Source organism: Apium graveolens, chromosome 3 (assembly GCF_009905375.1).
Source record: "Apium graveolens cultivar Ventura chromosome 3, ASM990537v1, whole genome shotgun sequence".
Taxonomy (NCBI): Eukaryota; Viridiplantae; Streptophyta; class Magnoliopsida; order Apiales; family Apiaceae; genus Apium; species Apium graveolens.
This window is the reverse complement of record NC_133649.1, coordinates 93,757,682-93,829,770: the sequence shown is the minus strand read 5'-3', so window position 1 is coordinate 93,829,770 and position 72,089 is coordinate 93,757,682. Positions and strand designations below refer to the sequence as shown.

At 37.2% G+C, this 72,089-nt stretch overlaps 6 protein-coding genes across 6 annotated transcripts; 1 reads left to right on the top strand and 5 right to left on the bottom strand.

Annotated features, from left to right (window-relative positions):
* Positions 1-31,110: 31,110 nt before the first annotated feature.
* Positions 31,111-33,440, bottom strand: LOC141714440 (uncharacterized). The gene is made up of 4 exons (XM_074517959.1): positions 32,987-33,440; positions 32,133-32,755; positions 31,728-32,063; positions 31,111-31,647 (listed from the first exon to the last, which is right to left on the bottom strand). The coding sequence occupies exons 1-4, from the start codon at positions 33,438-33,440 to the stop codon at positions 31,111-31,113; spliced, it is 1,950 nt and encodes a 649-aa protein (XP_074374060.1).
* A 1,814-nt stretch (positions 33,441-35,254) lies between these two features.
* LOC141712609 (uncharacterized) lies at positions 35,255-40,237 on the top strand. Its single transcript, XM_074515609.1, has 5 exons — positions 35,255-35,543; positions 36,205-36,323; positions 38,150-38,207; positions 38,348-38,425; positions 39,869-40,237. The coding sequence occupies exons 1-5, from the start codon at positions 35,351-35,353 to the stop codon at positions 40,060-40,062; spliced, it is 642 nt and encodes a 213-aa protein (XP_074371710.1). The 5' UTR covers positions 35,255-35,350; the 3' UTR covers positions 40,063-40,237.
* A 3,709-nt stretch (positions 40,238-43,946) lies between these two features.
* On the bottom strand, positions 43,947-45,406 carry LOC141714439 (uncharacterized). Its single transcript, XM_074517958.1, has 3 exons — positions 45,354-45,406; positions 44,946-45,108; positions 43,947-44,747 (listed from the first exon to the last, which is right to left on the bottom strand). Exons 1-3 carry the CDS (start codon positions 45,404-45,406, stop codon positions 43,947-43,949), a joined length of 1,017 nt encoding a protein of 338 aa, XP_074374059.1.
* A 10,497-nt stretch (positions 45,407-55,903) lies between these two features.
* On the bottom strand, positions 55,904-56,308 carry LOC141714438 (uncharacterized). The gene has a single exon (XM_074517957.1). The coding sequence runs from the start codon at positions 56,306-56,308 to the stop codon at positions 55,904-55,906; it is 405 nt and encodes a 134-aa protein (XP_074374058.1).
* Positions 56,309-56,794: 486 nt separating this feature from the next.
* Positions 56,795-57,973, bottom strand: LOC141714437 (uncharacterized). The gene is made up of 2 exons (XM_074517956.1): positions 57,375-57,973; positions 56,795-57,278 (listed from the first exon to the last, which is right to left on the bottom strand). The coding sequence occupies exons 1-2, from the start codon at positions 57,971-57,973 to the stop codon at positions 56,795-56,797; spliced, it is 1,083 nt and encodes a 360-aa protein (XP_074374057.1).
* A 111-nt stretch (positions 57,974-58,084) lies between these two features.
* LOC141714436 (uncharacterized) lies at positions 58,085-60,099 on the bottom strand. The gene is made up of 2 exons (XM_074517955.1): positions 59,041-60,099; positions 58,085-58,939 (listed from the first exon to the last, which is right to left on the bottom strand). The coding sequence occupies exons 1-2, from the start codon at positions 60,097-60,099 to the stop codon at positions 58,085-58,087; spliced, it is 1,914 nt and encodes a 637-aa protein (XP_074374056.1).
* Positions 60,100-72,089: the final 11,990 nt, after the last annotated feature.

Here is a 72,089-nt window from a genome sequence, read left to right as displayed (position 1 = left end):
TATTTGTAAGCACTTTTCAGTATTATCTACTTTTCTTTTAAAGTTGTATGTTTAGGGTGTTTTGTTAACATCAAGTATCTCTTAATTTATGGCTACAATTCCAGTAGACATAAATTGGGGGAGATTGTTGTGTATATGTTGTGTACTTGATGATTACTTGAACAAAACACCTTAGTAGATTTTACTTAGTGAAATAATGTAGCACTCGACAGATAAGATTTATAGTCCCGACGGATGACTCATTATAGTCCCGACGGATGATAACTTATTATCCATCGAGAGAGTAGCTTATGTAATAATAAGTCTATACCACATTTCTGCATTCACCATTGTGTAGATTCTGTAAGTAGTATTCAAGTCATGTTGACTTTAACTAGATATGCAGAATAGGTTGATTAATTGTACATAAATGATGTCTTGTAATTCTGCATGAGTGAAATGAAGTCAAGTGCCAGTTTGCTACCCGATGGATAACCTACAATGAAGTCGACGGATGATCAAATAGCCAACCCGACGGATGATCAATATCTCGACGGATGATCATGAACCCGACGGATAAAGAATTCAAATATCAGTTGACATGCGTCGAGTGGATACAAATGGAATGTGGTAGCCTATTCAACTGGGTTTTCGAGAACAAAGAAGCATTGCCATTTCCATGCTATTATGAAGATATTCAAAGATGCTGGAATAGAGTAATGAAGTAGCATTGTAATAGATTAGATAGTTTTTGTTTTTATTATCTTGTCTTATTACTTTGTAATCTTGGTGATATATAAACCAAGAAGTAGCAAATAGAAACAAGGATATGAGAGATAACAAGAGAAACATTTGTAAGCAGAATTCTTAGCATTTCTCTGTATTCTGAGCAGTCCAATATTTGTAAGCAGCTGTGAGCATTCTTGCACATAGGGTTCTCTCGATATATAATATATATCTCTGGTGGAATCATTCAAATCCACCAGAAAGTTTTTAAAGACTCTTGTTTTTAATTACTTGTGTTTTGATTCACTTAAGTTTTATTCCACATTGTGCTAATCAATACACTTATATTTATATTTGAGTTAGAACATTTTATTTCAAGAAAAAGTTTCAAGAATTCCATTCAACCCCCCTTCTGTAATTCTTGTCATATTGTTTAGGGACTAACATAATATATTGGTCCTTTGACCTGAAATCATTATATTTTGTTAGATAAATTTGTGATGTCATGTCTAATATGGTTTGTGTTTAGTTTTCAGATCTTACTTAACAGGACGAATCAGTACTTAACTGGAAATCAGTACTTATACTGAAGTCAGGACTTAAGATATCAGAACTTAAGTTATCAGAAGATACTTATCAGGAGATAATATCAGGACTTAAGGAGACTTTCAGATAAGGAAGGCGGCTGATTGAATGGAAAGAAGATCGAGACTGAAACAAGAAGAGATATGAATGAAGAAGAATTCTATAAGGAATAGAATACTTGGAAGAAAAGATAACTGATTGATATATATTAGGAAGCAAAATTATATTCGATATCAATTAAAAGATTATCTTGTAACTGTGTAGTTTATAAATACAGACATAGGGTTTACACTATATGTGTTATCATAATCGAGTTTATTATTCATTGTAACCCTAGCAGCTCTCGTGATAATTTGTTCATCACTGAGAGAGAACAGTTCTTTGTAACAGAGTTTATTGTGTTGAATAAAATATTTTTTCCTGTTACTTGAGTTCTAATATGATTTGATTGTAGTAAACACTGTATTCAACCCCCCTTCTACAGTGTGTGTGTGACCTAACAAGTGGTATCAGAGCAATCTGTTAACATAAATACAGTAAAGATCCAAAAACAATCATGTCGGAAGAAGCACAAACTCCAACCAAGCCCACCAAAACTGAAGAAACTCCAAAGACTCAAATCCATAATCGATATGAGACTATTAGGGTTCCCATACTGAAACCTTCTGAGTATCCCATATGGAAGGTGAGGATGTCTATGTTTCTGGAAGCTACATATCCAGAATACCTTGACAGAATTAATGAAGGACTACATAAGCCAACCAAGATCTCTGTTGTAGTTGCAGATCAGCCAACACAGACTGTACCAAAGGAGAAAAGTGAATATAAAGCTAAAGATATCTCATCTATTACAAAGGATGCAAAGGTAAGACATTTGCTGCATAGTGCCATTGATAATGTCATGTCAAATAGGGTAATTAACTGCAAGACTGCAAAGGAGATATGGGATGCCTTGGAGATAAGATGCCAGGGAACTGATTCAATTAAAAAAAACAAGAAGACTATACTCACTCAAGAGTATGAGCACTTTGACTCAAAACCTAATGAGTCATTAACTGGTTTATATGACAGATTTGTCAAACTCTTGAATGATCTGTCACTGGTGGATAAGGAATATGATCTTGAAGATACTAATCTTAAATTCCTTTTAGCTCTTTCTGAAAGTTGGGATTTGAAGGCAACTACTATAAGAGACAACTATGCTCTTGATGAAACTACTCTTGATGAAATTTATGGTATGCTCAAGACTCGTGAACTTGAGATGGATCAAAGAAGCAAGAGGCATGAGAGAAAGTCAAGGACAGTTGCTCTTAAGGCTGAGGAGGAATCCCCTAAAGTGGTTGTCTCAAAGAAAGGAAAAGGAAAGGCTCTCATCACAAAGCCTGATACTGAGTCATCAAGTTTTGATAGTGATGATGATTCAAAAACTGAAAGTCTATCTGAGATGGACCCTGACGAAGAGATGATGAAGCTGTGTGCTCTTATGGTGAAAGGAATCACAAAGATTGCATACAGGAATTTCAGAAGGGGAAAGAAATTTTCCAGGAAAGGTACAAGTTCTGATAAGAAAGGTTTTAAAAAATCTGAAGGAAAAGGAGGAAAGTCTGACATAGGAGATTACTCAAATGTCACATGCTACAACTGTGGTGAGAAATGCCACATATCTCCTGATTGCAAGAAAGTGAAGAGTGACAAAGGCAAGGCTCTTGTCACAAAGAAGAAAAGCTGGACAGACACTTCAGATTCTGAAAGTAAGGTGAACTATGCCTTGATGGCAAATGTTGATAGCAGTTCTGAAGCTGCTGAGTTAAAGGTACCTCAAACTACTTAAGCCTTTCAAACTGATGATATTACTGAGTTGAGAAGATATCTTAAAACCATGTTCATTAGTTATAGAGATCAAACTTTAACATGTGAAAGATTAACTTCTGAAAATCTTGCTTATAAAAATAGGAATGATTATTTAGAAAAAGAGTTAGTTATGTTCCATCAAACTCAGAAAGATAGAGATGATGCTTTCTATGTTAGAGATGAAGTGCTTAAAATGAATGAATCTCTAAAAACTGAGTTAGAAAAGGAAAGAGAGATTATCAGGACTTGGACTAACTCTGGCCGAACAAGTCAGAATTTATTAAGTAGTTGAAACTGGAAAGAGGGCTTAGGTTATGGAGATGATAAGAATAATAAAGTAACCGTAGAAATTGAGCCTATAGTTGTTAAACAAAAGCCAAAGGTAAATCCTGTTAAGTTTGTAGCTGTAAAGAAGCAGCTTAAGCATAAGCTGAAAGATGTTAAGAATGTAAATAAGGTAAAGCCACGTAGGAAAAATAGGAATGGAAAGGTAGGTGTGAATAAAAGCAATGATTATAAGCCTGTTCCTAATGCTCCTAGAAAGAAATGTTATAACTATGGAAATTCTAACCATCTGGCTTCTTTTTGCAGGAAGAATAAGAACATAAACTCCTTACCTTCAAAATCAAGAGTTAAGAGTTAGTCTATTAGATATAGGCCACAAAATCCTTATTTTCATTGTGGTAGTTTATGGCATTCCATTTATACTTGTAAGGAATATCATAGTTTGTACTATGATTATTATCAAATAAAACCTTCTTTAAAGAAAGTTAGCATTATTCCTTCTAGTGTAAGTTCTGATGCAAAGTCTGATATTGTAAATTTTGATAAGAGAACTGTTAACATAAACTCTGACGCTAAATCTGCTGCAAATGTTAACAAACTTAATAAGGCCAAAGGATCCAAGCAAGTTTGGGTCCTTAAAACTAATCATTAGTGGTCTTTGTGATTGCAGGGCAACAGGAAAAACATCCTAGTTCTGGACAATGGATGTTCAGGACATATGACTGGAAATAAAGCCCTGCTATCAGACTTTATGGAGAAAGCTGGCCCAGGTGTTTCTTATGGAGATGGCAACATGGGAAAAACTCTGGGATATGGCAATATCAATCTTGGGAATGTCATCATTGAAAAAGTAGCTCTAGTCTCAGGACTTAAACACAATTTGCTGAGTGTTAGTCAAATCTGTGACAGAGGTTATTATGTGGATTTCTTTGAAGAACACTGTGAAGTTGCAAGCAAATCTACAGGAAAAGTTGTTCTGAAAGGATACAGGCATGGTAACATTTATGAAGCCAAGCTTTCAACAAGTTCTGATGGTTCTGCAATCTATCTGTTAAGTAGAGCATCAATTGAAGAAAGCTGGGATTGGCACAAGAAACTCTCTCATTTAAATTTTAATAATATAAATGAACTAGTAAAGAAAGATCTTGTGAGAGGACTGCCAAAATCAGTATTTGCTCTTGATGGCCTTTGTGATTCCTGTCAAAAGGCAAAACAAAGAAAATCTCCATTCAAGAGCAAGACCGAATCTTCAATTCTTGAGCCTTATCACCTACTACATGTTGATCTATTTGGTCCAGTAAATGTCATGTCTATTGCAAAGAAGAAATATGCTATGGTCATAGTGGATGAGTTCACCAGATACACATGGGTGTATTTCTTGCACACAAAAAGTAAAACTGCATCTATCTTGATTGATCATGTCAAACAACTGGATAAATTGGTTAAATTTTGATAATGGAACTGAGTTCAAGAATTTGATCATGGAAGAATTCTGCAAAGACCATGGAATAAAGCAGGAATTCTCTGCTCCTGGAACTCCACAGCAAAATGGAGTTGTTGAAAGAAAGAATAGAACTCTTATTGAAGCTGCACGAACTATGCATGATGAAGCAAAGTTACCAACCTATTTTTGGGCTGAAGCTGTGTAGACTGCTTGTTTTACTCAAAATGCAACACTTATCAACAAGCACGGAAAGACACCATATGAGATGGTGAAGAAAAAGAAGCCAAATCTGAAGTATTTTCATATATTTGGATGCAAGTGTTTTGTTCTTAAGACTCATCCTGAACAGCTATCCAAATTTGATCTAAAAGCTGATGAAGGAATTTTTGTTGGATATCCGCTTTCCACAAAAGCCTTCAGAGTCTATTATTTAAGAATAAGGGTTGTCATGGAATCTATCAATGTCTCTTTTGATGATAAGAAGATTATTGGACTTGAAGATTTCAATGTTCATGATCAGCTGAGATTTGAGAATGAAGTTTTAAATTCTGATTCTGTAAATCCTGACATTCTAAATCCTGATACTGCAAACTCTGATGGATTAAACTCTGATGTTATTGAAACTGTGGTAACTATGCCAAAGGAAAATGAACTTGTGCAGGGGGAGCATATTGAAGATACAACCACATCTCAAGAAGCATCAGAATCTAGAACAGGCTCTTCAAGTTCTGATTCATCAAGTTCTGATGGGCCAAGTTCTGATAATTATGGAAACTCAAATTCTGAAGGATCCAACTCAGAGAGCATAATTTCAGGGGGAGCATCAGAAAATGTTGATAGAGACAGCATGGATCATGTGGGAGCATCCAGTTCTAGAGATAACCTTCCATCTGCAAGGAAGTGGACTAAAGCACATACACCTGACTTGATTATTGGAGATCCTGAAGCAGGTATAAGAACTAGAACAGCAACATCAAATGAATGTCTCTATCACTCTTTTCTTTCTCAGACTGAACCAAAGAAAGTGGAAGAAGCTCTTCAAGATGCTGATTGGGTGCCAGCAATGCAGGAAGAGTTAAATGAATTTGAAAGAAATAAATTATGGACCCTAGTGCCAAGACCAAAGAACAGATCTGTTGTTGGTACAAAATGGGTGTTCAGAAACAAAAATGATAGTGATGAAATAATTACAAGGAATAAAGCATGGCTGGTTGCAAAAGGATATTCTCAACAGGAGGGAATTGATTATGATGAAAAATTTGCACCAGTTGCTAGATTGGAAGCCATAAGGATATTTTTGGCTTATGCTGCTCACAAAAAGTTTACAGTCTTTTAAATCGATGTAAGAAGTGCTTTTCTTAATGGAGAATTGGAAGAAGAAGTATATGTTGAACAACCTCCAGGTCTTGTAGATTCAAAATTTCCTCATCATGTGTACAGACTTGATAAAGCACTTTATGTCCTTAAGTAAGCTCCAAGAGCATGGTATAAGACATTAGCTCAGTTTCTTCTGGAAAGTGGATTTAACAGAGGGACTATTGAAAAAACATTGTTTTATCTCAACCATGGAAAGGACTTACTTTTGGTGCAGATATATGTTGATGATATTATTTTTGGTTCTACAAATGACATACTTTGTAAAAGGTTTGTCATGCTAATGCAGTCAAGATCTTAAATGAGTATGATGGGAGAACTTAGCTATTTTCTGGGCCTTCAAGTCAAGCAGAATGAAGAAGGAACTTTTATTTGTCAATCTAAGTACACCAGAAATTTGTTGAAGAAGTTTGGAATGCAAGATTGTTCAAGTCATCCACTCCTATGGCCACTGCAACAAAATTGGATAAGGATACCGGTACATTAATAGATATTACTGATTACAGAGGTATGATTGGCTCACTACTCTATCTAACTGCAAATAGACCTGATATCATGTATGCTACCTGTCTTTGTGCAAGATTTCAAGTAGATCCAAGAGAACCTCACTTAACAGCTGTTAAAAGAATTTTCAAGTACCTTAAGGATACAGCTGATCTAGGATTGTGGTAGTATCCTAGGGAATCAGACTTTAAGCTAATAGGTTACTCAGATGCAGATTTTGCAGGATGCAAAATTGACAGGAAAAGCACAAGTGGAAGCTGCCAATTTCTTGGAGGCAGATTGGTGTCTTGGTTTAGCAAGAAATAGAAGTCAATTTCCACATCAACTGCAGAAGTAGAATACATTGTTGCAGTAAGCTGTTGTGCACAGATTCTTTAGATGAAGAATCAGTTACTGGATTATGGGTTAATGTATTCTTAAAATCCCTATTTACTGTGATAATCAAAGTGCTATTGCTATGACAAGTAATCCAGTTTAACACTCAATGACAAAGCACATCAGCATAAGGTACCACTTCATAAGGGAATATGTGGATGAAGGTACAGTGGAATTGCCTTTTATTCCAACAGATCAACAATTAGCTGATATCTTCACAAAACCACTATGTGAAGCTACTTTTACAAGATTGGTAAATGAACTTGGAATGGTTTCAGGTTCTTTCTCTAAATCTGCTTAGTTTATGTTCTAATACATCAGAATTTATGAACAGTATTTACAGATATTACTATCTTTGTGTATTCTGTGCTTAAATTGAAATTTTCTAAGTACTGATTGTTGTCTGATGTGAATTTCTAAACTCTGATAGTGATATGAATGTTTCTGTGACTATTCAATCCAATGAGGATAACTGTGCTAGATGCCGACCTAGTAGTCTCTAACATTCTGATGATCCCATGTAAGAAGTAATTGTTTATATGGAAATCTTTTAACACAGGAAAATTCTGATACTGAGCTTGGTTAGGTTTACTTTATGTATCTTATTACTAAGTCAAAAACTAGAATAGTGTTTCTTATCTGTTAAGTTCTGATGTTGGTAAATCTTGTGGATGTACTAAGTGCTGATAAACCTCACTCATCAAAAGAAAAAGAAAAAGAAAAGAAACAAATATCAGGTACTCCTTTGAGATCTAGAGAAAAGTATATGTGGAAGGGAAGATCCAAGTGCATTGCTGGTATTAAGTAATATGCATTAGAAAAGCAAAATAAAATTTTCTTGGTGACTTTTCACATTCTCTAATTACTGGAGAAATACTCTGATAACAGCATAAATTCTGATAAGCAGTCGTGACTCACTTACACTGAGAAGCCACTGTAAAAAGGAATTTCAAAAGATGCATAAAATGAGCACAAAACAATTGAGGTGAACTCATGCATGAACTCATTCTATAGTAGACTTCAGAATAATGACAGATTTTGAGCAAAGTTCTTAGTTATGCCTTATTTCTAAGATGTACTGAAGTGAATCAGACTTTACTCTTTGTCTGGTATTTAGCTTATTGCACACACTTACACTCCATATGAATGATGAAAATTACTGTGGTGATAAATGTTGTTTCAGATGAACAGTTTAAGTGTCAGTTGCATAAATTCTGAGGACAAGTCTTGATGGAAGTTCTGATGATTAAGTTCTGATGAAACCAAATCAGTATTTGTGTGAAGACTTGTAGAAATAAACATTCACTTTTCGAGTTAAGGAGCCATATTCTGATGACTTTTAAATTCTGATAATAATCAAGTTCTGATGCTGACGTGGCAGTATTTATTTACTTGGTTTATTTTTTTTCATTACTTGTACGGTTATATTTTCTCAGAATATTGGTTTATGTGAGATAAAGCAGTAATAATCATTTGTTTAGTGGGAACAGTTTTTTTTAAACTGAATGTGCAATGCAATCATTATTTATTTACCGTGGCCATTAACTTTTGCCTTAACTGCTGCATGGCTGACAGGTGTAAAGGTCTGTTCCACTTCTCATTAACTACTGTCACGTGGGGTGTCTAAGTAAAAGAGATACTAGATTTTCAAATCTTTTATTTTCATTTTTATTCTACTCACTCTCTCTCTTTTCTTATTCTCTCTCACATTTTCTGACGGTTTTCTATACAGACATTTCATCAAACACTTTTCAGGTAAGCAAATTTCTCACTTATTTCTAATGGCACCCAAGGATTTAATTGTTGATGGAGCCAAGTGTGTACCAAATAACTATGCTGCAATCTTGAATAAGGCTGAAGCTCCATCAGATATGCACTTTGTGCAAGATTTATTAGCCAATAGTGAGATTGGGTATGCTTTGACCCAACCTTAAACTATTTCAAGCCAACAAGTGCTGACATTTTGGCATACTGGGCTTTTTGATGATGGTGGTGCTACTGGTACTCCAAGCATTATTTTCATATCAGGAGATGTCGAGCATGTGGTTACTCCTGGAGCAGTTCGTAAAGCTCTCCACTTACCTGAAAGTTGCATATTCTCAACAGTGGAGGATCCTCTCTTACAGCAGCTTATGGCCAGTTTGGGCTATGAGAAAAGTTTGGGAAAGCTGGGTCAACTGAAAAGAGAAAATATCATAAAGGAATGGAGCTTTTTCTTTGATTGTATCACTAAGGCATTCGCCAATAAGTGCTCCAACTTTGATGTTATTCCCATCATGAGTCAGCAAATCGGGTATTCCCTTATTCATCAAACTCATTTTGATTTTGCAAGTGATGTGCTAGGTTTCATAGGGGATAGGATGACAGAGGATAGGATTGTAGTATACTTTGCTAGATTCTGTCAGCTTATATATACTTTCTGTTGTGCTTATGAACCCCAACCTGCCATTGATTTAATTCCACCCTTTAAGCTTGCAAAAAGGGCTTTTAATGACTTGTTAAATGCTGACAATAAGAAACAAGTGCAGAGACCCTTACAGATTCCTCATTCAGTAAAACAGATCTTGGTAAATGTCGATCCACAAACATACACATCTTTTTACCCTGTTGTTCAACCCACCAACACATCACAGCCAACTCAACAACCATCAGAACATACCATCTCTCACCAACCTCAAACTTCTCAACCTCAACCAACTCAACCCTCCATCGGGACATATTACAAACCAACACAGTCATCTCAACCTCAACCTTCAGCACATCCTGTGAAGCCTTCATCTTTAAAACCCAAGAGGACTAAGATAGTACCTTAGTCTCAACAGAAGAGAAGGAGAATTGTTCTGAGAGATGAGCCAGATACTGAGGAACAGGTTCCAATATCAGAACCTGTTATTGTAGAAGCTGACAAGATCTCTTCTCAAAAAGATACTGAAACTGGGAGTTCTAGGCCCCTCAAAAGGCTTATAAAGCTAAATTCTGATGATAAAGCTCCCAAAGTCTCTAATTCTGCAAAGAGACTTAGAAGCAAAGAGCCAGGAAGGTTGTAAGTGAATCATCACACTCTGAAGAAGTTCTGCAAGAAGCAGCTAAAGAAGGGGGTCAGGAATCTCCGATCCCAACAGAACCTATAGTCATTGAATTACTTCCCACAGCTGAATCAGACTTTACTCAAGCTCCAAAGTCTCCTATTCAAGAGCAAGAGGATATTCCAGAGCAAGTGTCTACACCTCATGTGTTTCCTATCATTAATCCAGTACATGTTGAAGACCCAGGTACAAGTGCTGAAATTGATATTCATAACTTGATTGTGCCAGAAGTTCTGTACTTGGAAGCTCCACCAACTCAACTCACTCCACCATCAACACCAATTCTAGATGTTGATTTCAGTGAAGATATTCTAACAACACCAATTCTGAATCTGGATGATGAAAATCAGATTTTAGGTGGGCATCAAAATTTGGCTGTTGATCAGAACTTAGTTGCAGATCAAAATTTAGAGGATGATATTGAAGCCTCTATAGCCTCACATACTGTTATTTTATCAAAGGATGCTGATACTGTAGGCTCTGTAAGTTCTGATGCTGACAATGCTGAATCTACTGGTGAAGCTGCTACTAATCTAGATGTTGATGTAGCTAGTCCATCAGGACATGCACCTCAACAAACAGTTAATAAAGCTGATTTGATCAAGAAGTTTGTTAGAGAGGATGCACCAGTACCTTGGAGTGAAACTCCTAGAGGAAAGGAGTGGACTAAGGAATGGAACACAGTTAGTTTTGTTCCTACTGAAAAAATTCTTACTGAGCACCTAGCCAAAGCTGATGAAATGCTGATAAATGATGATTCAAGGCACAGCTGAGAGTTACTGCAATGAGTACTAGGCACCTTCAAGGTCAACACTCAATAACTCATGACAAGGTGAAAAAAATTCATGAAAGAGTAACTTATGTAATAATAAGTTTAGTAGCACATTCTTACATATTACAATGCTTTAGTGAACTAGATGTTGAAGAATATTTAAGTCATGTTGACTACTAGTTTGATATGCAAGATAGGTTGGTTAATTGTAAATATTAGATGCCTTGTAATCTTGTATAAATGAAATGGAGTTAACTACCAAGAAAACAGTCTCAACGGATATTTTACTAAGCTTCAACGGATGATCAACTCAAGCTTCAACGGATGATTCACATAGTTTCAACGGATGATCAACCACAATTTTAACGGATGATTCAATGAAGCTTAAACGGATGTTCAAATTCAAAAGAGCGGTTGATAGTGACTTGTTAGTCACATGCATTGATTGTATGCAAATGGAATGTGGCTACCTATTTGAAGGGTTTAGAGAACAAAGAAGTATTTTCATTTCCATGCTAAACTGGATATATTCAAAGATGCTGGATAGAGAAATGAAGCAGCGTGAAATTAGACTACAAACATTTTTGTCTTTTATCATGTAACTTGGTGATATATAAACCAAGTGTAGCAAGTAGAAATTTAAAGATTTTTCAAGTATTCAAGTCAGCAAAAACCAGAGAAATAGATAAGGCTAAATCTGTAAGGAATTTCTTTGTTCTTGAAGTTCAACTTGTAAGTAGTTGTGTTCATCATTGTAACACAGAGTTCTCTACTTGATATATATCTCTGGTGGAAAAGCTCAATCCACCAAAAAGTTTTAAAATACTTGTATTTAATTGCTTTGTGATTTGATTTCTATACTACTTTCATTCCGCACCTTTGCTAAATCAAACATAGTTATATATTTATAGCAGAACTGTTCTTAAAATAAAAAAGAAGCTAGAATTACATTCAACCCCCTTCTATAATTCGTGTATAGATTGTTTGGGAATAATAATGAATGTGAATTTCCTGAGAGTTTTACTAGTCACAAAAAGAATGATGAAAGAAAAGATCATTGTGGTTAATATCAAAGATGTTGGGGTGCATAGGTGTATGCATGTCTCTTTGTCAGTTCTTAAATCAAGGAGAGGCTCAAAACCAGATATATTCATCAAAAAAATAAAGGTGATGATTCCATAGGACACCCTTTTGCTAAGAAAACTCAGATCAGGGCAAGAAGGAGCATTTCCTGAAGCCTTTCTTCAGCCTAACAAAAGGGTAACTTACATATGCCTAACCAATAAAAATACTGTAGATACCTAAAAATTATGTGATGGGAAAGAGAAAATTGATGATGATATTGGAATCAGGGTTGAAGGTTAAGAATAACAAATATGTGGAGGATATTGAGATGATCAAAATTCTGGGGAGATACATTAATAATGTTGAAAGTATGCTACCAAAAACTGTTATTAACACTGAGGATGAGGACAAGGATGATGATGAGTAAAAGAAGGATGAACATAAATCTCCTGGCTCAAATCCTAGTCACTCTACCAAAAGCAGTGGGAGTAATAAGGATGGGACGAGTAGTAAGGATGACAAAAATATGAGTGATAAGGGTGAAGAGAAGAAAAGGAGTAATAAGGATGGAGAAAAGAAAGGGAGTGACAAGGATGCCAAGAAAACACCAATCAATCAAAAACCTTTAACTCTGAAAATCCAAAAGCAAATGCCTAACCAACCTAAAACTCCATTTGTTCAAACCTCTAAGCCAAAATACCTTTACAATGTCACATCCAACTCTTTATCGAAGAAGCCTATCATAAACTACCAAGTCACATTGAAGAAACTAGTTAAACCTCCATCATTCAAGTCACCAATCAAGATAAACTTCAAGTATATTGGAAGAAAGTCAAGAAAAAACAAGGTTGAAATGGGAGCACCATGGGCATGCTATAATCAAAATGATTTTCTACCCATCTCGGAATAATTATCAGAAGTTGATTATATTAATTTGTTAGTATTTGTGCCCTAGAGACAACACTATTATGTTTATATTATGAAACATTTGGATTATTAATTATGATTAAATGGATTATTATTTAGTAATTTATTATATCTTTATTTTCTGCGATAAGATGTTAGATTAATAAATGTCCTTGGAATATGATATGTAAATCTATATCTCTAAGTATGTGACTTAGAAATGAGATTATGAGAATAGTATTGATATTCCTAAAGGTCCCTAGTCAAGTATTATTGTTAATGGACGATAATAAATACATTGAGACTAGTGTGTTTGTTGGATGATGATAACATCTTATTGATCATAGGTATGGTGATACTAAAGTCAAAACACAGGTACATGTATTAAATACATGGTGCTGGATTGACCTGTTATGAGATCCTACATGTTTATAGTGTCATAAGTTAATCTTACAGTGATAATAATGTATTGGTCCTTTGACCTGAAATCATTATATTTTGTTAGATATATTTGTGATGTCATGTCTAATATGATTTGTGTTTAGTTTTCAGATCTTACTTAACAGGACAAATCAGTACTTAACTGGAAATCAGTACTTATACTAAAGTCAGGACTTAAGATATCAGAACTTAAGTTGTCAGAACTTAAGTTATCAGAAGATATTTATCAGGAGATAATATCAGGACTTAAGGAGACTTTCAGATAAGGAAGGCGGCTGATTGAAAGGAAAGAAGATCGAGACTGAAACAAGAGGAGATATGCATGAAGAAGAATTCTATAAGGAATAGAATACTTGGAAGAAAAGATAACTGATTGATATATATTAGGAAGCGGAATTATATTCGATATCAATTAGAAGATTATCGTTTAACTGTGTAGTATATATTAGGCAGCTCTCGTGATAATTTGTTCATCACTGAGAGAGAACAGTTCTTTGTAACAGAGTTTATTGTGTTGAATAAAATATGTTTTCTGTTACTTGAGTTCTAATATGATTTTATTGTAGTAAACACTATATTCAACCCCCTTCTACAGTATGTGTGACCTAACATATTTCTATACGAGAATTAATATACTTTGATACTATTGAAAGTTATCCTTGACCGGGTAATAATAAAAGTAGACATTGGGTACAGTATGAATCGTATGAGAAATATGAATGATCTATATGGGATTTTTCCCTCATTTATTAAAGGAGTGATATTATTGGCCTCTTGATTGAGTAAGACTATAAAATGCATGGTCGTGCTCAAATATTGATTTGTTAAATAATTTACTCATTTATCAAGGAAAGAAGGATTAAACGTTAACAGAGGATGACACAATGCATGCCTCGAGTTTGATCAATAATATAAGGTTAAAGGGATTATATTTTATTGTACATTATTCACGAAAGGTTTAATTGATCACCGATTTAATTATTATTACTTGGGTAACAATGATGTATTACTAGATGCAGCTCATTGTTTATGATTTTAAATTAGATTTAAAATTATTGATGTGACGCCCTCAATCTCGGGGTTAGGAAATGAGGACCCACACACCTTTAATCTAATAATTAAATAAGCTTAAACCCCGATTAACTACTAACGTGATCAAGCAGGATAAAGTATGAGACAAGATTACAACTACCAATCATAAAATATAACTTACAACCCCAAAATAATATTAAATAAACATAATCGATTCCGGCTTGGAACCGACAGATAACCCATTGTATCTTTATAACTCTCTGGCTAAGTGCTTGCTCACTCAAAAACACCACTACCTGCTCTGGCAACCGGAAGCCCTCAACACGATAGGGACCACCAGGTACGCTCTTACGAGCAGTGCGCCTAATCACGGCCATCTTCTTGCTTAACTGCCATGGTTAGATTAAAATAAAACATATGAGTATAAAACTTAGCAAGTAACTATAAAGCAGTTCTACGATATAAAACCCATAATTTACTTTACCAAACTCAGGTCATTCTACTTTATAAGTTCTAGGTGGCAGATTTCCATCTTTTGGGTTAAGGAAGGGTTATGAAGGAAAAATGTAGGGCTTTCAAGGAACAAGGCTCAAAGCAGGGTGAAAGCCGACATTCATCACAAATCATTAAAGGATCAGAACAGATCTTTCAGAAAGGAAAGCGACAATATTTTCATTATATGGAATAAATTATATGATCAACAGATTAAAATCAGGGTTCACGAGCTTTAAGCTTCTCAATATCACAATCAACTCTTTTCACAATAATATAAACCATTTTTCATTTTCAAAGAATCCATTACTGAATAAGAAGTTTCAATTCCCTTTTTTTTAAAAAAATAATCAATATAGAACCCTTGATTGGATCACTTTATCTTTCATTTCATTATAATACGGGTGATCAACCCGTACCGACCTCCATCTGGTCTTTAAGGTACCAATCGGCATAATTTCAGCCTTAAACTGGACTAGCCCCGCTAGCCTCTTACCATGACTGGACTAGTCCCACTAGCCTCTTACGTCCCAATCCAATCCATCAGGAATTCATTTGGAAAACCATAAGTTGGAGAAAGTAGGTTTCTAAATTCATTTTATCATTACAAAGAATATGAAATCATTCAGAATCTTACGAGTCGAAACTCATTCTTAAGTCAAATTTCAAAAAATCAAAGTTAAGGAAGTTATTCAAAGACAAGCAAGGAGCAATTCTAAGGATTCTGAATCAGGGATAACAAGGTACTTAAATTAGAAGGATCAATATATATTTCAAGGATCAATAGGAAATATGGTGATCAAGAAATAAGGTATCATTACAAGGGGTTCGTAAAGGTAATTATAGGTTTTATAACAGTTCATGACTTAACAAATAACTTGAACAGAAAAGATAGGTTACCAAAGGGTTGAATCAATAAGCTTATCAATAACAGTTTAACAAGATCAAAGGCAGGGTATCTCAAATCATTAACAGGGGTTCATTATTTAAACAGTTCCATACTCTACATGGTATGAACAATAACCTCTCTATAACCATTTTCACAAGTAATGAGAGTTACTTGCCTGAATTCGCTTTCCTGAAGGTTGAACTACTGCCACCTAGTATACCCTTTCCTTTTCTAGCCTGAATGCCCTCACGCTCCGAATCTACAATAAAAACCAAAACCTTAATCAGTTTCTCAACTCTCGTTCCCGGAACGATCACTCAATATGATGGCTCGATTATACTCTTGACTCAAATATACGAGTATAGCTTATACACATAAGCACATAGCACATCATATACTTTATTCTTAACCTTTACACCTTTATATACTCGGCAATCGACTTATAAATATCCTTATCTCGACTCGAATTCAAATCATACTTTATATTAGTACACATAGCTCTTTATACTTGAAATTCTTATACGAATAAACAAACAACAAAACTTATAATAACGACCCTAAAGTTATCATTAAACCAACACGACAACCATAGTTAACACAAATCAATCATTCCCTTTCTTTTATACTTTAATTCGAACCAAACATAGCAAATTAGGAAAAAAACTCACATATAATCCCTAACTAATCTCCATGATCAATTCACGCACTTAAATTAGAATTTGACCTTTTAACTGCTATGAACCATTCGGCCTTTCTATAAACATCTCCCAAATTCAAGCAAATTTTCATACCAAATCCATATAACATGTAATCAATCAAATATTCACTTAATCCAACTTAATATTCTCATAAAAACAACTATATCATTCGAATTTTCAAGAACAACGACATGCATTTCAATTTTTGATCTCATACATAGCATGCAAGCATTTTTCCATGGTTTAATCCTAAATTCTAATGAATTCAAGCAAGAACAACACACCAATTTACTTCTTCTTTCTTTATCAATAAAATTCGAACCAAGGCAACTTATAATCTCATATTTATATTCGACTTTCTTATTCCTAATTCCATTAAACACTCCATTCAACTTATCACTTTCAAACAACCATCAAACAATCATTGTTATCAACTATAATCAATTCATTCTTGATCAACCAAAGCCCTATGCGGTGTTTACATCAAATATCTAATTTAGCTTTAAATACATCTAGTCATTCTAATCAAATCATAATTTATAGACTTAAACTTCAACAACTCATTCCTATCAAGTAATTATCAACTTAACTCTTAAAAATCAAACCCTTTTCGAATTTCAAACAAACCAAGCATGCAAACACCAAAAATCAAGATTTGTGAAATTGGAGTTCAGTTTTAGCATCACAACTCACCATCAGTTCACCGGAGTTCATCACCGGTGGCGGTGGTTTCTCGGTGGTGCCCCATTTCGAGGTTTCCAACCTTGAAACCTCCGATTTATGCACACACAAGGCACATGCAAGACCCATTTAGCTTTAAAAATCATTTTTCAATCATAAAATCACTTCTTTAAGCACATATTGGAACATATATACATACATATACACGCATTAAAGCATGAACACATACATGCACATACTCAATCATATATGTATATGTAGAGGATGAAATTCTAGGAAGATTTCTTAAAAGATCAAGTGAATTAGGAGAGTATACCGAGAGAAAAGAAAGAGAGAGAGTAGAGTGCGAAACAGAGAGAGATGAGAGTGAACGGGAGAGAAAAGAGAGAGATAAGAGGGAGTGGCCGGGTGGAAAAAAAGAGAAGGAGGAGGAAATGAGTTTATATATATGTTTAGAGGGCAGGGGTATTTTAGTAATTAACTAATCCCCTTTTCATATCTGATTAATCCTTTCTTTTTACTTAAATAAGATAGAAATCGAATATGGAATATATCCCTCTCGGAAAGTCAAAAATTAATGCGAATGACAATTTTAAGACATAGATCTCGAAATTAGCTTTCCAACCATTACTCATAATAAACTTTTGAGCGAACGGTTGATTTTATATGATTTTCGCAATTTCGTGCTAATAATAGCATTTTATCACATAAAAATCAATTTAAAATGCAACGACCAGCAAATAAATATGTCCATCATTTTTAAAAAGTCTCTAGGACTATTACGAAGATAACAGAATAAATCCCATGCCTTTATCTTACTCAGATAATTTTATAAAAATGCGTGAAGGTTAAATAAACCTTATTTAAATCAATTAATTCCCTTAAATCCATAAAAATGTCAACAAATCACGTGATCATGCATACAGACAAGTAAGCACACATACGAACACATCTCAACTCATGTCTAATCATAAAATTTGTCCTTCTTTAATCTTTATTCTTTTCTACGCGTACCGGGTCACGTTCAGCTTACCGGCCCGACGCTCAGCGTTTCAATTACGCTTCTCATTATCGACCGACACGTCACTAGGACGCAATACTTTACTTAAACATTTCATTTCACATAATAACACATAGTTCACATTTTAAATATCTTAACCCCTTTTTAGGACGGGTTATGTTCTACCTGACGGCCCGACAACACAGCTTAACTCCTAAGCTGACTCTTTAAATTGGAACGCTTCTATTTACACTCCAAGATTCTAATATACAGTAAAGACAATTAATCAACACTTAATCACATAATTATAATCACTTCACATAAATCTCACTTTATTCACTTAATTACGTCGCAAAATTCTTAGTCGTCACAGTTGCCAACGTAATAATAACCTAAAGGGTCGCACAAAGAATGATTCAAGGATTATTTAATTTAAATTCGGATTTAAATTAAATGTAAGTAATTCGAATTATTTGTTATTAATTTAGTGTGACTTAATTAATTAAATAAATAGGAAATTTGAATTTAATATTAAATCTTAAATTAAGTTATTGGATGATTAAGTGAGACTTAATAAAACAATAATTAGAAATTTAAATTTAATAATAATAATAACTCTAAAATTCAGTTTAGGGTTAGAGGCCCATTAGCTCTTGCATATATAATCTCTTTTTCTAATAGAATTAGGGTTACGCGTTTTATTTAATAAAATATAAACCCTAGCAGCTTGAAGAGAGATAGAGAAAGCAAGAAGGTGACCTCAAGAACGTGCTAGTACACACCCATCCTCCGGGCGATCATTCGTGTGGATACCTTCAGGGTGTAAATCGTTCCAGCGGCGGGCTATGTGGTGATCATTCAAGACCTCCATCTTTCCATTAACGTAAAGCTTCTTAAGGTAAACATATTGAACTACGAATTAAATATTGTTTTTCGCATGGATCCTGCGGAGGGTTTCGATTTTTAAGATTTAAATTTACGTTTTTCGTTGCGTTGATGTGCTAAAAACCCTTCAATGGCATCAGAGCTACTTGCGAAAGGTTTTTAATTCATTTATTTGTTTAACCATTTTCGATAGATGAGCAAGTACGTGATTCGCCATGATTTGATGTTTATATAATATACTTGTATATGTATGGTTTTGAATATATAATATTCATGTGAGTTGTATAATGATAAGATGATTATGTAATCTGTATATATACTGATATATACATGATTTATGTTTGTAATAATTATGATAATCGTATTAGATACGGATTCTAAATTGGCTGCTGCGGATTTGCTGAAATCTGGGTCTGGTGTCCGATTTACGCAAATAAATACCCTATTCGATAGGTAAACGAGCGTCTGAACAAAACAGATAGTTAAAGCTATTATCAACTCCTCTGTAAGGCGTTTGACGTCATTTACTGCCCGTAAACAGTTATTCTTGTTTTTCTGATTTGATTCTGATTTTTCTGATTTTTGTCATATTTCTTTTATGATTAGATCGTGGATAATATGATATGTTAAGATCAGATTATGTGTTTTAACATGCTTTTATGTGTTGTATGAGCATGGTGGATGGTTATGGCCTTTCGACCTTAGTGTAATGGTTTTGGTTTTAAATACGACTTGCATGTCATAGATATCCCTCGCCATGCACCTATCCCTGAAAGAGCATCCCGTGCTCAACATAATGTTTATCAGAAACATATCGATGATGACACGGATGTTCAATGTCTCATGTTAGAGACCATGAGTGTTGAACTTCAGAAATAACATGGGAATATGGATTCTTATGATATGATTGAGCACCTTAAACGTATATTTGAAGGACAGGCTCGTCGGGAGAGGTTTGATACTTTTAAATCGTTGCATGCATGTACGCAGGGAGAACGTGATCCAGTTGGACCGTATGTTCTAAGGATGATCGGGTATATTGAGTACCTTGCCAGGTTGGGTGCCCCGATTGTTGTGGAGCACCAGATTGACCTAATTTTGCAATCTTTAAACAACAGCTATTCTCAATTTGTGATGAATTACAATATAAATGAGATAGATAAGTACCCCACCGAACTGTTGGCTATGTTGAAAACTGCTGAGACCAACGTTCAGAAGGCATCCCCTGCTCCCATGTTGACAGTGAAAAAGGAGAAGGCCAAAGGAAAGGGTAAATGGAAAGGCAAGAGGAAGATGGGATCTAAATCGAAAGCCAATTTGAAACCTGATCCGACCAAGACTTTGAAGCCTAAAGGTGGTGTTCCAAAGGTTGGTGATTGTCACTATTGAAAGAAACCAGGTCATTGGAAGAGGAACTGTCATGCTTATTTGGAAGATCTGAAGAAGAAGAAGAAGAAGAAGAAGAAGAAGAAGGTTGTTGTTACTGCTTCTGATTCAGGTATTTATGTTATAAAAGTCAATTTATCTTTTTCTACATATTGGTTATTAGATACTGGATGTGGTTCTCACATTTATATAAATGTGCAGGAACTACAGGGAAGTAGGACATTGGCGAAGGGAGAAGTCGACCTACGAGTTGGAAATGGAGCAAATGTTGTTGCTTTAGCTGTAGGGACTTATCGTTTATCGTTGCCCACTGGGCTTGTTTTAGAACTAGATAACTGTTTTTACGTGCTTGCAATTTGCAGAAACATTATTTCGGTTTCTTATTTGGACAATAAAGGTTTTTCATTTTTGATTTAGAACAATAGTTGTTCCTTTTCATTCAATAATATTACTTACGGGGTTGCACGTTTGTTTAATGGTTTATATGTTCTTGATATAGATACTCTTATCTATAACATAAATAATGATAATAAACGTATTAAGATGAAAGACTCAAATTAAACATACCTTTGGCATTATCGTTTAGGTCACATAAATGAGAAACGCATTTCCAAATTACATAAAGATGGTTACTTGGATAAGTTTGATTTTGAATCATACGAAGAATGCAAATTTTGTCTCATTGGCAAAATGGCTAAAGCTCCTTTTACCGGACAAGGTGAAAGGGTCGCCGAACGATTAAGACTTATACATAGTGATGTATGTGGTCCAATGTGTACGATGGCAAGAGGTGGCTTTTACTAATTCATTATTTTTACTGATGATTTTAATAGATATGGAGATGTGTATCTTTTGAAGAACAAATCTGATTCTTTTGAAAAGTTCAAAGAATACAAGGCTGAAGTGGAAAAGCAAACAGGGGAAAGTATAAAAGTTCTACGATCAGATCGTGGAGGAGAATACTTAGGCCTCCAGTTTAAAGGTTTCATGAAGGAGTGTGGTATCGTATCATAACTTACTCCTCCTGGAACGCCTCAATGGAATGGAGTTTCTGAGAGGAGAAATCATACTTTGTTGGACATGGTACGATCGATGATGAGTCTAGCAGATCTTCCAATAAGTTTCTGGGGTTATGCTCTAGAAACAGCTGCATATACACTAAATCGAGTTCAAACTAAATAGGTTTAAAAGACTCCATATGAGATGTGGACTGAGAAACGTCACAACATGTCTTTTATGAAAGTATGGGGATGCGAAGCATTTGTGAAACGCTTGGTGTCTAACAAGCTGGGACCAAAATTGGATAAATGTTATTTTGTGGGATATCCTGAAGAAACTAAAGGGTATAGTTTCTATAATCCTACCGAGAACAAAGTGTTTGTTGCTCGAACCGCTGTATTTCTTGAAAGAGAGCTACTTTCAAAGAAAATTAGTGGGAGGACTATAGATCTCGATGAAGATCAAGTTGTACAAAATAATATTGAACCAGAGCTGGAAAATGGGTAGGAAGTACATCAAGATGTTCCTGCTCCGGAAACACAGGTTGTTCGTAGATCTAGTAGGGCTTGTCATGAGCCAGAGAGATATTATAGATTTCTCTTGGCTCAAGATGATGATGTAATGCTCATAGATAATGATGAGCCTCTTGCCTACCAAGATGCTATGAACAGTCTAGACTCCGAGAGATGGCTAGAGGCCATGAAATCCGAAATGGAATCTATGTATCAAAATAAAGTATGGACTTTAGTTGATCCACCTGAAGGGGTAAAACCTATAGGATGCAAGTGGGTTTTCAATAAGAAAACTGACATGGATTGTAAAGTATACACCTAAAAAGCACGACTGGGGGCAAAAGTTTTCAAACAAGTTCATGGTATAGACTATGATGAGACCTTTTCACCAGTTGTTATGGTCAAGTCCATCAGGATTTTGCTAGCAATAGCTGCTTACTACGACTATGAGATTTGGCAAATGGATGTCAAAACCGCTTTCTTAAATGGGAGCCTTGAAGAGGATGTATACATGATACAACCTGAGGGTTTTGTCGATCCCAAGTTTGCTAAGATGGTCTGTAAGTTGCTTCGATCTATTTATGGATTGAAGCAAGCCTCAAGGAGATGGAATCGTCGCTTTGATAAAACAGTCAAAGAATTTAGCTTTATTCAAAATGAAGATGAATCATGTGTTTACAAGAAGGTTAGTGGGAGCCATGTGGAATTCCTAGTACTATATGTAGATGACATATTACTAATAGGGAATGACATATCTTCTCTACAGGCTGTTAAGACTTGGTTGGGAAATAGTTTCTCGATGAAGGACTTAGGTGATGCTACATATATATTAGGGATCAAGATCTACAGAGATAGATCAAGGAAATTAATCGGCCTAAGTCAGAGTACATATATTGACAAAGTATTGCATCGTTTCGGGATGCAAGAGGCAAAAAGAGGATATGTCCCAATATCTCATGGGATATTGATCTCAAAAGATAATTGCCCTAAATCATTAGATGATAAGGGCCGTATGAGCAAAGTTCCATATGCTTCGGCAATTAGATCTATAAAGTATGTGATGATATGTACTCATCCTGATGTTTCGTATGCCTTGAGCATGACGAGCAGATACCAGTCTAATCCTGGTGAGGGTCATTGGACAGCTGTCAAGAATATTCTTAAGTACTTGAAAAGGACTAAAGATTCACTCTTGGTGTATGAAGGAGATGAGAAGCTGGTTGTAAAGGGTTACACTGATGCCAGCTTTCAGAAAAATAGAGACGATTCAGTATCTCAGTCAGGTTTTGTGTTTTGCCTTAATGGAGGTGTTGTAAGATGGAAAAGTTCAAAGCAAAAGACAGTAGCTGATTCTATAATGGAAGTTGAGTATATTGCTGCTAGTGAAGCAGCCAAAGAGGCTGTTTGGATACGGAAATTCATAACGAGACTTGGTGTGGTTCCATCGATCACAGATCCAGTTGATCTTTACTGTGATAATAATTGAGCCATCGCGCAGGCTAAAGAACCAAGGTCCCATTCCGGGCAAAGCATATACTTAGAAGATATCACCTCCTTCGAGAGATTTATTAAAAGAGAAGATATACATATATGTAAAGTGCATACTGATGATAATGTTGCAGACCCTCTGACTAAGGCTTTGTCGCAGTAAAAGCACGAAGGTCATACTAGTTCCATGGGTATTAGATACATGGGTGACCGGCTCTAGTGCAAGTGGGAGATTGTTAGTGGTTGTGCCTTAAAGACAACACTATTATGTTTATATTATGAAACATTTGGATTATTAATTATGATTATATGGATTATTCTTTAGTAATTTATTATATCTTTATTTTCTGCGATAAGATGTTAGATTAATAAATGTCCTTGGAATATGATATATAAATCTATATTTCTAAGTACGTGACTTAGAAATGAGATTATGAGAATAGTATTGATATTTCTAAAGGTCCCTAGTCAAGTATTATTGTTAAGGGACGATAATAAATACATTGAGACTGGTGTGTTTGTTGGCTGATGATCACATCTCATTGATCATAGGTATGGTGATACTAAAGTCAAAACACAGGCATATGTATTAAATACGTGGTGCTGGATTGACCCGTTGTGATATACTACATGTTTGAAGTGTCATAAGCTAATCTCACAGTGATAATAATGTATTGGTTCTTTGACCTGAAATCATTATATTTCTATACGAGAATTAATATACTTTGATACTATTGAAAGTTATCCTTGACCGGGTAATAATAAAAGTAGACATTGGGTATATTATGAATCGTATGAGAAATTTGAATGATCTAGATGTAATTTAGCCCTCCTTTATTAAAGGAGTGATATTATTGGCCTTTGATTGAGTAAGACTATAAAATGCATGGGCGTGCTCAAATACTGATTTATTTAATAGTTTACTCATTGATCAAGGAAAGAAGGATTGAACGTTAACAGAGAATGACACAATACATGCCTCGAGTTTGATCTATCATATAAGGCTAAAGGGATTATATTACATTGTACATTATTCATGAAATATTTAATTGATCACCGATTTAATTATTATTACTTGGGTAATAATGATGTATTACTAGATGCCGCTAAATTTTTATGATTATAAATTAGATTTAAAATTGTTGTCAACATAATAATAACCTAAAGGGTCGCACAAAGAATGATTGGGGGATTATTTAATTTAAATTCGGATTTAAATTAAATGTAAGTAATTCGAATTATTTGTTATTAATTAAGTGTGACTTAATTAATTAAATAAATAGGAAATTTGAATTTAATATTAAATCCGAAATTAAGCTATTGGACGATTAAGTGAGACTTAATAATACAATAATTAGAATTTCAAATTTAATAATAATAACTCTAAAATTCAGTTTAGGGTTGGAGGCCCATTAGCTCTTGCCTATATAATATATTTTTCTAATAGAATTAGGGTTACACGTTTTATTTGATAAAACATAAACCCTAGCAGCTTGAAGAGAGATAGAGAAAGCAAGAAGGCGGCCTCAAGAACGTGCTAGTACACACCCATCCCCCGGGCGATCATTCATGTGGATACCTTCAAGGCGTAGATCGTTCCAGCGACGGGCTACGTGGTGATCATTCAAGACCTCCATCTTTCCATTAAAGTAAAGCTTCTTAAGGTAAACATACTGAACTACGAATTAAATATTGTGTTTCGCATGGATCCTGCGGAGGGTTTCGATTTTTAAGATTTAAATTTACGTTTTTCGTTGCGTTTATGTGCTAAAACCCTTCATAATCAACAGACTGAACTCATATACGAAGTCTCTATGGATATTCCAGGAGAGGCGAAGATTTAATTCAAGGATGGCTCATTTAATCTATTCAACAAATAAATAATGGAAAATTTCTCAATAGTGGAGCTTGAAAGGGTGATTAGTCTAATGACTGAGAATGATATGTTCACAAAAATGATGAGAGTACAACTAGATGAGATGTTAATAAAACAGAAATGAAAGAAGAGCAATGGAAAATATGGAGAAGGAAAATAGGGCTATTAAAAAGTTTGAGGAGCTGGACAGAATGGGGAGAACATCAAATATACTCAAAGCTTAAGGATTGTGCAGGGTTTCTGAGAATGGTGTGTTTTTATACATTAGAATCCACAGATTGTCAAGGTACAAGGTTGAACATTTAGGAAGTTACTCATTGGAAGAATGGCTAAAGTTGATGAAAGCATTGAGAAGAACTAAGATCATTAAAAAACTTGAGTGCCTTGTAAGGTTGAAGGACTTAATTAGATCTCAGCCAGGATATGGAAACTTTAGCTAATTCTGTAATTTAAATTCTCATTGTAACAGCTAGGTGACATCAATGTATAAAAGAATATACTTTGTATATCTTTCTTTTTCTCATTTTAGCTTGAGATTGGTCTTGTTATCATGCATGATTTTGTGACAAGCAATCTTCTCATAAATTGGGGGAGATTGTTGTGCAAGACATGTCATAATATAACAAGATTAAGTCACATTGACAATACTAGGAATCAATTGACTTGTAATAGTTTGTGTAGTTTGTAAATGTATTCTTTGAGTCTGTAAAAATTATTAGAAGGCTGGACTGTAATATTTTTCTGTGAGCAGCCATTAAGCTAAGGAATAAAATTCTGGAAGAAGATCGAGCCTGATCATGCCTCGGAATGAAGATACATAGCTTGAAGAAAAACAATGTTGTAGATTGAAAAATATTCTAAGTCATAAGTCAAGAAGTCGCAGATCAAGGTTTATCGAGAACTATTCAAGCATGTAGAGAAGTTATATTGACAAGTCTCTTATACTGTGATGTGGAGATATCGTCAAGTCTTTTACATCGCGATGTGGAGATATCGACAAGTATTTTTATACCGCGATGTAGAGATATTGACAACTCTTTTTATACCGCGATGTGGAGATATTGACAAGTCTTTTTATATCACAATGTAGACATCTCGGTAAAAGGTTTTTGTACTTAGAAGATCTTGGTAACAATTTTATTTACATAATGCAACTACTATGAAGATTCCAAATTACCATTCAACTAACCATTTTATCATTAAATGGAAAGTCTACAGATGCAGCTTGAAGAGTGCACAGATTAAGGGCCAAGATGAACTGGCAAAGGAGTGTAGCAGTTCTGGAAGATTGTCTTTCAGATTTATAGCGCTTAAAATAGAAATAGACAAAAGAACTTTAAAAATTGTGTTACTATATTTTAGTATTATTCGTGTAAATTGTGCATACTATTCTATAAAGTATGACACTTGACAAAACAGTCTATAACTCTTTATAATTCTCTCAAGTAGAGACCAAGTTCTTAATATTCAAGAACTTAGATTTGTAGTAAAACCTAGTTGATTTTTGAATAAAATCAAATGAGTTTTGATAATTGTTTTATCTTTCTTTTACAGTTGATTAATTATCACTACAAACATACTTAAGTTGTTAAGTTCAACCAAGTCCAAAACACTTAACTTGATTTATTGAAAATAATTTGAAAAGTTTTAAAGAAAAATTAATAAACACGCATTCACCCCCCTCTATGTGCATTCCATACCTAACACATTTCATAATCTGACTCAAATAAGAAGCCAATAATATTAGTGCTAAATTATATAAGAGTTATCGGTACCCGATCAAATATAATTTTTAATGTTTAATCAAAATATATTAATTCACATTTATATATAATGATTTCAGGTATATGAATCATTACTTTATTATTACCATGAGATTTAATTATGACACTTTTAACATGTAAAAATTTAAGGGGGTTAATCCACCACCATGTACTGTTACATGGGTCTATGTTTTGATTTTAATACATTGTAATCAATAAGATGTGATCATCAATCAAGAAACACTAGTCTTAAATCTTAATGTAATATTATTGTCTCTTAACATTATTACTCGACTAGGGACTTTTATAAATATCAGTATTTTTATTATAATATAATCTCTAATTAACGTACTTAGAACATATAGAATGCATTTCATATTTATTAAAATAAAATTAATATCGCAGTATATAAAAATATAATAAATTGATTTAAATAGTTGATAAAACGTAATTATTATTAATCAAGATGTATTTAAATAAAATATAATATTGTTATTTTATGAAAACACAAACATTAATCAACAAATAAAGATAACGAAGATAGCTTCCTATTTCTGGGTTTTGGCAATTTTTACCTATTTTTTAAAAAAATTAGCAAAAAACTCATTTTTGAAGTAGAGGGTTGTTTGTACACATTGGGATATCTATTTAATAGTTGGGTATCTCATTTTTATATTAATACATATTTGTTAATTGGGTATACTAAATTTTTATTTTTAAATATCCAGATAGAAATGAAGTATACATTATAATATATTTTTATAATACTTATTTATCAGTTGGGTATTACATACAAATAAAATACCTATTTGCTAATTGGGTGTTTCAATTGTTAAAATTTGCCACCACTTTCAAAAATAATGACTATAGTTGTGAATTTTTGTAAAGTTCGTTCTCAGGGAAGGACTAAATCAATATTAATTCCAGTATACGATCTCTTAATGTCTAGACGTGTGTAGAAATATTTGGTGTGTTTGTTACTAACTAAATTAAACTATCAAGTAATTAAATCAAAGATTTATAAATAAGGAAAAACAACCCGAGAACTATGGTTCTTCGATTGGTTCAATGATTGTTGATGTATTGCAATCTCTACTTCTCTTACTTTGCTAAAAATAATTCTTCTAAAGTTTATATTGTTCTCTCCCAAGTCACAAAATAATTCCTACAACTATATCCCCAAAGTCACTCCCATGATCAATTGAAATACAATCATAAACTATTAAGACCCAAGAATTATAAGTTTCATAGCTCACATATTAATCTCCCAATCAATAATTAAACTATGTCCATCATATCATGAACAAGAATTATGACTCATCTCCCAATTCATCACAACTCCTATAGATACAATTAAAGGTTCATGACTCCCTTAATTGGGTTAAGCCCTCAATGATAGATTAGAAAAGTAGAGAATTTGTATTACAATCAAACAAACATATATTACCAACGAATACTACTTAATTCTCGAATTAGAGAATTAGCTACTCATAATTAAGGAAGAAAACAAAAATATTTTAATATCCAAAATCATGATTACAAGAGTATAGAGTTAAGAAAGATACAACTTGATGAAATCTCTCAAACTTGGAGTGAATCCCTTCAATCCTTGTTCAAGTTCTCTCATCTCTCAAATAACTCTCTCTTCTCTATAAAACCCTAACTAATTGTTTTTATACTCACATGAAACATTTTTTCCATCATACAAGGTAACTAAAAGAGATTTTAAAATAAAGTAGAAATCTATTTGAATTACAATTTTTGTCAGGCTCAGGCCCTGAACCTCAACATCATCAGGTCCTGAATGATGTCCTCGGGGCCTCTTCAGAAGAGCTCAGGCCCTGAACTCCTTATTCTTTAAATCTGCTTCTCTCAGACCCTGAACTCACAAGCTTAGGCCCTGAGGTAAGTGCATTTTCTCCACTGATTCCTTCAGCCCCTGAGCCTCCAAGTTCAGGTCCTGAGCTCCCTTAATTTCTTCTTTTATCATGTACTCCTCTCTTTTGCACCTTCTTCTGCCATAATTCCCTATAAACATAGAAAATTAAGTCTTAGCATCCATCTAAGTTAAATAACAACTAGTACTAATTATTTAGGACTAAAGCATCACAAAACAAGGTTAAAAGAAGCATAACATGACATAAAAGAACTATAAATTAGTCATGCATCAAATACCCCCCAACTTAACTTTTGCTCGTCCTCGAGTAATATGATTACTATGTATTATTATCTAATACCACTTTCGTAAGGTGATCACGGTTGCATTTGGCATATGCAACAAGCCCTTTAAACCCCAAGGTAGCCCTAGTGGATGAGTAAGATCTCGTGAGGGCCTATAGTGAATGTACCCACAAAATCCATTTAACCCATGTAATATGCAACCACATGAATGCAACTAAATGATCGACAATACAAAAGATCTCAAATATAATAGTATATGCCAGGTCAGATATTACCTTCAGAACATGCAACAAGTTTAGACACATCAAGCTCACACCACAATATCACCACATAGCTAACACAAGTGCATATGTGTGTGCGTGTGCTCCTAGCTTAACAACATACTCTCTACTGAACCAAGAACAAAGATATACAAGTTTCAACATGACAAGTCATGCGAGTTAATAGCTCCCAAGTTAAGAACTAGAATAGATCTTAAACACTTCGTTACTTAGTACTAGCCATCGTTCAAGTTTAGCAAGGGATTTCCATGTCTTTCTTTATTTCTACAACACTACAGCTATATGTACATATGAATTTTATTACTGCTCGGTCTAAGGTTGGGTGGCTTCTCAGTGTAAGTAAGTTAGGACCGCCATAAGACTTCACAAGCTCGGTCTAAGGTTGGGTGGCTCCTCAGTGTAAGTGAGTTACGACCTCCATCAGACTTTGCCAATCATATTATACATGCATATATACTAAATAGTTTATTAATTGTGCAATGGTCGAGATCCCTAAAGATTTATGCACCAATACCCATGTATCGAGTGTTGGGTCAGCAATCCCAAACCATAAAAGGCTTCGGGTTACTAGGCACAAAGTCCCCCCAGACTTAATTACTCGAGTATTAATGAGCTCAACCTAGTCAATCATACCATAATTTTTTTTTGCGTGTTACTTATTACTACTATCCTACATCTATATTTTTTTTCTTAATTTTTTAATTAAAGACATTTACACCCCACTGCTTCGCCCAAACTTAAGCGTTTACGTACTAAGCTCAAAAGGGAATAGTCAAAATTTTAATCATCAACAAGCGGTTACCCCTCAAGAAACAAGAATATCTAAGTATTAGTTCAAGAGCATTATAAAGTTGTGTCAAGAAATAAATTTTGCACTTATGACACTACGCATGTAACATAATTAAAACGTGATCTTAGCAAAAATTAGTTAAAAACAAGCGACGCATATTATCATCATCGGTCACTGACTTGGACTACTATGAATATGAGATCAATATATGATATGCAATGGAATGCAACTACATGGTACAATGCAATTTTTTTATGTTTTCATTTTGTTTTTTTTTATATATATTTTTTACTACTAATACACCACCATATAACTAACACACATAACATACCCCCCAACTTAGCATGTTACTTTTCCCCAAGGAACAACAATCACTAATCATTAACATTTATATAATATACTATATAGTGAACTAATAAGACAAAAGGAGAAGAAGCAAAGCTCCCCTAAATACTTGCTCCATAGATACCCTTGAAATTTAAATCAAGCCCTTGCATATGTACTTCAAGATCTTGAAGTTTTCCGCAACTCCACATATTTTGTACTTATCGAAATTGTTCTCCTTCTCCTGCATAGTTCATGCACACATAAGTCTTATACACATAGTTAAAGCTAACATAATACTAATAATGATGACATTTCTTGGGTTGCCTCCCAAGCAGCGCTTATTTAACGTCATTAGCTAGACGCCTTTTATTCTTTTAATTTTTATGGTTGAAATTTTAAGACCACCTCATATGGCCCAAGTATAACGTCCACTTCATTCACACCTTGAAATTCACATGCAAAAAAGAATTCTCGTCAATTTCAGCTTTTACCTCAAAGGCATGATCATTGATTTCTTTCACAACATTTACCACATAACACTCGATTTTTACTGATAACTCTCTCATAGATTGATCAAGATCAAAGTCAACTGTTTCTTCCCCCACGTTCAATGTAAGCTTACCGGATTTCACATCAATGTTGGTTCCTGCAGTCGCCAAGAATGGTCTTCCCAAAATAATTGGAATATCAACATCCTCATTCATCTCCAACACAACAAAATCACACAGAATAACAAATTTATCCACCTTTACCAAAATATCTTCAAGTACACCTAGTAGATACTTTATTGATCTATCCGCAAGTTGAAGGGAAATCCTTGTCTTCTTTAAATCTCCTAAGCCAAGTCTTTTATACATAGAGTGCAGCATTAAACTTACACTAGATCCAAGATCACACAAGGCCTTTCTTATTCCCAATTCACCAATGTTGCATGGCAAAGAAAAACTTCCAGGATTATTGAGTTTAGGAGGAATCTTACATTAAATAACAGCACTGCACTCTTCGGTAAGAGTGATTGTTTCTACCTCCTTCAACTTCTTCCTGTATATAACACCTCCTTCATAAATTTCACGTAGAGGGGAATTTGAGCCAATGCATCAGCAAACGGAATGCTAATATGAATCTCACGAAACATCTTCAAAAACTTTTCAAACTGCTTCTCTAACTTGCTATTTTTCAACCTATATGGAAAAGGAATTAGAGGGATGTATGGTTTCATAGGAGCATGATGTGTGAGCCTCTCCTTGTTGGGTTTGTTGTCAACGCTGTTAGAAATCTCCATATTAACTTGACGTGTTTTTCTTTTCTTAGGAGGAAGATTCTCATCTTTAAGTGCCGGAGCCACAATTTTCGGTAGTTCTCTTCCATTCCTCAAAATGATAGCCTTGCACTGCTCTTTGATATTCACATCGGGTTGACTAGAAAGTGCTCATTGTTCATGCATACCAATTTTATTTACAATTTGGCCAATTTGCGATTCCAACATCGTTTGAGACGATGCCATATGATCAAGCCTTGACTCGGCCTTTTCAAATTTGGTATCTATATTGGTGAAGGCCCCAGTAGTTCCTTGTATCATCTTGTTCAGTGTAACTTCCCAATCAGTTGGTTCCTTCTTTTCTTTAGGTGGAAGTTGATATTGTTGTTGCTGCTGAAAACCCGGAGGTGGGTTCTGTCTTGGTGCAATATATGTTGGATTTTGAGCATGGTTATTGTTGTAAGAGAGATTATTATTTGGCCTCTGATTTGGATTGTAATAAGAATTATTTTGCACTGGCCACGATTGCCTCCCTTGAATAAAAGATGCTTCATCGGAGAATTGAGGAGCATATGAATACTGATCAACGCCATAATCATTGTACCCTCTCATTGGAGCCGAGATAGAATTAACATTAGCCCTTTGTCCACATACCTCTTGAGTCAGAGCATCCAATTTAAGAGTGAGCAAGTTCATCATCTCAGTATCTTGTGCTGACTTTACCGAGTTTGCACCACTAGGTGCCCATTCATAGTTATTTGCTGCCAACTCCTCGAGAAGTGCTTTTGCCTTGGTGACTGGTGATTTTTTAAAGTCTCCTCCAGCTGCCACATCCAAACTCAAACGAAATTATTTATTCAAGGACCCATAAAAAGTACTCAGAAGGATCCATTCTAAATATCCATGATGTGGACATTTTCTTAACAATGACTTGTATCTCTCTCATGCCTGATATAAGCCTTCACCTGGTTTAGTCTTGAAACTTATAATGATTGCCCTCATCTGTTGAGTCTTGTCTGAAGGACATTATTTTGACAAAAACTCGGTCGATAGACTTTCCCAAGTAGCAACTATAGTATCTGAAAGTTGTTGAAACCATTCCAAAGCTCTTCCCTTTATAGAGTAAGGGAACATGTGAAGACGAATTTGATCTGTAGTCACTCCAGTGATTTTGAATGAACCACACATCTGCACAAAGCGCTCTAGATGATGGTGTGGATCCTCTCGCTCAATATCTCCTTTAAAAGCAGAGTTACTCACCATTTGTATCAAGCTCAGATTAATAGTAAATTGAGCAGCATTAATCGTTGGAGTCTTATAAATGCAGTTTGCAAGATTAGGAGTCTCATGATCCCGAATTGAAGGTTCATCCTGATTGTCAATAACAAGTGCACGTTCACCCATCTTGTCTCTTTCTTTTCTTTGCTTTGCCTCTCTCCTTAAAACTCGAAAAGTGCGTTCGATTTCTAGATCGAACTCCAAATTTCCCGCACTTATAGAACGTCGCATATAAGAGTTATAGCACCTGAAAAGGGAAAACCAATAAGATAGATCTTGGAAACAAATCTGATAAAATCTAAACAATAAGAAATATTAACCTAAATTTAATATTGCTTCCTTCCCCGGCAGCGGCGCCAATTTGTTGTTGTGAATTTTTGTAAAGTTCGTTCTCAGGGAAGGACTAAATCAATATTAATTCAAGTATACGATCTCTTAATGTCTAGACGTGTGTAGAAATATTTGGTGTGTTTGTTACTAACTAAATTAAACTATCAAGTAATTAAATCAAAGATTTATAAATAAGGAAAAACAATCCGAGAACTAGGGTTCTTCAATTGGTTCAATGATTGTTGATGTATTGCGATCTCTACTTCTCTTACTTTGCTAAAAACAATTCTTCTAAAGTTTATATTGTTCTCTCCCAAGACACAAAATAATGCATACAACTATATCCCCAAAGTCATTCTCATGATCAATTGAAATACAATCATAAACTATTAAGACCCAAGAATTATAAGTTTCATAGGTCACATATTAATCTCCCAATCAATAATTAAACTATGTCCATCATATCATGAACAAGAATTATGACTCATCTCCCAATTCATCACAACTCCTATAGATACAATTAAAGGTTCATGACTCCCTTAATTGGGTTATGCCCTCAATGATAGATTACCAAAATAGAGAATTTGCATTACAATCAAACAAACATATATTACCAACGAATACTACCTAATTCTCAAATTAGAGAATTAGCTACTCATAATTAAGGAAGAAAACAAAAATATATTAATATCCAAAATCATGATTACAAGAGTATTGAGTTAAGAAAAATACAACTTGATGAAATCTCTCAAACTTGGAGTGAATCCCTTCAATCCTTACTCAAGTTCTCTCCTCTCTCAAATAACTATCTCCTCTCTATAAAACTCAAACTAATTATTTTTATACTCAGATGGTACCGTTTTTCCTTCATACAAGGTAACTAAAAGAGATTTTAAAATAAAGTAGAAATCTATTTGAATTACAATTTTCGTCAGGCTCAGGCCCTAAACCTCAGCATCATTAGGTCCTGAATGATGTCCTCAGGGCCTCTTGAGAAGAGCTCAGAACTCCTTATTCTTCAAATCTACTTCTCTCAGGCCCTAAACTCACAAGCTCAGGCCCTGAGGTAAGTGCATTTTCTCCACTGACCTTTAGGCCCCAAGCCTCCAAGTTCAGGTCCTGTACTCCCTTAATTTCTTTTTTTATTATGTACTCTTCTCTTTTGCACCTTCTTCTGCCATAATTCCTTATAAACATAGAAAATTAAGTCTTAGCATCCATCAAAGTTAAATAACAACTAGTACTAATTATTTAGGACTAAAGTATCATAAAATAAGGTTAAAAGAAGCATATATGACATAAAAGAACTATAAATTAGTCATGCATCAATGACTTTTTAGTATTGTTACCAAAAAATAGATATTATTAGGGAAATGTTATTTTCATAGCAAACTTTTTATTTTCAGAACTGAAAAAGCATGAAAAGACGAAATTACCCCTCACATATTTTTTTTGCTGTTATTGTGTATGTACAGGGACAATTTTATTTTTTCATACTTTATTTGTTCTGAAAATTAAAAATCAGCTCTGAAAATAATATTTCCTTATTATTAAGGTTATTTCCCTACTTTCCTCCCATAATAGTTTTTTTATCCTATGACCCAATATTAGATAAGGTGTATACATATCCAGAAAAATCAGGATAGACAACGAGAAACTTCGAGAGGAAAAAAAATTAAAATAATAGTAAAAAACCCATCACTGCTCTCTATTTTTTTTTTAATTTCTACACACTACTTTAAAGTTTAAGCCATCACTGAAAAATTGACTTGTATATCATCTTCCTTCCAGAGGGTTTAATCAAGATTTCAATGGCATTTGCTCATTATTTACTAGCAGTTCCAGTTGAATCATCTTCTTCTTTAAAACCCCATCACCCCTTTATTTCTTCTTCAAAGATTTCACCTTTACATACAAAAACTGTTTCTTTGGGGCTTAATTTCAAGAAAGTTTGCAACTTTTCCATCTTTCCCAATCTTTTTCATCGAATTTCTGTTCTCAAAGGTGTTAATTTTCTTCTTTTTTTATTTATATTGATTTGCTTTACCATTCTTTATTTACTATGCATTTGTGCTCCCTGCTTCAATTAAGTTGTACTAAGTGGACTTTGTAAATAATTACAATGTGTGTGCTAATATTTATTTTTGTACTTTATTCAACTGAACCTTAAGTGAGCTTTATTGGTCTAGTTCTTTTATTTGAGGATGGAAAAATTATTGGGAATTGTGTTCGGACCCGTTATTCCATACTTTAGCTGCCTTTGATAATCTCGATAAGGGTCTTGTTCATTTGGGTGTGGAATCCATCTGGATTCATGTTTTCATGACAATCCCTGTCATGGATTTATGTGGACATTGAATATGTTTTGCACCAATTGTGCATTTTGTTATTGAAGATGCTTTGCAAAACTCTTGTCATGATATATTTTTATTGCCATCAGTTCCAAGAAACTTGAATGTGGTCTCTGATGGTTTTATGTTGTTGTGTAATGCACATCAATAGCTGCACCCTTCGCGAGCTAAGATATGGGAGATTATTGTTTTCTTAGGGAAATCGCCTGTAACAGATTATTATGGTCATGGTTTTGCTATGCTGCAATTTCTTAATGATGTTCTTATCGTAGTTCTTTCATAGTCCACTTACAGTATTCAGTTTAATCTCATAGCTAAGGCTACTCCGCAAGAATCTGAAGTCACTCCAGCTGTTGATTCCTTTTCTCAGTTCAAGCATTTGCTATTGCCGATTACAGATAGGAACCCATACCTCTCGGAGGGTACAAGACAGGTCAAGTTTTTCTTATCGCTCTTTTGGTTTCAATTTCTATGTTTTTGCGCAAATTGTTTGCATTACCTTTGGACTTTGATAAAGTACTAGCTTCACATAAGAGGGAATATGCCCAAGTACATTCATACTTCCTTCCATAAGTTAGGGACTGGGTTTTGGTACTTCACATGGGAGGGGGTGGCTTTTTGTCCTGTTCATGACCCTGTAGGCCCTTTATTGAACGATAGTCTAGGAAATGAACTGGAATCAGTCCAGGCCTAATGAACCAAGGGCTCAAACATTCCCAAATCCCACCAAAAGAATCATTTATAACCCAAGGGATAAATTCTATGGGAAGTTTACCTAAAGGCCGCACACCATGTGTACCTGACGCACAGCGGTGCTGATTAATTGCCTAAGCACATTAAGCTCTGGCCAGTCTCCCTTGACAGTGATATTTCTGGCACCTGATGTGATCCAAACGGACTGAAACGGGCTGGACGTGGCACTCATCCATTCTTCCAGATGTCCAGGTATCACCCTGGAAACCCTAATCCTTTGCCTATTAATAGACCAAGAAATAGAGTGCACTGTTTTCATGGCACTGACTAGTCGACTAGTCGGTTTGAGAAAATTGACTCGAGAGCTCGACTTGCAAATTGTCGATCAGTCGGTCGACTTGGTTGACTAATCAGTCGACTTATCGACTAGTCGACTGGTCGATGCACAATCCAATCAACATTTAAAATGAAATAGAATATAAAAAAAATAAAAACCTATTCAACATCAACAACAATCAACATGCTAATCTCAACTTATAGATCTTTGTGTGTGTAAGTGTGTCTATCTATCTAAAAAATTGATTAAAACTGAATATATATGTAGGATAATCTGTTTAAATATCTGCATATTCAGCGTATTATGCGTGTACATGGAAGGGGAAAAACTATATATTTGTAATTGACATATCTATTTTGTGATTGATACACAAATGAGTATGGGAATGTTAGATTTTTGTTGTGGGAAACCACGAATATAAGATATATATTACTATTCATTTTTTAATTAATCATTATTAAATTGTCGACTAGTCAATGACTAGTCTACAACTTGTCGACTAGTCGACAAGTTGGACCTCCATCGACTCGACTCGACTTATCGACGTGACAACCATGAGAGAGTGGAAGGAGATTCACTATTTTATACGCAGGCCCATGTAAAAAGACACCTTTTTCTGCTGTAAGTCTTATCTTCTACTCCAAAACCTAAACCAAAACTGTTACTCACGCTCTTCTCATGCTACTCATACGGCATTGTTTTTAGACACCCAACAAGCAGCTACATAGCCTACACTACAACTCATGATGATTTCCTTGGTCTTGGCGTATTTTATATTTTGAATGCTGTCTTTTGTGTTTATACATGTTTCGTCTTTTGGCCCTAAGTTGTATCATTTTTATCTCTTCATAAATGTGGCTGTTTTAGGTATCCATCGCCAATTGAGGAAGTGTTGTCAGGGTAATAATTTGTTAATTTTCAGGGTTCCTTATTAATATCACTGATTTTTCTTTTTTTTTGGTGTTCATCTGTGTTTGTGGATATGTGTATTTTTCCCAGCAATGGCTTTTTGGACCATTAGGTCTGGTTTAGGCTTGCAGGCTGATCTGTGTGAACTTAATTTCTAGACCCTTTCCTGTTGTGCATTCAGGACAATGAATTCGGAAGCGGGTCATCTTTGTTACAAATGTTTATGTTTCCTTTACTTCATTGCGTAAAGGCTGAATTCGATGTTTGCTTGCATCTCTATTTTCACGGAGAACTTACTTTTTATGATATTTCATCCACAGGCAACATCAACTGCTGCTGCTCTGGCAAAGAAGTATGGTGCTGAGATAACAGTTGTAGGTAAGCTTGCTACTCTTCATCTGTTCTTTACTGTGATATGCATGGATCACAGCTTTAAAATCTATAACAGCTGCTCCTGTGATAGACTTGGGTGAAAGTCTTAAATCTATGAAGACTTTATATATTTATATTTCCTGCAGTAATTGATGGAAATCAGAAAGAATCATTGCCAGAGCATGAGACCCAGTTATCCAGCATCCGCTGGCATCTATCTGAAGGTTGGTTAAAATATTGTCCGTATTGGTTGAAAATTGCTTTTTCTTATTGCACTATCTTCTTGTATAGAAGGTCCCTGGCTTGTGATCTAGCACTCTATTCAAATCTGAAGACATGTTTCCTTATGAAGAATATGGTTTTATGGATTATGAATTTGTAGATACTATTGTTGTGTGAATTTGTGATGGAAGGAAATGAAATTACAATTTTATGGGTAATTGTTTGTGATTATCAATTTAAACTAGAGCTCGAACGCACCAATTTTAGAGGGAATGCTCCATTGCCTTCTTTGCAAACTGCATCATAGAGATTAGAGAATTTGCACTCCCTCATTTTTGTCCACTCTTCTATCTCGCATGTTTTCTGTCTCCTTGATTTACAACTTTTCACTCCATTCCTTCCCCATTTTCTTTAAGTAAACACAACATATCTAGGTGCTTTTGGGTCCACCTACTATGTACCCACTTGCTCTTTTGCCTGTTAGCAGACACTATAACTCTTTGAATCGGTTTGTTCCAGAAATAATATTTGAGCTCTAAAACATGTAAGATACTTAATATGTTACTATCTCATAACTCGTTCATGTGGGCGAGAATAAATTAATGCACGGGTTACTTTTAAATTTATTATAAAGTATTTTAGTAACAATAATTTTCCTAATTAATTAAACCATATAAAATAGGTTTTTAGATTGAACCAGTCCTGGAATGTGTTTAGATTACAATAGTTATTTGTGTTTCAACTAGAATAGGTTTATAAAATAGTTTGGCTCGTTAAAATCTATATTAGTATACTAAAGTGTTATTATTAGTTTTTCTAGGTTCAAGTACCAAAACCCAAGGACCAAGTCTGAGTACCGACTGACTAAAATGTTTCAGCTTTAAAAATGTATAGTATAGATGTATCATTTGAACTTTTAAATTTTAAAAGAATTAAATATAATATTTATATGGTTAAGATTAAATGTAATAATGAGTTACAATTTTAATTGAATTATGTTTTGAACGTAAAAGGAGGAGTTTTTAGCAGTAATGAACTGAGGTGTGCAAGTAGATGGTACTTGGTATGATTAATGCTATATGAGATTAGATTGTAAATAGGATTTAAGTAATGTAAATATGTAATATGTACTTTGGATATTATATTATGTTAAAGTATTAAAGTATATATTATAGAATTCCGGGTTAGCCAAAATTTAAAGTCCAGCTGCAACACAAAAAAACCCAGGTTCATTTATACCCGTGCAAGGCAGATACTGGGAAAGGTAAAGACATATGTTGTAATTTTTAAAATATATGTTGTAGATACTAGATACAGAACTCTTTGTTAAGTTGTAAATTGATATTTGTATTTGTTGGGAAGTTGTGCTTACTGCCATACCGTAAGTCTCTAACATTTGAGTGTGCCAGTGCTGATTGTTTTAATTTGTATCGGGAGTACATCAGGTGGGTTCACTGAATACAAGCTGTTAGAGCGACTTGGGGATGGGAGTAAGCCAACGGCTATCATTGGTGAGATTGCCGATGAACTGAGTTTAGATATGGTGATTATGAGCATGGAAGCCATCCACTCCAAGCATGTGGATGCAAATCTTCTAGCTGAGTTCATTCCTTGTCCGGTTTTGCTCCTCCCCTTATAGAATTCTATAATTTCTGAATGTGGTGTTGTCTACTGTTTCTGTTCACTGTGATGTTCTTCAGATCGTCCATTTGGTTTAGTAGCCTACAGTTGGATGCGACTTACTTTTGAGATGGTTCTCTGGTAGAGTAATGTTTAAGTGGAAGATATCTGCCTACTTATGTTGTCTTCGTATCTTTTTATGTTGTCTTCTTATCTTTTCGGTTATAAGTTTTATAACTAAGTATTTGGGAGCTAACTTTACTTATAAAAATGTGACAAAAGGGTGGCTGGCTGCAAAATGTTAAAGGTATGCTGGTGGACTAAGCTGTCATTTGGTGAATAAGGGTGAATGGTGATTCTATATGTTGTGGCATACAGATTAAAAGTTTTATTATTAAGTAAAGGACAGGGTGCCAAGTTAACCTATAAATTTTACTTGCAAATATGAGATTGACTAGAGGCTTACAAAGTTATGCTGGTGGATTAAGATTTTAAAACTTTAATCCTATGTGCTGGGCCACACCGATTAATATGTAGTTCTTCAAAACAGTTTTAATGTTTTCTTAATCCATAAATTTAGGTAGACTGTAGATGCGATGTAGACAAGCTGCACATTTGGTGCACAATTTTGTATTCAAGTGCGCATTTGGTGAATGGATCTACCGCTGTGCACTGTATTAGATTGCTATATATGGTACTACATGCTAATTAGCCCAAACTTTTCCTAGATCTCTTAAATTTATTTGCCACAGATGAATAGGGAAGTTGAAAAAACCTCATTTTCAGAAGCTTCTTCAGATGAAAAAAATGTTGCGTTCGGTCTAATAATTCTTGTGTACATTGTCAGTAGATGCTATTGAAGTCTAATTAACTTGTCTATAAAAAGTTGGTTCTACCAAACTCCGAGCTATTTTTCTTCACTAATATTTTCTCCAAAACTATTTCCAAATATGAGCAGACACTGGTTTAATATTTTCATTGAGAATATTAACAGTAACTACTAATTTGGCTATATATCAGACGATTTTATATTGACAAACATTTGGGAAGTGGGTGAGGCAATCTCAGGAAAATTATACTCTCTTTATCTTTAAATTATGTTGATTGTTGAGTAATGTTAGAGATATAAAAGAAATTATAAAAAAAAGTTTTGTAAAATGATGTGGTAGAGGTGATGTAGCACTATAAGGGGGCGTTTGGTTTATGTCGGGGAAACGGAATGGAATTGAGAAAGCAAAAGGAGGAGAGGAGAAAGGAATGAAATGATCAGAATTGTTTTACGTGTTTGGTTTAAATTTGGAAACGAAATGAAAATTTATACAATTATATTAATTTTTAATTTTTTAATATTAAGCAATTTCAATATAAATCACTGGTTTCGCTTGGTGGGCCGGGAATGCCCGGCTTATCAATTTATCTGGTAAACTACTTGGAGCTCATGTATTTTAATATAGTCAAATATATTTATATTGTAACAGTATAATATATAGTAACAGTATTATAAAAAAACATATTTAATTATTTAATAACGCCATTTATTTTTTCATAAATTAATATATAAATTTATATCAAAATTATTTTTAATTTATAAATACTAAATTATAAATCATTTTTTATTTTTAAAATTAATTTAGCATACTGATCTATTTTTTAAGTCCAACATTTAAATTATAATTGAAAGAAGAAAACAAAATTGGGAAAGGGAGTTCAAAATTTAGCGCTGTCATTTTGTAATTATTTTGAAAATAATTTTGTATCCCTGACATTTTTCAATTATCTTTGGTATGCTAGTTACACAACAGTATATTATTCAATGTTGTAAAATTTGAAAAATCGGTTTGATTCATTTTTTTTCTTGAAAAAATAAGTACTCAACTAACAAACCGGATATTATATTTATATTAATTTGTATCTCTCATGTATAATTTTTTTTAAATAAAATATATAAGTCTGCAATATTGACCAGGGAAATGATGTCAGAACCTTTACTAATTTTGAAAAAAGCTGTCGGAGACATTATCGAGGATACGACCTGTTTCATATTTGTAAAGTCATCTTGGCGTACATTAAGGTAAAAAGAGGCCAAGAAGAAAATACTAGACTATCTATACACACTATTGCCTGGAGTAGAAATACTGAAATAGTCATCATGTCACAGACTCATAGTATATGTTATCCTACAAATTACTACTGCTACAATAGATACATATAATACTGTAATAGCAAGATGGCAGTAAGAATATTAGAACCAGTACTAGTAGTTACTTGTAATTTGACTACGGGCTCCGTCCCTTTTTTGATATATTTGAATGTAAAACTCCGTCTTTTTTTAATATATTTGAATGGAAAAATCATTTATTTGGTATATCTTTTCAAAAAATTCCTGTACTTATGGGAATGTACTTGTTGGAATCAACCATTGACCCCAATAATAAGTGACGTTCTGGGTCATTTTATTAAAAAGAAAATAAAAATTCTCTTTTTCCCGGAATGAACTTTTGTTAGTGTGTTTTTGAAGGGAAAAAAATTAGGTGAAGGGCTGTTTTTGGACTCCTGTATTAAATAAATAGGAAATATTTGTAGTTAATTTTTTTTTTGTGTGTTGTAATGTAAACCTATTTTATATTTGTATTTTTTAACTTAAATAAAAAACCGTATAAATAAGACTTTTCTAGCTCCAAAAAGGGTGTCGTGCAATGTGAGTGCAAAATTTTTAGGTGAGGGCATGTTTTGGCACGTGCGTATGTAAATAACCGTAGATTTTTTGGGTTTCAAATTTTGTTGTTGTGTTGTAATGTAAACCTATATTTTGGGAAAAATTTAATTTTGAATTAAAATTTTATATGACCAACACTTTTGTAGCTTGGAAGATGGTGTCTTGAGCGGCGAGTACGTAATTGTCACGGGGGGGCAAATTTGTGCACGGGCATATTTAAATAACCGAAAATTTGTTTAGGTCCATTTTTCTATTGTTTGGTAGGTATGTAAAAAATTTTTGAGTTTGTATGATTAAATATAAAATTTTATTTATTCGAGAAAGGGTGTCATAACGTTAAATGTAATGGAAACCAAAATATTATGATAGAACAAGTAAATAATGAAATGGAAAATAAGGAAACGGAACCATATTAAAAGTAGACTACTTGTAATAGCAGTAGTAGATATGTTTGACAACAAGATCACGTGTTTCAGTGTGGGCGCCCTGGGCATTTCTTACTACGCTTGGTGTGACCTTCTTGGTTACATTTACTAGATTTCTTTCCAGACCGCGGACCATCAATCTCCGTTCGGATCCGCACCGATTGTTCCTTATCCCTGCACTTTTTCTTTAGCTTTTTCAAGGACTCTTCCGGCACTAACTTTCCATACCCCTGCCAAGGTACGGGTAAGTCGTAGTTCCGGTATTGAGTTGGTTCCAACGGATAAATTATTGGCATGTACAAGTCCTGCATTGTTTGGTTCTTATGGAAATTTTTGATTAAATGCTCCCAACTTAATCCATGTGTTATACAACCTGCCATTGCATGGGAGCACAGCATGTGATGGGTTGCCCATTTTCCACAAGTGCACGTACGGTCATTGAGGTTGATAACCTGGGTTTTACCTCCCTTTACCGTTCCCTTAGCAGTTGTGTACTGATGTGTTAGTATTTTTCATAATCCCGCGGAGACGATGGAAAGTAATAAACGTATGTCTTGTTGCCTTCCTCCGAATTTTTGCTAACATAGCGGCGGAACGTGCACATAACTGTTGCCCCTCTTGTAGACCGTCATCCACTTTGTTTCGATGTTTGTCTACAATTTTGACCGCCTTGTAGAAGAGGTACTCCATCATTGTTCTTACTGGAAGAAAACGAGCCCTCCCTATGTTGCCGTTGAAGCCCTCAAGCATGTTTGTGGTTGTTTAACCGTAGCGAACACCACTATCGTGGGAAAGTGTCCACCTCTCCACAGGTATTGTAGCAAGATATTGTAGGGCGGTGGGGGAAATTTCACCAATCCTTGACATATATGCGTCGTGCTTTGAGACTTGTGTGGTTCTTCCAGCTTTCCACATTAATTTTTTTAGTTCACCATCTGGGTGATGACTGCAAAAGTTACTCCTTACATGGAGGAGACATAAACTATGGATGTCGAGTGGCTCAACAAAACCGTTCTGAGGGTCTCGTAGGGCGGAGATAATGCTGGATGCACGGTCAGAAATGATGCAGACGCCGGTCCGTTGCCGACAGACATATCTTCGAAGACGCTGCAAAAACCAAGGCCAGTTCTCGTACGTCTCCTCGTCAACCAAGCCATAACAGAGAGGGTATGGGTGGTTGTTCGAATCAACACCCAAAGCAATAAGCAGCTTGCCCCTATATCTTTCTTTCAAGAATGTCCCATCTATTGAAATCACAGGGCGTGCATGTTGCCACCCGTCCATCATTGCCTTTAAAGACCAAAAAATCCGCTTGCAGACGGACGTGCCCCGCTCCTTAGCATGAGGGACAACATTGATCTCAGCAATGGTTCCAGGATTTGTCTTCATAATGGCTGCCAGGAACATGGGTAAAGCTTGGTAAGTTGTAGCCCAACTGCCATACACTTCCTCAATTGTTATTTGCTTCCCTCTCCACGCTTTCTTGTACCCAACTATGTGGTTGTGCTCGTTATTGATCAGCGGGATAATGGTTTTAATGGGAATTTCTAGTGTATCTATTACCTGTTTCACATAAAATAGTAAATGTCAAACGAAATTCGGCTTTAATAAGTGGCATTTGCTAAAGATTTACTTACAAGTGGTATGCTACATTCTGACTACAATGTTCATAGATCCAAACCTGCACGCATATAATATTAAGTATGACACATGGTTCATGTATATAATAGTATGCATGAAGGTTGTAGTGTGGATATGTACCTGTAATAAAGTCATGGAACCACAAAGCTCCGTCTTATATCCAATACCGGCGGAGCATAAGCGTCGGTAAAGATAAGCCAGACATGCACTGCCCCAGCTGTAAGTACTGATGTGTTTCACGTACCGAACAAATGGGAGGAGGTTCAAAGGCATGCGGTAACCACTGTAGTCAGAATGTAGCATACCACTTGTAAGTAAATCTTTAGCGAACGCCACTTATTAAAACCGAATTTTGTTTGACATTTACTGTTTTATGTGAAACAGGTAATAGATACACTAGAAATTCCCATTAAAACCATTATCCCGCTGATCAACAACGAGTACAACCACATAGTTGGGTACTAGAAAGCGTGGAGAGGGAAGCAAATAACAATTGAGGAAGTGTATGGCAGTTGGGCTACAACTTACCAAGCTTTACCCATGTTCCTGGCAGCCATTATGAAGACAAATCCTAGAACCATTGTTGAGATCGATGTTGTCCCTCATGCTAAGGAGCGGGGCACGTCCGTCTGCAAGCGGATTTTTTGATCTTTAAAGGCAATGATGGACGGGTGACAACATGCACGTCCTGTGATTTCAATAGATGGGACATTCTTGAAAGGAAGATATAGGGGCAAGCTGCTTATTGCTATGGGTGTTGATTCGAACAACCACCCGTTCCCTCTCTGTTATGGCTTGGTTGAGGAGGAGACGTACGAGAACTGGTCTTGGTTTTTGCAGCGTCTTCGAAGATATGTCTGTCGGCAACGAACCAGCGTCTACATCATTTCTGACCGTGCAACCAGCATTATCTCCGCCCTACGAGACCCTCAGAACGGTTTTGCTGAGCCACTCGGCATCCATAGGTTCTGTCTCCTCCATGTAAGGAGTAACTTTTGCAGTCATCACCCAGGTGGTGAACTAAAAAAATTAATGTGAAAAGCTGAAAGAACCACACAAGTCTCAAAGCACGACGCATATATGTCAAGGATTGGTGAAATTTCCCCCACCGCCCTACAATATCTTGCTACAATACATGTGGAGAGGTGGACACTTTTCCACGATAGTGGTGTTCGCTACGGTCAAACAACCACAAACATGCTTCAGGGTTTCAACGACAACATAAGGAGGGCTCGTTTTCATCCAGTAAGAATAATGATGAAGTACCTCTTCTACAAGGCAGTCACAATTGTAGACAAACATCGAAACATAGTGGATGACGGTCTACAAGAGGGGCAACAGTTATGTGCACGTTCCGCCGCTATGTTAGCAAAAATTCGGAGGAATGCAACATGACATACGGTTATTACTTTCAATCGTCTTCGCGGGATTATGAAAATACTAACACATCAGTACACAACTGCTATGAGAACAGTAAAGGGAGGTAAAACTCAGGTTGTCAACCTCAATGACCGTACGTGCACCTGTGGAAAATGGGCAACCCATCACATGTCGTGCTCCCATGCAATGGCAGGTTGTATAACACATGGATTGAGTTGGGAGCATTTAATCAAAAAATTCCATAAGAACCAAACAATGCAGGAATTGTACAGGCCAATAATTTATCCGTTGGAACCAACTCAATACTGGAACTACGACTTACCCGTACCTTGGCAGGGGTATGGAAAGTTAGTGTCGGAAGAGTCCTTGAAAAAGGTAAAGAAAAAGCGCGGGGATAAGGGACAATCGGTGCGGATCCGAACGTAGATTGATGGTCCGCGGTCTGGAAAGAAATGTAGTGTATGTAACCAAGAAGGTCACACCAAGCGTAGTAAGAAATGCCCAGGGCGCCCACACTGAAACACGTGATCTTGTTGTCAAACATATGTACTACTGCTATTACAAGTAGTCTACTTGTAATATGGTTCCGTTTCCTTATTTTTCATTGCATTATTTACTTGTTTTATCATAATATTTTGGTTTCCATTACATTTAACGTTATGACACCCTTTCTCGAATAAATAAAATTTTATATTTAATCATACAAACTCAAAAAAAATTTACATACCTACCAAACAATAAAAAAATGGACCTAAACAAATTTTCGGTTATTTAAATATGCCCGTGCACAAATTTGCCCCCCGTGACAATTATGCACTCGCCGCTCAAGACACCATCTTCCAAGCTACAAAAGTGTTGGTCATATAAATTTTTAATTCAAAATTAAATTTTTCCCAAAATATAGGTTTACATTACAACACAACAACAAAATTTGGAACCCAAAAAATCTACGGTTATTTACATACTCACGTGTCAAAACATGTCCTCACCTAAAAATTTTGCACTCACATTGCACGGCACCCTTTTTGGAGCTAGAAAAGTCTTATTTATACGGTTTTTTATTTAAATTAAAAAACACACACATAAAATAGGTTTACATTACAAAACACACAAAAAAATTGAACTACAAAAATTTCCCATTTATTTAATATAGGAGTTCAAAAACAGCTTTTCACCTAATTTTCTTCTCTTCAAAAACACACTAACACAAGTTTTTTCCGTGGAAAAGAGAATTTTTTTTTTTAATAAAATGACCCAGAACGCCATTTGTTATGGGGGTCAATGTTGATTCCAACAAGTACATTCCCATAAGTACAGGTGTTCTGTACCATAATTGTCATTATTTGAACAGATATACCAAATAAATTATTTTTCCATTCAAACATATCAAAAAAAAAGACGGAGCCTTGACTGTGCGGGGTTCTGTATGAATATCCGGTGGTTACTAACTATTAGTTTCCGCATCTGACCAATAGACATAAGAGATCGCATGTATAGTGATTGTACGTGTGTTTGTATATTCCTGTATCTCTGACACAATATTTAATGGATTATACATAAGCTTGCAAATTTAGAATCAGGATATCTGACTCAATATCTAAAGCTATTATCTTTAACACAGAACGTTTACAGTGACTAGATCTGTCAAATCATCAGTGCAGTGCGTACATTACTCGTGACCCATCACTAACCACTAATGTTATCCATACCATTTCTTATATTTGGTTTGCTCACTTCATCCATCCTTCTTTATAACATTTGCAGTCTATTTAGTAGCTACAGGTCCCTTGTTCCGTTTTAAAGGGCTGAGTTTGTATATGTATTTATCTGTTTCGGTTACGTTACTGACCTTATGGTGCCTACTCATATTTTCCAGATGTTTATGACAAGACGGAGAGAAGTTTAATACTCTATCTGTCCATTCTATTTGTTTACACTTTTCTTTTTGGGATGTCCCATCCAATTGTTTACATTTCAAAACTTTCCAAAAATAGTAAAGTTTTTATAGTTTTTATATTAACTACATCCACTATTTTCCTCCACTATAACCACTTTATACATATAATATTAATCGGTCCCACTACTTTACTCATTTTTTCAACTTTTCTCCACTAATTTATCATTTTTCTTAAACTCCGCGTACCAGAGGGACGGAGGGAGTATATAGGAGTATAGAACATGGAAGCCCATAGATGAATCAATGGATTAAGTTTACTGTTTGAATTGCCAAATAATATTGTTAAAATATCAATTGAAATTTCAAAAAAATTGCTTGTCGAACATTAATATCCACATATAGCTTCATATTTGATATTTTACAGTCACATGGAGGATCCACGTACACATACTTAAATGCTAGTCTAACTCATTTTTTACGGGTGACACATATTTCAAGTTTACTATAAAATATAGTTTCATAATTTATTTTTAAATTTTCTTTATTTTAATAAAAAATTAAATATTATATTTTTTTAAAGAAAATAAATTACGAAATTATACTCTAAGTGAATTTTAAAATACGTCGGGGGGACCGATGGAGTGTAAAAGAATGGCAGGTGAAAGTAGTTGAGGGGGTTGGTAATGTTATGATCAGTGTTCCAGAATTCGCTAAGCGTGTCAGGGCGGTGAGGGTACCTTCGAGAGATTAATCGGCAAGTTGGAGATTAATCGGATCGATTAATCGGAACATTAATCGGAGGAATATAAATATTATTTTTAATTTTTATAATTATATAATAATCAACATGTCAAATATTTGTTTGAAAAAAGAAATTAGAATGGTATTAAAAAATATCTACACATTTCACATGCGTTATGTACTAATTATTGAGTTTACAATATTAACTATATTTTAATTCACACTTTTAAATTAATTATAATATGTTATTTTTATATTTTAAGTGAGATAATAAATATATTAGATTACTTTTTTACTTTTTACCAATACTTTATATTATAAATTGACATGATATTGTGTGAAATTATGAAATTAATGATTTAAAATTATAAAAACGTAAATAAAATATTTTTTTAATTATTTTCCGCCTAGACCGCCTAGGACCGATTTTCGACCGCCTAACCCGTCTAATCCCGATTTTGACCCGATATTTTAAAAAAACGCCTAAATCACCGCCTAGGTACGAGTCGGGGCGTTTTACCCCCGCCTAGCGCCTAGGAGCCGCCTAGACGACCGTCTAGACCGATTTTTAGAATACCGGTTATGATAGACTAAACTAGGGTAGGAGTGTCCAGAAAAACCGTTCAACCGCTCGCAACCGAATCGTATTTTGCGGATAATCACGGAATGCAGGTTGATTATGAATTTAAATTTTAAAAACCATTTATTCGCGATTTGGATACTGTTTTAAATTCTTGAAAATCGCAAAATCGTAACTACAACCGCAAATTTATAATAAAATATATTTCCAAAAATGTAGTTGATGTTATATATATTAATTAATATACACATATATTAATTAATCTTAGTTTAATGTTAAGACTTTATTCATAAGATTCACAATCATTATAAGATATATAACTAAACAGATGGAAAATGTAATCAACATATAATTTTTTTTATCCTTTTCTTTTTTTATAATTATCTCGCCTCCATATTTTTGTACTCACTCTATCCCTCCCATTTGTTTAGACTTTCCTTTTTTGGATGTCATTTCCAATTGTTTACATTTCAAAACTTTCCAAAAATGGTAAGGTTTTTATAATTTTTAAAATAACTATATCCACTACTTCTCTCCAATATACCCACTTTATACATATAATATTAATCGGTTCCACTACTTTACTCACTTTTTTAACTTTTCTCTACTATTTTATCATTTTTTCTAAAACTCCGCGTCCCACCCAAATGTAACCATTTTAGAGGGACAGAGGGAGTATGTTTTTAATATCTTTACTCCACGCGGAGTATTAGTTTGTATTTTATTTTTGAATGTAAATTTATCATGTAACTTAAACTTGAATTTTTTAATATTCCGAATTTATATTTTTGTAAATTATTAATTATTTTAAAATAAGTGGTTGAACCGCAAACCGATCCGCAATAATCGCAAATTCGCAACCACAATTGATACGGTTAACCGCATGCGGTTGCGGATGACAATTTTCTAAAACCGCTTTTCACGGTTTGATTCGACTTTTACCCTAGAACCGATCCGATCCGAATCGCGTACACCCCTATATTAAACAACAGTGCTCTTTCGTGGGGGTGAGAGGGCTCATTGTACTGGTAAATTGTATTACTAATAATACTGTATTACTGTAAAAAGGTAGAGAGGGATTAGACTACTAACAAAGTTGATTATGGAACCAGGAATGCAGTAACAGTTATACAGTGCTGACATCTGTCAATTTTATATGTAAAGTTTGTAGGACTAGAGCAGGCCCTCCTGTTTTTGAACCACTGTGTACACTTGCCTTGTGAGACTCTCTCTTTTTTGTTTTGAAAATCAACTCATTTGGTTATAACTTCAGTCTCTTATTAGTTTGTAGTTTGTACTAGTATATTTCTATTCCTAGCGTAGACTAATTTATAACATACTCCCTGTGTAGGGCGGGGATGAGACTCGGCACGTACTTTAATATTCTTATTAAATATAGTTGTATAATTTTTTTTTAATTGTTTTTCATCTAAATAAAAATATAATGTTCAAACTTTTATAAAAAGAAATTAAAAAAAATAATTTACAGAAATATACTTTACAATTGCTTTAAAATGCGTGTTGAAAAAAACTGTAAAAAAATTAGAGGGATGGAGATAGTACTGAAATCAACAAAATGGCAAAAAAAACTGCTGGAAGTTGTCTTTACAGGAGATACGAATAAATTTCTAACATGCAAGTGAAATAAAAAAATAAACAGGTAAATCGAGTTCAATATATAGGATTGCAAAATGTAAAATTCTGGGTAACTGCAGGTTCGTGGAAAACTGCATACACGCAAGAATTCTAGTCCAGTTTCACTATACAAAAATAGGAAAAGGGCAGAAAGATGCAATAATGGCTTTACGGATTGAAAGTAATAAACTAATTAAAAGAGATGGAGTACACACTGCTTTTGTTAGGACAGAGTACACACTGCTTTTGTTAGGATAGGAAGAAGAATAAAACATCTCCGACTATCATTACATAGCTCATCACTCATCATACATGACAGGGGTGTACACATAAACCGCTCAACCGTATCGAACCGCATCCAACCGCTCAACCGCTCGCAACCGACCGCATTTTGCAGATAATCGCGAAACGCGGGTTGGTTGTGAATTTAAATTTTAAAAACCGCTCATTCGCGGTGTTACGCCCAGATCCTTCGGTCGTGTGAACAGGCTTCAGCTGTATTAAAGATGGCTTCGATCGTACCTGAAAGTGAAGAGAATGCGAGGGTTTGTACCCCTGATTCACCTCCGGTGTGAGAATCAGAATCTGGCTGTAAAAATAGGGTAGTAATACAAGAGAAGTAGAGTGTTGATAATGTGTCTATTTTGTCTTACTTCACAAGGGTTTTTATACCCAATCCTGCAGTGAATGCTGATCCGTTACAAATCATTAAGGAGGGAGGGAAAATGGGGCGTTATGTCCCTTGTTCTGTCCAATGGTCCGCGAATAGGGGTCCTCGGCCTGAGCTTCCGTGGGCCTTCGTTGCGCGGGCCTGGAGGTCCTTCGGCCCAGTAGCATAACCGCTTAATGGGCCTTCGTTCAATGAGCCTTATTGGGCCTATAACCAACATGTCCCTGTCCTTCGGCTGGGCCTTTGGGCCGGCCGACGGACACCGGTCTCGGCCCATATTGGGGTGAAGGAACCCTAGGGCGATCGCTTCAGTCCTGCCTCGATCTTCGGTCGTACACGTGGCAAGCTTATGGGGACTTGCAGTGCATTGATGACAACTGGTGGCACGTCGTTTCATGACTCAATCTCAGCCGTTGAATGCCAACCGTCTTGATCTGGGACGTCCATTTCAAAAACCCCCAAACGTCACTTCTCTAAATTCATTTTAGGCGCCTATATAAGCCTATTTGTATGTTTCATTTCCTTTTTATCACTTTAGTTTCTCCATTCACAGTGACAAATTGCGGTGAATCTCTTAATCACGGGCAACAGGAACTCCGTCTTCCCAAATCATCTCATTTCAATCGAAGAACATCTCCAAATAAGTAAGTATCTTTTCTTGTTTTCTAGTTTTGAATTTGCATGCTAGTTTCCCGTTTTTTAGAGAGTTTGCATGTGGACTTTTGTTCTGGGTTCATGGGGATTTTCAGGGTTTTTGCGTGTGCTATTGCGTTTTTCTGGGGTTTTTGGGTAGGTAACATAGGTTTCTGGGTTTTACCAATTCTGAGGAGGCCCCAAGGGTTTAAAGATGGCATGCGAGGCGTTTTCTGACCAAGAACGTTCTTCGGGATTTCTTGGTTTTAGAACGCCCTTCGGGAGCCGACCCATGGCTTAAACAGGTGGTCTGGAGCGATGTTTGCGAAAGGCTCTGTAGGCAAGAACACCCTTCGGGTGGGCTTGGCTCAGGAGCAGCCTTCGGAAACAGCCTCCGGGGTTCTGGTTCGTTTGGTCCCGGGACGTGTACTCGGGTGTTTATTTTTTCTTTTATCTGCTAATCCGAGTACATGGACTAATGTCTCTCTGTTCCTGATACAGGGACATGGACCGAGCAGAACGTCACCCGAATTCTTGGGACCCCTTATCCAACAGCTTGGTGGGAACGTCTTCCATTCGCCCCGAGCGGACGGGACGGGCCCTATACGATTCGGCTGCCGACTATCCCGCAGCCAACAATAGATCTGAACTGACGAAAGGGCGCGTCGTTCAGATGTACGATGATTACTCTGTCCCCCGAGGGCTTTGTTGGTTGTACGCGCCGAGAGAGGGTGAGAGAATCTTCGACACTCCCGGGGTACCGGACGGATATGGAGGCTGCGCCGTAGGGATTTCAGAGGCGGCCTTCAAATGCGGCTTGAGGGTGCCACCGTTGAAGCTGATTAAGCACCTCTTCTTCCAGATGTGTATCGCCCTCGGACAGATGGACCCGAACGGGTTCATCCACATTAACTGTTTTCAGAACAGGTGCCTTCAAGCCGGGATCACACCCAGCACTCGCCTATTCTGGTACCACTACGATTTCAGGAGGAATCCGAAGAGTGCTGGTTTTTACACCATCGCCCGTCGGGCAGGGCGACCTGATTGGACGGTGACCAACTCGAACAATAAATCCACTCACACACATTGGTGCTATGTGAGTGGTCCGGGGTTGGCGGCCATGTCGGTTTGGCGGGATGTAAACCCCGCATTGCTTCTCATGCCGAGCTTGACCTTGGAAGAGAAGGAAAGTTACACGGCATTGGTGGACGCCAATGTGAAGAAGCTGGGTCCCGGAGAGTTTCGGGACAAGGACTGGCTCTTCAGCTTGTGGGGTGGGGGTAACAAAACTTCTTCCTTGGTCTTTTCTTTAGTTTTGTCCCAGCACCTGTATTTGCTTTTTCTTATTATGCATTCGATTATATATATGCTTGGACTGACATGTTTTCCCTTCTTATTTCAGTGTCTTCAAGGGAGGCTCTGATCGAGAGAAAGAAGGCCAGGGCGGCCGAGAAGAGGGCGGCCGAAGAGGCGGCGAAGAAGGCTGCCGATAAGGGGGCTACGCCCGACCCCCCAGAGGGCACATGTGAAAGGGCCCAGGCCGAGAAGCCTTCGTCGCCCCATCAATCTCGAGTGGCTTCTAAGGCCGAGGAAGGGGACGATCTGGAGTACATGGGAGAGGGGAAGCCTTCCAAAAGGACCCGGAGCAAGGAGGGGATAGTGCGTTCTTATATCCCGGGGTGGGGCGTGCTTACGTCCGACCATACTGTGTATCCTGCTCGGAAATCCACGAAGGAGGTGACTTCGGATCTCTGCCATGGCCTCCAGCTCTCGGTCGATCTTCCGACCTTTGCTTCGGCCTCTGCTACCGAAGCCTGCACGGAGCTTCTGTCCTTCCTGTTCTTGGTACATTTTTAATCTTTCTATTTTTCTTTTCTCTTTTTTTTTCGGCATCTTTTAGTAATATTTTTGTCGCCCTTTTGCAGGCTGCCCCTTGGGCCGCAGCCGTGGAGGATAAGGTTAAGGATATGGAGACTCGCATGGCTGAGGTGAAGGAGTTGGAGAGGAGGGCTACGGCGGCCGATGAGGAGCTTGTAAGGGTGAAAGCCCAAAACGAGGTCGAAGCCGCCGAGCTGAAGAAGGATAGATCTCGGCTGGAGACTGAGCTAGAGAGGGCGAACCGGAGAATCTCCCACCGGAATGTCCAGCTGAAGAGGTCCCGAAAGGAGCTTCGAAAGAAGCAGAAGCAGCTGGACCAAACGGAGGAATGCTACTTCCAGTTCGGCGCTGATTATGTCCTGGAGAAGGCCCATGGCCTGAACTGGGATTATAACCAGTTGCTGGACGATAGCCTGGAGGATCCTATCGGCCGGCCAGCAGTCGAAGTCCCTCCTGTCTCCTCCGGCGAAGACGAAGAGCTCTCAGATGAAGACCCTCAAGCCTAAACCTTCAGCACTGAGGTGCTTGACATGACGGAAGATGATCTTGTTGCGAAGTTTACCGTTGGTATTTCCATGGTCGTACCCAACTCTTGCAGCGGCATTCGTCGTTCGTCTTCCTGTATTTCTGTTTTTTGTAATCGGTACTCTTTGTAATTGGTACTTGCCTTCGGGCTTTTGTAATTTAACTAGCCTTCGGGATTTTATATTTTAATGCATCTTTTGTTTTTCATCAGCATTGTCCGACTGTATTTAATTATTGTATCTTCGGCTTCATCCGCCTTAACAATTTTAATAATAAAATGAATCGTATCTTCGGCTTCATTCGCCTCAACGATCTTATCGAATGTATTTTCGGCTTTATCTGCCTTAACAAATTTCAATAATAAAATGAGTCGTATCTTCGGCCTTATTCGCCTCAACGATCTTGTTGAATTGAATAAAATGAATCGTATCTTCGGCTTATTCATTTGCCTTAACGATTTTAATGAATTGCCGATAAAATGAATCGTATCTTCGGCCTTATTCGCCTCAACGATCTTATATAAAATGAATCGTATCTTCGGCTTTATCTGCCTTAACAATTTCAATGAATTGCTGCCTTACTATCCCTTACGGCCCCAAGGGTTAAAGGTCGAAGGTGCGTTCGGGCTGTTAATCCTTTTACTTAATTCAGGCGAGGGAACGTGGGTGCTGATCTTTTTGGCGATTGCCCCTAGATCAGCAGGTCATCTTTGGGGTCACCCTTAAACCTGGTTGGATAAAGTTTTTCATTATCGAGGCCGAGGGACCATGTTCTTCCTTTGATCGCCCTGGGACAGGGGTTCCTTGGGCCTCATTAATAATAAATAACTAAGTTAAGACGAATGATAGGGCGTTATTCTAGGATTGCCCCTTAAGGCCCTTAATTCGTGTTTACCAATTTCAAGTCATAATAGCGTAGTGATGTTCGACTTTTGGGTGATTGCCCCTTATGTCTTTTAATTAACAAATTGGACAAGGGCGGCGGCCGAGGGGTTTATCCTCTTCGGGATCGCCCTCAGATAATACTCGGTCGGCCGCAACACATATAAATAAAGAAATGTTGACAGGAATGCATCTTTATTTAATCAAATTGCTTACATTTTTCACATATAATTGAAATACAAGCTTTTAAGAAATTTCTTACTGATAAAATTTTCGAAGGCGACTGGCATGCCAAGTATTTTTGATTAATTCGCCCGACAATGTTTCGAGCTTATAGGTTCCGGGGCGAACGACTTCGATCACCTTGTAGGGCCCTTCCCAGTTCGGCTGAAGCTTTCCTCGTTTGGCCGGCATAGATGCGGCCAACTCCCTTAGTACTAGGTCTCCTACTCCGAAGGCCCTTTTCTTCACATTGGAGTCATAGTGTTGCGCCGCTTGCAGTAAATACTTCATATTCCTTTGATATGCGGCTTCTCTTTCTTCCTCCAGCAAATCTACGTTCGCCTTCAACCCGAAGCTATTAGTTTCCACATTATAGGCCTCGGTTCGGTATGATTCCAAGCCCACTTCGACAGGAACTAGGGCCTCGGTGCCATAAGCCATTCTAAAAGGAGTTTCCCCGGTCGATATCCGGGGGGTGGTTCAGTAGGCCCATAAGATCCAAGGGAGTTCTTCCGCCCATGTTCCTTTTGCCTCACCCAACCTCTTCTTGATCCCCCGAAATATTATTTTCTTCGCCGCCTCGATTGCCCCATTTCCTTGCGGGTGGGCGACTGAGTTAAATTTCTGTTCAATTCCGAAGTGGTGCAGAAACTTGCGGAATTTGTTTCCAATAAATTGAGTTCCATTATCTGAGATGCAGGTTTTCGGGATGCCGTACCGGAAGATGACCTGTTCCAAGAAGAACTTTTTAGCGGCTTCTTCGGTGATGGACGACAGAGGACGGGCTTCGACCCATTTGGTCATGTAGTCGATGACGATTATGCAGTATTTCGCTTGCTTCGTGCTAGTGGTCAGTATGCCAACTATATCCACGGCCCATACGACGAATGGAATTGGGCTTAGTACAGAGGTCATTTCTTCTGGAGGTTACTTTTGGACAGTGGAGAACAACTGGCATTGTACACATTTCTTTGCATAGTCGATGGCGTCTGCCTTCATAGTGGGCCAGAAGAATCCCTGCCGGAGAATTTTAAAGGGGAGCGACCGACCTACCAGGTGCTTGCCGCAAATTCCTTCGTGCACTGCCTCCAAAGCCTGTTGATGTTCTTCGTTGTTTAAACATCGCAGAAGGGGTTGACTGACTGATCGGCGATACATTCGCCCATTGATGATAGTGTAGTTCGATGCTCTGTATTTAATTTTCAGCGCATCCTTTCTGCCGGGTGGTAGAATGCCTTTTTCCAAGAAGTTTCTGAGGGGGGTCATCCAGTCGCTCCCCTGGTGAATCTCTAGACATTCTTTCTTCTCGATCGAAGGCGTCTTGGCTTCGGTGAGGTAAATAGAACCAGTTAAGTTCTGTGTCTCGGACGAAGCTAGCCTGGAGAGTGCATCTGCCCTAGAATTGTTTTCTCTGCCAATTTAACTTAATTCAAAGGTTTCAAATGATAAAGATGCATCTCGTACCTTGGCAGCATAGGCTTTCGTTCGGGGATCCCTTTGTTCATACTCCCCTGTGAAATGTTTCACAACCAACATGGAGTCGCTGAAGGCCCTTAGGTGCTTTGCCTTGAGGCTTCGGGCAAGCTTCATTCCTGCGAGGAGGGCCTCGTATTCGGCCATATTGTTTGTCAAGGGGAAGTCAAACCTTATGGCTTGGCATATTTCAAATCCTTCGGGGCTGGAGATGATCAAGCCGGCCCCACACTTTTTTCCGGCGACCGACCCGTCTATAAAGAGCTTCCACTTTCCCAGGATCCGGATTAGTTGTTCTCCAGGCGAGAGATCCTTCGGACCCGAGAATGCGCATTCAACCACGAAGTCGACCAAAGCCTGGGCCTTAATTGCCGTACGGGGGATATATTCGAGATCAAATTCCCCGAGTTCGATGGACCACGCTACGACTCTCCCGGAGGCTTCGGGCCTAGTCAAAATCTTCTTCAGAGGTTGATCGGTGACAACTTGGACCGTCCGGCATTGGAAATAATGTCGCAATTTTCGGGAGGCCATAACCAACCCATATGCGAATTTCTCAGCGTTGGGGTACCTTGTCTCTGCTTCCTTGAGAACATGGGACACAGTAAAACATAGGATGTTGATTGTCTTCATAATTTTTCACAAGGACGGCCCCCAGAGTTCTGTCAGACATATCTAGATAAAGCTGAAGAGTTTTCTTCAGATCGGGCCTCATCAAGAGTGGTGCCTTCGTCAAATATTCTTTTACTTCTTCGAACGCCTTTTGGCATTCGGGCCCCCACTCGAAATTCTTCGGCCCTTTGAGCACGGTGAAGGGCCGAAGAAGGGAAGTGATTTCTCGGCTGACCGGAAAATGAAACGCCGAAGGGCGGCGAGCCGGCCCGTCAATTTCTGTATATCTCTGATGCATTTGGGAGGTTTCATATTGATAACTGCTTCAATCTTCTCCGGGTTTGCCTCTATTCCCCGGGCGCTGACCATGTACCCGAGAAACTTTCCACTAGAGATTCCAAAGGTACACTTGTTTGGATTGATCCTCATGTTGTTCTTTTGGAGAGTCTCAAAGCATTCCTTTAAATCTTCGGTATGATCTCGGAACAGTGACTTCACTATCATATCATCCACGTAAGCTTCCATATTCCTCCCGATTTGCTCTTTAAAGACTTTGTTCACCATTCGCTGGAATGTGGTTCCAGCATTCTTCAGTCCGAAGGGCATTTTAATATAAGCGTAAGTCCCCTTCGGAGTTATGAACGCTGTCTTGGGCACATCCCTATCATTCATAGCAATTTGATGATAACCAGAAAAAGCGTCCAAAAAACTTAGTACCTCATATCCTGCCGTTGCGTCTATTAGTTGGTCGATGTTAGGCAAAGGGTAGTGATCCTTCGGACATGCTTTGTTGAGGTCAGTGTAATCCACGCACATCCTCCATTTCCCATTCGACTTTTTCACGACCACCATATTGGCTAACCAGTCCGGGTACTCGATCTCCTCGATAAATTTGGCTTCTAAAAGTTTTTCTACTTCGGCTTCTATTACCTTCTGTCGTTCGACTGCAAACGTCCTCTTCTTCTGCTTTACCGGCTTGGCCTCAGGCTGCACATTCAAGCAGTGTGTTACCGTCTTGGGATCCAATCCGGACATATCTTCGGCCCCCAGGAGAACGCATCATGGTATTGTCGGATGACAGCTATTACCTTCGCCTTCAGATCCGCCCCCATATTTTTACCAATTCGGACCATCTTTCCCGAATGGCCCGCATACAACTCCACTTCTTCTGTCTCCGCTGCGGGTTCGGCAATAGGGCTCGAAAGATCGGCCCCAAATTTCTCCAACTCAATGTTCAATGTTTCCCGGCTTCCGCTGGATTCGGATTCTGCCCGCTTTCTCTTTCCGGTTCCATCCGGTCCTTCATATTCCTGATCCTTCTCAAGGTCTTCGAGCATTATGATTCGGGCGGTTTTCTGATCGCCCCTCATTTCTCCTACCCCTTTTTCAGTTGGGAACTTGGATTTGAGGTGGGTTATAGACTCCACTGCTTCGAAAGTTGATAAGAAGGGCCTGCCAAATATTGTATTATACGGGCTTTCAATCCGAACCACGTAGAACTTCACCAGCTTCTCGGCGGTATACGACAACTTGCCCAGGAGGACCGGAAGAGTAATCATTCCTTCGAACTGAATAAGATGTCCCCCGATGGCATAAAAGGGAGCCTCGTTATAGGGCTCTAGTTGCTCTCCCGCCAAGTTCATCTTATAGTAGGTTTTGTGGAATAATACGTTGGCTGAGCTGCCGGTATCCACCATCACTTTCCATATCTTGTTCTGACCGATAATAGGATTGATAATCAGAGGGTCTTCATGCGGGCGAATGACATCCTCATAGTCTTTAGTGCTGAAGGTCATGGGCATGTGGGGCTTTGCCTGCCCGAACTGATACAGATTGTACACCTGTCGGGCGTACCTCTTATTTGCTGTCTTGCTATCCTTGTCCAGGATGCTTCCCCCAGATATAGTTTTTACTTCTCCCCTTATCCTGTCCCTTCGCTCTGGCTCATCGGCCTCTACTTCCTCCTCTGGGTTCTCCTTCGGCCCCAATCTATCTCTCAGATCTCGGACGAACTTATTAAGCTTGCCGTCTTTGATCATGCGCTCAATGAGCTTCTTTAGGTGGTAGCATTCATCTGTGTTATGCCCCTTGTCCCTGTGATAGTCACAGTACTTATCGGGGTTTTTCTTGTGGTTCGGGACCTTCATCTTGGCGGGGCGGACAAATCCTGGCTTACCCTTTATCTCATGGAGAATCTTGGAGATCGGCGCATTCAAAGGAGTGAACACAGCCGAATCTCTATCTTGACGTCGTTCGGCCCCACGATCTGATTCCTTCCTTCCTTTCTGCTATCCCTCCGGTTAGATCCTGATCTTGAGCCCTCATATCTGTCGGCTCGCTTTGATCGGTCGTCCCTTCTTGAGTCTTTATACCCCCAATACTTTCCATTTTTCGGCGAATATTCTCGCCTCTCACATATATATCATTTAGGGATTTTGGGGGAAAATCATAAAGAGATGAGCGAAGCTTTTTACCTTTATAGGGGTCTAGCCCCGCCGTTAGGAAGCCCATTGCTTTGATTTTGTCCAGATTGGTGACCATCCTCGCTTCTTCCTTGAACCTAGCGAGATAATCCCCCAACTCCTCATTCGCCCTCTGCCGACAATGGACCAAGGCTTCAGTATCCTTCGCCTTTCGGCACAGGTGCGGGTAGTACTTTAAAAATTTCCTCTTCAACTGCTCATAAGACCCAATGGACCGAGGCTTCAGGGATTTGTACCACATCGAGGCAGACACTTTGAGATAAGTCTTGAACATTTTGCACAACATTATATCGTTGTGGCCCATCCCAACCATCAAGGAGTTCATACTTTTCACAGTGGTCCTCGGGGTCCCCTTTCCCATTGAACTCGCTCATCTTGGGGAATTGTCTCTCTTCGCCCGGAGGGGGTCGGTACAGTTCAATCTCTTGTGTTACAACAGGTTCTCGATCGGGCCTCTTATCACCGAAGAGGGCCTTCTCTAAGCGATTGAGCCTGAGGCGGGGTCCACCGGGCTCTTCATCTGAATCGAAAGAGTAGGGTTGCTTAGCCCTCTTCCTTCGGGGATGCGAATCAGAGTCAAACTCATCTTCTTCGTCATACGCCCTACGTTCCCTTCTATCCTTATGTGCTCCGCCGGTTTCTTCGGCCCGCATCGCTTCTCTCAAGGCTTGTTCTTGCAGTTCAATTTCTTCCCTCTACAGTTGCAGGGCTTTAAGCCGGAGGGCATCGGATTTTCTTTTCTTGGCTCGCGCTTCCGCTTCCTTGTCAATCTGATCGACTTTGGTCTTACCCTTCTCCGCGGCCTTTTCTTCCTGGATCTTTAGGAGTAAGGCCTCTTCTTCAGGGGTTAACGTGATAACCCCGTCCTCATCGACTAGGGAGGATGGTTGTCCCTTGTCGGTGAAACCAGGTGGCGGTGAATGCTCATGAATTTCTATCATTTTCTCAACTTGTAACTCTCGTATTTCCCACAGACGGCGCCAAATGTTACGCCCAGATCCTTCGGTCGTGTGAACAGGCTTCAGCTGTATTAAAGATGGCTTCGGTTGTACCTGAAAGTGAAGAGAATGCGAGGGTTTGTACCCCCGATTCACCTCCGGTGTGAGAATCAGAATCTGGCTGTAAAAATAGGGTAGTAATACAAGAGAAGTAGAGTGTTGAGAATGTGTCTATTTTGTCTTACTTCACAAGAGTTTTTATACCCAATCCTGCAGTGAATGCTGATCCGTTACAAATCATTAAGGAGGGAGGGAAAATGGGGCGTTATGTCCCTTGTTCTGTCCAACGGTCCGCGAATAGGGGTCCTCGGCCTGAGCTTCCGTGGGCCTTCGTTGCGCGGTCCTGGAGGTCCTTCGGCCCAGTAGCATAACCGCTTAATGGGCATTCGTTCAATGGGCCTTATTGGGCCTATAACCAACACGCGGTTTGGATGCGATTTTAAATTCTTGAAAATCGCAACCGCAACCGCTCGCAACATATATTTATAATAAAATATATTTTCAAAAATATAGTTGATATCATATAAATTAATAAGTATAAACATTTATTAACTAATCTTAGGTTAATGTTAGGACTTCGTTCATATGATTCACAATTATTATAAGATATATAACCAAACAAATGGAAAATGTAATCAACGTGTAATTTTTTCTTATGTTTTTCTTTTTTCTTTTCTCCCGCCTCCATATTTTTGTATATTTTTAATATTCTTGCTCCATACGTAACATTAGTTTGTATTTTATTTTTGAATGTAAATTTATCACGTAACTTAAACTTGAATTTATTAATATTCCGAATTTATTTTTCTTTTACAAATTATTAATTATTTTAAAATAAGTGGTTGAACAGCAAACCGATTCGCAATAACCGCAAATTCGCAACCGCAATTGACGCGGTTAACCGCAACCGCAAATGCGGTTGCGGATGATTTGCGGTTGCGGATGACAATTTTCTAAAACCGCTTTTCGCGGTTTGGTTCAACTTTTACCTCAAAACCGATTCGATCCGAACCGCGTACACCCCTAATACATACAAAACTACAAACATGGATACGGATTATTGCAATTGCTGTGCATTTTTTTTTATGATGATGGATTAGACATTCTTGAGATGTGTTCAATATTTAGAGCATATCTGAAAATCAGACTTCGGGAGAGTTTTAAGAGACTCCTTAAAAATCTATGAGCTCCTTTAAGAGCACGCTCTCCTCTCGTGAATATGCAAAGAGCATGTTTAAAAGTCTCTTAGTCCAACAGTCTCCCTAGCAACTTAAAAAATATTATAAAACAATGTAATTCTTTCTAATTTAGAATATTATATAACATGTAATAATGAAATGATGGTGCTGTGATTTGAGCTTTTGTATTCTTTTAGTGGAGGTCAGGTGCCTGTGTAATTAATTAACAAGATAACTATTATATAAAGTCCAATAATATCTTACATAATCTTCATTAAACTCTTCAAATGGACTCTGAACTTAAAATATAAAAAACTATGCTAAAATTAGAGTTTCCAGCTCTTTAAGAACGTAAATAATATAATATATGTCTCCTCAATCGAAAAAGTAACTACATATACTAGCTCTTAACCATTATTTTATATTAAACCAACAAAGCCTACTTTTTTCTCTTACCACTTTCTTTTATATTTCAGGACCTGAAGTTATTTTTAATAGTTAAAAAGTAAATAAAAAGTGAATATAGAGAGAGTATTGTTGTAGATGAATGTACATTATATTGCCAAGAGTTAACAATTTATACTCCCTCCATCTCATATAATTCTATATAAATTTTTGAATGTTAGACAGGTATTTTAAGGTGAATATAAGATATAATTCCATAATTTTTTGAATTTTTTTTGTAAAACAATTTTTTTTTATTCAAAATAAAAAAAAACTATTTACAAAACTATACTTGAAAGGAGTATTAAAATATGTGTCAAGCCGCCTTACCCAATGTGTTGACGGAGGAATTTGGGAACAACAAAACTTGAGGTTAGTAGCCGGAAACAAGATCTGTGATGGTAGTTCTTCGTCGGAAACGTAAACAGTAGTCGGTGGATCTGATGAACAGTATTCGTCGGAAAAGATGAACAGTATTTGGTGGTGATAATTATTTGGGGCTGAGATTGCTTAGGGTTAGTGGTGGCTCCTTTGCGCTCTCGCTTCTGACCCCTCACAATGTGCCTACGTACCCCTATTTATAGGGGATCAAGCCCACGTAGTTCTTGGGGAACAAAAAACCTAATGGGCTTAGATTTCTTATCCCGAGGCCCAATAGGAAACCCACTGGAAACCGTCTTCTACTAGGTTTAGGAATGTCCGCCGATGAGGCCCAACCACAAAGGCCCAAGGATCGTCCGGGGCTTCGAGACTTCACGGATGAGGCATCTCCCTGGACAAGGATAACCCTCCACTACCAGCTGTTTCTTTAGTCCACGGACGCAGGTATAACCGTGGTTCACCCCAAATGTTGGACACGTCCTTGTCCCCCGATAAGGAGCCCCTACCAGATTACAGGACAAGTGATCCCAAGCTTTTGGGTGCAAAGTACAGGATACTCCAAAGTCTCCCAACGAGGACACCCGTTGACTACAGAGACAGATCTCCCAAAGCACATACCAAATTTCACCTCATATCCCCAATGAGGACACCCATTGACTACAGGAGGAGGTCTTCAGTCCAGGCATACCCCTGGAGGTCTCTGACCATGGACACCGCCTTTCTTATAGATGTGCTACAGGGAGGAGTTCTTCAATAGAGTACCTGTATCAAATTGGTTAGTAATAATATTCTCCATCTGCCTTGAACCTTCCAAAGAGTTCGTCCAAGTAACATGTCAAAGATGCATCTGTGTGCCAAGTAGAAGTTAAGGGCGCGCCCAAACACTCCTGTATGTTGGCGCCGCCCTGTGTCATCAGCCTTTGATCTCTTCCTATGTCATTCTACATAAAAGGGTGCGCCCTAAATTATTCATCGGTAGGGCTTGCTCTAATTCTGTCCAAGCCAAAGTGTGGGTCTGTCAAAGTAATCATGTCCGAGTAATCCATCCAAGGAGCCTTTCTTACCTAGGGCGCGCCCTAAGGCCCACCACAAGACAGATTCCAATCAAGGAATTCCTCTCCTCCATTTCAATAATTGGGTGCGCCTCCTCCATCATGTTTGAGGGCGCGCCTTTAATGGAAAGTCAATCTTATCTTTTTTTAGATTTCAGGCGCTTCCCCTTCGATTTTGCTCATTTTATTAATCTTAATCTGAATATTGTTTATACCAATTTTTGGGCATAATAACTACCCCCCAAATTCCATATGCTATTGAAAATGGGATTGGAATTTTTCTTCACCTTTATCAAAATCTGTATAAACAAATCTTCCATTACTTTTTACAGGGCGCGCCCTGAATAGGGCGTGCCTTCCAATTTTTTTTTCTTAAAATTTCAATGATTTCATAATAATCAAATAAGGCGCGCCTCCAATAGGGCGCGTCCTAGAAGTTCAAACGGTTTAAAAGCAGTTCCCCTTATTATTAGGGATTCGCAATCGATGTGACCGATTTGACAACTGTCATCTTTTTTACTGTAAATACTAGTCAGAATCAGTCATTTTTTCTTTTACTTTTACTCTCCCCCCTTTTTCTTACTTTCTATTTTCTTCCCAAAGGCTTCAAACCCAGCGGTATTATTTTACTCGGAACCAGCCTTCTCTGTTACCACTCTCCAAATCTCTTCCAGTCAACTTCTTCTCCATTCGAAAAGGTACGACTGGCTTCTTGTATTTCTAAATTTCGTTAAGTAAATCACATTGCATGTCATGTTACCTTTTTATCTTCCATTTCTGTTCTTGATGATATACATAAAATAATGTATGTATCTGTGTATGTATATCTGTAATTTCAAATTTTGTTGTTTTAGATCTGAAATCATTTGGGTCTAACTTTTAAATTTATGTTTTTGAGAATTTCAATCGTTATTTACAATCTGCACATAACCACCTGTGCCTTTAGAATTCACCAACGACTTAGGACGCGCCCTATCTTTAGCTTCTTATAATCTGTACATGACCATAATAGGACGCGCCTATTATAATAAAACACATCCTTATTAATAGGTTAAGATTTTTTTATGGCGTGCCTTCTTATGAGATGGCTTGCCTTTAAAAAGGAGTTGACATAGATCATAGGAAATACTCTTCCTTTACACCTTCCACCTATTTTTCCTGTTTCCTTTACACTTTCGTATCTCATTCTTTCGCATAGGGCGCACCCTCAAAATTTCTTTTGGTTTTCTTGATAGCTGGAAGATGAGGGCGCGTCCTCTCTTTTTCACCCTTTCAAGAATTTCCTCACAAATTTGGGGATCTATTCGCCTCCAAACACTTACTTCGATCCTCAACCCCTAAACGCCCACCATACTCCTGAATTTCTGAACCGGGTGGCGCGCCTTCTTCAAGATTCCAAAAAGGGTATTTTGATGACAGATTCCTCAGATAGTTCTTCTACGGACAATATTCCTTTGTCTCGTAGACACGAGAAGCAGAAGATGGTCCAAAAGGACAGATCCCCAGCCCCAGATAGGACAGAGTTGGATGACTGGTTCGAGAGTTTGAATGCTGATAGGTATAGGGGTGTTGAGAGGGGTGTTAGCATAGGTGCAGGACCTTCTAAAGTATCCTACAGGGCTGTATCCCCAAACCCATCTCCTCAACAAACAGAGGGCGCGCCTACTTCTCCTGTTCCTGAGGGCGCGCCTGAAGTAAGTGCGTCACTTCTACGTGATGAAGAAAATTTCTTTGACGAGGACTCATTCCAATTTTCCACTTCCCCTGAACCTTCTCCAATCCCCTTCCAACACTGGGAAGTTTCTGACAGTGAATTAGACTTTGATTGGGAGGAATTCGAACCATGCAATGAAGCTATGAAGAAACGTTTCAGGAAGGAGCATGGGAAGCCCTTCTGCGTGGGCCTATCCTCAGCTTGTTCAGATGAGCAACTGGGATGGCTCATGGAATTTTATGATATGGAGGGCATATGGGCATGCCCTTTAAGCATGATGCGCCCCCATATCTTCAATTATGGGAGAAACTTTAAGATTCCTAGAATGGTAACCAGCCCTAAGCTAGTATCTTTGGGTATAGGCGCGCCCTTACATCCCTACCTTAGGGAAGTGATAGAACTATACAACGTGGCTCCACTCCAACTTTCTCCCAACAGCTACAAGTTTATCCTGGCTCTGTTCATCCTCTATACGGACTTGGGTTTCCCCCAGCCGTCAATGTCTGAAGTTACTTATTTTTTCAATCTAAGAAAGTCTGACCACGGGTACTACTATTTGGTGGTAGACAAGCAGCACAACAAGAAGGGTTTTTCCTCTGGCAAGCTTAGCCATGAAAAAGGTTGGAAGAAAAACTTCTTCTACCTGTACGACGTTCCCAGAATAAGGATAAGATTTCACAAGTCACCAAGTAAAGGCGCGCCCTTTCTTTCTTTTCCTTGCGTTATTTCTATGTTCTTTCTTTCTTTTCTCATCCTTATACTTTTTCAGACACACCAGTGGCCAAACCTCTTAAGGGTGAGCCCAAAAAATGAGCTGAAGCCCTCCTTAGAGTGGCTGCTGACAGGTGGAACTTAAAAACCTTAGTCACTCGGACCAACTTGATGCGAGTAGGAATCCTTTCTGACCAAGTAGGAATGAAGTGTAAATTTGTAAAATTTAGGAAGGGTGCTCCTGTTTCCCGTGTCATTGACTTAGACAGTGAAGAAGAAGCTGAAGAAGAAGCTGAAGAAGAAGAAGAAGAGACAGAAGATGACTCCTTACAAGGCCAAGATCCTTTAGGTTCATTAATTGTAGAACCTAAAGGCGCGCCCTCTACGATTGGCGCGTCCTAGTTTCTTTTCTATTATCTTTTATATCATCATACTGGATATAAATTCCTGTTCATGTAGTAATCTTTCCGCCTCTCAGGGTGCGCCCTTTTACTCTAGGCGTAGCATTTTATACATGTTTATCAATGTTATCTTTATCAATTGCCTTGATTTATTGCATACTTAACTTGTCACACTCAACTAACATGTTCTATGTTTTGTGCAAAAATGGCTCCTCCAAGAATCCCCAAATCTTTTGGGGGGCGCCCTGGTGACAAACCTAGGCCCAAGTCAAAGAAAGATGCTCCTGCAACACAGGCCTCCATTCCAACTTCTGCTCCCATTCCTCAAACAACACATGTTCCAAAAAGTCCCATAATTGATCTTACAGAGAAACAGGGTACGCCTAAGAGGCATAGAGCAGAGGGCGCGCCTTCCGGTTCTTCTGCTGCTTTGAACGCTCTTGGCCCCATGGGTTCCCTTCACGTTTCAGATGAAGAAGTGGAACAGTGGCAAGATATGGATTTGGGAGATGCTGCTCGTGCTTCTATAAAAGCATCTTGCCAATTGTTCATCCACTCTACTCGAGTGGTGAACAAGTTACTTGAGGAGGGGGCGCGCCTAGAGAGGCTGCAGGGTGACAACAACATTCTGAGGAACACCCTCAAAGACAAAGACTTTCTGCATGCCAAAGACATTAAAGCTAAGGACTCTGAGATCTCTTTTCTCAAGGATGAGGTGGCCAATCTTACTTCTCAGTTGGAGATTTCCAACAAAAAGGCTACCTCTCTCCATACTAAGCTTGATGGAGCCAACCTGAGGATTGAGTACCTCGAGGAGCAACAGAAAACAGGCTGGTCTGATGAGAAGAGGGAAATGGCTGATGAAGCATTTGCCAATGGCTTCCACTTCTACAGGGTTGGTTTCGTGGCCAATGATCCTGATTACACCTTTGAGAAGTTTGGGGAAGAGACAGTTGCTGAGATGGTGGAATTTAAGAAGGAGCATGCTGCTGAAATCAAGGCAAGGAGGATAGAACTGGGGTTAGAGGAAGAAGAAAATGAGGGCACGCCATAAGAGAAAGTCCCCAAGGGCGCGCCTGAAGCTGATCCCACTGTTCCTCTTCAATCTATTCCTCCAACAGACCAGTCTCAGGGCGCGCCTTGATTCATTTTAATTTAAATTTCAAATACTTCTGAGGAGCCAGCCCTCTTTTGATGTTGTGTAAAGTTGTATGACTTATCTTTCTGCTACCCTTTTACTTTTGCATGTATGGCTCGACGTTAATTTTATCTTTCCCCATATCCATAAAAATTTATTAAGGCACTTTGATTTTTCCCTTGGCCATTTATTAAAACATGACTCATATTTTCACGATGGCGCACCCTTATATCACCACAAATCTTGTCAGTTCATTATGACTGATGTTGCTACAGGGCGCACCCTTTGATATCAGAGCTTATTTATTTAGCACATTCGTGGGTGTTTTCTTTTTATGTGATCTCGAAGTTGTTATCGTCCCTTTTATCGTAGCACTTAGATATGAGGGTGCGCCATAGTGTAAATAACACGTACTTTTTCTTATCAGTAATGCCTTCGCGATTTTTTATTTACTTATCAGTTTAAGGGCGCGCCTTAATTTGATTAGCTTTTGCTTTAGCTAATTTTGCTGTCCATGTACATTTATTCCTTTCACCCTTGAATACTATGTTTATCTTGATTATGAAGCAGAAGTTATTAGACAGGGCGCGCCTCAACATAGGGCGCGCCTCTGATGTTTTTCAAATGAGAAATTTCATGTCAAGGAAATAAAGCAATTTGAAGTAACTTTTCCCTTTTATTGATAATGCGCTCTAGTGTATAAATTACACCAGTCCCATGACTACTATGCTCTATGAGGAAATTATTTGAAAATTTTTCTTCCTTCTGCTAGTTCCAAGGTTTGCAGTCACATGTACTACCCCCTAGGCTAGGAGGAATTTATTTGCTACTAGCCTATTACATAAGAATCAAAAATAAGAAAATAAGGGGGGCACGACCACACCCTACTGATAATACTTCCGTAAATGTTCCGCATTCCATGCTCGAGGAATAAGTTTACCATCTAGATCTTCTAAGCGATAGGTTCCCTTCCAGAGTATAACTTTAACTTTGTACGGTCCTTCCCAATTAGCTCCAAGCACCCCGTGCTGAGCTATCTTAGTGTTAGGTATAACCTTTCGCAACACAAGATCTCCAACTGTTAGGTCCCAATTTGTTTGTAGAAGGGGGGGTTGAATGCAAACAATACCGTTTCGTCGAATAAAATGCGGAATAAAATTGTGAAACAAAATTCAAGTTAAATAAAACTTTTATTAAACTTGAAAGGTGTTACAACTACGGTATCGGTTACAAGGGATTAATCTCAAATCAATTATTACAAATTTAGAATAAATTCGACATGAACTTTTTCTATTTTTGTAATTAAAAGATCAAATGCTAAAAGCGATTTGAGATTAAGTTCTAGGGATTTTAATCCGCTAGATAGATACACAAGAACAAGATAAGTATTTCTAGTTGATTGGATTTAACTTTACAATCTAGAAAATTGATCTTGAAGTTGCAGAATAGATGTAATATTTTTCTGCTTCTTTTTCTCTTTTGTTCTTCTGTATGTTGTGTTCTGTTTGATTGATTGATATTTTGAATTACTGCTTCTTCTTCTATTTAACAATCCAACCGAGAGAAAAAGAACTGGAATGACAATCCTTTTTAGCTTGAAAGACTTTCGGTGAGACAATCTATTAGAGCTAGCAAGACAATTAAAATGAACTAGCAAGACTTTCGGTATGACTATTGATTGTCATACCGATTGTCATATTAGTTCAAATGAAATTGTTTTACTGAATTAATAATTGATTTTAATCTAAATAATAATTCTATCAATACAATCAACTGAATTAGCATGACATTCGGTATGACTATCAATTGTCATACCGATTGTCATACTAGTACAATCAGTTGTCTTTTTTAGAATTATCACAGATTTTAATCAATTAACATTCTGAAAATCCTCATTTATTAATTCTAAATTAATTAATCAATTTAATTCAATTAATCAATAAATTAATCCTTGCAGATATAATTTATTCTCTTAATTAAATTATATGACTTAATTAATTAATAGAGAATTAATACTATCCCTGAGCAGCATCCATTCTTCTGACAATCTTCTGAAAGTCTCTGAGACTTATGAATCAATTCCGTCACTTTAATGCTGACACTCGATGTACTGTCTGGTTCATGAGTGACTAACTTTCGTGACGTTTCTTCATGTCTTGACTTTGTTGTTATGACTGAATCCTTGTAATAAATGATACCTTGACGAGATCTTTGTCACTTGATTAAATCCACGATCTTGATTTATATCACTGAGGCATGATCAAATTCTTGAACTTCTTCCAGTGAATCTTCAAGTCTGCAGATGAACAATGTTCCTTTATTCTTTGACAGATGTTACTTTGTGAGATCTCTCTGATGCTTGATCCACTATTTACTTATTACATTCTTATTTGAGTTGAGTTAAATACTCGAATAAACGAGTAGGCTATGACATATGCCTTTCAATCTCCCCCTATTTGCTTGTTAGACAATAACAGCAAATACCTAGAGGATAACTCAACTAACAAATAAGAAAAAGATATAAACAGTAATGTAAAGTAAATAGCAGAAAAGTTCTGGATTATATTTAACATTTTCCAGATTCCAAATGAAATTTACAAGTGAATACAAGATAGATGTTCCTCTAGCCTGAACATATAACTACATTAGTCTATCTTGATTCATAACGCTCTAATCATATTACATTGAGTTTTGAGCTAATTGACTTTAGTTGTCTTCTCTTCTGACTTCACCTTCTTCTAAATCTTGAAGCAATTCCTTGTCAAAGATACGATCTTTTTCTGAAGTGAAGCTTGCAGGTCTGACTGGTTGAACTCCAACTGTCTTCAACTTATTCTTGAGTTGATTGTACCTTTTAACATTCTTCTCACAATAAGCTTGAATCAAGTCAGCAGCTTGAGTCTTCAACATGGATGAATATCCAGCAGTTCTCAAATGATGTTCCATCCAGACCAGATGCTTAGCTGAGTAGTCTTTAAGAGATTGTACATCTAGCTGACAGATTTGAAGACAATCAGACTTAAAGAATCTCACTTGATGAGGATTGTTGACCACTTGAGGACTAGCCCTGCTGGCAAACTCTTTAAGCCTTTCCCGAAGAACTTCATTCAACTCTGAGCTTCTTTTCACTTTGTTTAAAAGAACCCAAATCTCTGACAACGAACGATTCTCAAATAGATGAAGTGACACCTTGAATGATCCTTCACTCTGACAATATACAAAAATGCTCATCTCATTTAGGGATCTATCAAAAGCAGCTGTGATCCTTGAGACTTCAGTCTTGATAGCATTCATGTACATGTCATTGTTAGGATTTGAGATTTCCAGCTTGTCAAGAAGATGTAAGAACTGCCTATCATTGTTAGTGCATAGCTGAGGCATATCGAGTACTCTCCTAGCTTCATCCCACTTTCCACCAATCTTTAGTCTGACATCTCTTCTCCTTTCTTGAGCTTTAATGTCATGAAGACGTTGCTTTTGAAGAGTTTCTGTTCTTTGTATGTCTTTTCTCCTATCAATGATCTGTGAGACCTTCTTGAGTTCAGCTTCTTTTCTTTGCATCTCTGACTGCTCTTTCTGAAATTCTTTCTCAAACCTAGGATCCACTGTATCTTCTTCTTCCCAATCTTCAAAATCA

Bases quoted from the DNA above. Each gene is read 5' to 3' on its own strand.
- LOC141714440 (XM_074517959.1), bottom strand. From the start codon at position 33,440: ATGCGACGTTCTATAAGTGCGGGAAATTTGGAGTTCGATCTAGAAATC. The intron at 32,756-32,986 runs GTCTATCGACCG...TGGATGTGGCAG, and splicing joins TATAGTTGCTACTTGGGAAA to CTGGAGGAGACTTTAAAAAA. The intron at 31,648-31,727 runs GTGTTATATACA...ATTTAATGTAAG, and splicing joins ACGTGAAATTTATGAAGGAG to ATTCCTCCTAAACTCAATAA.
- LOC141712609 (XM_074515609.1), top strand. From the start codon at position 35,351: ATGGCATTTGCTCATTATTTACTAGCAGTTCCAGTTGAATCATCTTCT. The intron at 35,544-36,204 runs GTGTTAATTTTC...TTAATCTCATAG, and splicing joins TCGAATTTCTGTTCTCAAAG to CTAAGGCTACTCCGCAAGAA. The intron at 36,324-38,149 runs GTCAAGTTTTTC...TTTCATCCACAG, and splicing joins TCTCGGAGGGTACAAGACAG to GCAACATCAACTGCTGCTGC.
- LOC141714439 (XM_074517958.1), bottom strand. From the start codon at position 45,406: ATGGTTCTAGGATTTGTCTTCATAATGGCTGCCAGGAACATGGGTAAA. The intron at 45,109-45,353 runs GTAAGTTGTAGC...TTCTGACTACAG, and splicing joins AGGAACATGGGTAAAGCTTG to TGGTTACCGCATGCCTTTGA. The intron at 44,748-44,945 runs GTACATATCCAC...TATGTGAAACAG, and splicing joins GTTCCATGACTTTATTACAG to GTAATAGATACACTAGAAAT.
- LOC141714438 (XM_074517957.1), bottom strand. From the start codon at position 56,308: ATGGCTTATGGCACCGAGGCCCTAGTTCCTGTCGAAGTGGGCTTGGAA.
- LOC141714437 (XM_074517956.1), bottom strand. From the start codon at position 57,973: ATGAAGACAATCAACATCCTATGTTTTACTGTGTCCCATGTTCTCAAG. The intron at 57,279-57,374 runs GTATGAACAAAG...TTAAATTGGCAG, and splicing joins GTGAAACATTTCACAGGGGA to AGAAAACAATTCTAGGGCAG.
- LOC141714436 (XM_074517955.1), bottom strand. From the start codon at position 60,099: ATGAAGGTCCCGAACCACAAGAAAAACCCCGATAAGTACTGTGACTAT. The intron at 58,940-59,040 runs GTAATAGCTGTC...TTGAATGTGCAG, and splicing joins GGGCGGATCTGAAGGCGAAG to CCTGAGGCCAAGCCGGTAAA.